We start from the raw sequence: 72,089 nt of genomic DNA on the forward strand, positions 1-72,089 counted from the left end.
CATGGAAAGTTTTGGAGAGGAGATGCTACTTGAACTGAGTCTTGGAGACTAGAGAAAGGAATTAAAAAATAGAAAGAAGGTAAGAAAACATCAGAGAAAATGGCATAAAAATAGCATTAAACATGGAATGTGCAGGGGATCCTAAAAGGGAACACGGAAGGTATGTTGGTGTAGAAAGATAAAGCCTAAGATGAAGATAGATAGAGTAAACTGATGAATGATATTTTTTAGATTCTAACAGTGTGCTCTTTATAGCGAGACTGAGAAAGGATGGAGAAAGAAAAAAATAAAAGTGATCTCCCAAAACAGATTGAAAGGCAGATTAAAACACATACGTGCAGGCACACATACACATGTACCCACCCACATGCACACATACGCATGCACCCACACACACACACATTTGGATATATGATCATATCTTAAAATTTTAGTTTATCCATACTCCAACATGAAAACAATATATCTAAGTAACTAACTGATGGATTCTTTCCCAGTGACCTTTTTTGGTGATGCCCTGATGGGAAGAGAATTTATAGCCCTAATGTGACAATGAAGGAATTTGATTCCCCAAAGACACATACCATAAAGAATATTTCGTTGTAGCCTACTTGCTTGTAAAGTAGTCATGCATATTTTGGCTGAGCATATGCATTTTGGGAAGGGCTGGTATTTTTCTTACCTGTGGAGCTTTGCAACCATGAAGCACATGTGGAGGATTTTTGAAGAATCTGTGTGTCAGTCATGGTCAAGCATGCGGAGTGAAGGGAGAGGAGACTAGCCCAGGCAGAGAAAAGAATCATCCTAATTTCAACCATCTTGGAGCTCTGCTTCTTAAAGATGAATAGCTACCCTCAGATCTTAATGGTCACAGCCTCATGTGACCTGGATCTTCCCTCATCCAAATTAACACACAGAAAACCCTCCGACTACTCAGTCATCAAAGATCTCAAATCTCATTCCCTTTTATTTATTATTATTATTAAAGTATAGTTGATTTACAATGTTTTGTCAAGTTCTGTTGTACAACTAAGTGATCCAATCACACACATTTCCCTGTGCTGTCCATTGCCCATCCATTCCAAATGTAACAGTTTGTATCCAAAAAACCCCGCAAATGGCCATCTATCCCACTCCTTCCCCCTTTCCCCTTGGGAATCCCAAGTCTGCTCTTCTTGGCCATGATCTGTTTCTGTTTTTTGTTTTTGTTTGTTTGTTATTTTTTGATATGATCATCTGTTCCATATTTTAGAGTCTACAAATAGGAGATATCATATGGTAGTTGTCTTTCTGAATTACTTCACTTAGTATGAGAGTCTCTAGCTCCACCCATGTTGCTGCAAATGGCATTAGTTTGTCTTTTTTATGGCTGAGTAGTATTCCATTGTATATATGTACCATATCTTCTTAATCGATTCGTCTGTCAATGGACATTTAGGTTGTTTCTATGTTTTGGCTATTGTGAGTAGTGCTGCTATGAACATAGGTGTGCATGTATCTTTTTTAATAAAAGTTTTGTCTGGATATATGGCCACTAGTGGAATTGCTGGATCATATAGTAGCTTTATATTTAGTTTCCTGAGATACCACCATACTGTTTTCCACAGTGGTTGTACTAGTTTACCTTCCTACCACCAGTGGAGGAGGGTACCTTATTCTCCACACCCTCTCCCAGCATTTGTTATTTGTTGACTTGTTAATGATGGCTATTCTGACTGGTGTGAGATGTAGGTGCCCTTTGATTAGAACACTGCAGATAAACTGCCATAGGAAAGTGTAGCTATTATGTCTATTTTAACCTACTACAGAGCTATAGACATTTTAAAAATTACTTTTTGGAAAGGTGTGGCAACGTTTTCTTAAGAAAAGGGCATACACTTCAGGTTAGAAGGCCAAAAGGACTTTCTTTTCTCTATCAGTTGTCTATATAAAGATTCCAGGAACATTTGTTCTCAGAAGACTCTCCTTTGACTGTCAGTGATAGATAGTTTTGGAAGGCAGAAAGATAAGAAAATAAGTAAATAAAAGACTTCAGAGACTTATCTTACCACCTTCTATCAGAAATGCATCCACCTATTTTAATATGAGGGGTAGCCTTCAGAAAATTTCATAATCTTAAGACTCTTCTTTAAAAAATTACGTAAGAGGGAGTCCAGGCTTTGTCATAACACTCAAGGCTATAAGTCATCTTAAGATTTAAAATGTCTAATTCATTCAGCTACCCTTCCCCCTTGCTTACAATTGCTATCACTTTGACTTGTCTATTAACAGCAGAGTCTATCTTAGAAAACTCTGTATTATTTTCCTTCTTTAAGAGTTAGAGGATTCGATTTTTATTCTGTGTTTCCATCAAACTGTCTTTTCAGGGGGACTCTCTACCATACTTATTTAGGCTTGACGAATGTTAGAAACCAGTGGGAATTTACTGCAATTCAGTGAATGGTTCTGAAGTTCTGTACACACAGCTATCTTGCAAATAGGAAAACACAATAAGTATAAGATGGACCATGGCTTCAAGGCAGAGGTTGCAAACTAGCTACTTTGGCCTTGACACTTTCGGCACTTATGTATTTTTGTTTTGAAGTTGTTAACTGAGTTGGTAACGTTACAAATTACTATTTTTTTTTGTTTTTTTGTTTTTTACTGTGCCTGCCACATCTGGATGTCCCAGGGCCAGGGATTGAACCCAAGCCATGGCAGCAACTCAAGCCACTGCAGTGACAACATGGGATCCTTAACCTCTTGCACCACAAGAGAACTCCAAGAATGACTAGATATTGAAATAGGAAATCGGAAAGTAATTGCCAGCTTACTAAGAGTGTAAAGCTGAAATACTCTCACTAAAACAAATAACTAAATAAACATGGAAGTATGTAAATATGGTGATGGATGCATTAATTAACGAGATGGGAAGATCCTTTCATGAAGTATGTATATATCAAATTACTGGAGTTCCCTGGTGGCCTAATGGTTTATAATTCAGCATTGTCACTGCTGTGGTGTAGGTTTGATCCCTGGCTTGGGAGCTTCTTCATGCCACAGGCATGGCCAAAAAAAAAAATTTTCATGATGTGACATGACATCGTCTGATATCACATGTCATGATGTGACATGACATGACATGTCATGATACACTTTAGATGTCTTATTTTATTTTTTAACTATATATCAATAAAATTGGAGGGGAAAAAAGAATCACTAGATTTTATCTAAAAATGCAGACTTTCATTGACAAATTGTAAACACTAACAACAATGGCTGGTCTTTTTGAAGGAGAATAATAAGATGAAACTCAGTAGCAGTGGCTCCCTTTCCAGTGTTGCTACACTGCCTACCTCACCAAAAATCTCCCTTCCACTGTGGCCAGATGCCAGTTATCATTTTTCTTTATGGTTCCACTTTTGACCTCTTACAGCCAGTCTACCTCACATAGCTGTCTCGGTACAAATTAGAGGTTGTTAGTCCTTGTGTAGGGTACATGGTTAAGGGCAGGAAAGAGTTTACAAGGACAGAATAAGACTTATGGGTGTTTGAGTAATCCAGGAAGCTTTTCAAAGACAGTAAGACCTGAATTGACCACCCTCCAAGAAAGGATCAGATTTGAAACGAGGGAGGGTTCCATATAGGTATCTTTGGATATGCCCAGGATCACCTTCAATGACTGAGCAGTGGGAAAGCCGAGTTCTGTAGAGAGGATTTAAGAATGCAAGTTTGACAGGAAAAGAATGGGCAAGATTGGTAGAGGGTTCTACACGACTAGAGCATTTGGTTTTATCCTGGAGGTCACAGAGTAGATTAAGATGATATTTTCAGATCATTATATTAGATGTCCTCCCAGCAGAGAAAACAAAGCAGCACACTACTTAAGAAAGTATTGGAAGATTCCACCTACAGCAATCTGGAAACCTGTGTGCAAATGTATAAATTAATTAGTAACATAAAGAAGAATGACTACAAATGTAGAAAATATAGCTATCGGTTAAAATGTATACCTTAATCATAAGCATATAAGGAAAATTCTCAAAACCCAAGATAAAAAGAGGTAATTAAATATGAGAGTGGAAAATATGAGCAGACACTGAGATTGCTGTATGGGAGGGAGAAAAAGATAGGGTGTGAATAGTGGTGCAGGGTCTGAAGACGAGGCCTCGGCCCATACATTTAGAATAGAACCTGGGACATTTGTATAAAACCAGATCCAAAAGGAGAGGAATGACAATAAATCCACCCACTAGCCAGAATCTCATCTGTCTTAACCTGTGCTTTAGGTGGAGCGAGGGATAGAGAGAGAGAGAACAGGGGTTGAGTCCTCTGTGAACATAAGGGCTGCTCTTGGTAAACTCCCAAGCTAAGTGGTCATTATAAAAAGTGGTCCCACTTGTTATCACCTCCAGGGGAAATAAATGGAGACTCTACAATTGGAGCTTTTAAAGGATTGCTATAGATAAAAACCAATGTAAGTTACACTCACAATCTAAAAATATAAATCGTAGTAAGAGGGAGTGTCTTCAGACCCATGAAGCAGCAGAGCCAGAACCTAGAGAAGTTTAGCTAACAGAAGTTTTTTACTGGATAGAGATGGGGAAAAAACCGCAATATTTACAGGAATTGGCACATTCTAGAAGACAATTATAAACTTACATGTAGAATCACAGTGATTTTCCTTTTTTAATGATCATACCTCTTTATTTTGGTAGGGGAAGGAAGTGTGGAGAGTAAATAACTTTCCCACAGCAATGCCAACTTTTAAATAGAATAGAGCAAGTAGAATTCAGTTTGACTCTACAGTTTTAGGGATGTCATATAAAGAAATGCGGGAAGGAGGAATTTGCTGACTCATTGGTTGTACCAGAAAAAGAGTATCAAATATCAATAACCACAACAAACTGGGTAGGAGATTGAGGTTCATGGAAGTGCTGTTTATGGAAGGAGGGAAGTGATGTCAGAGAAAATTATGGTGTGATTTCCGTACCCATAGCATTCTTGACTTTTATCTACTGAACTGACATTTACTAAGCAACTATCACAGGCAAAACAAGGTTAGGCAGAGTCATAGATACAGAGATAACAGAGTGAGTCATGGTCTGTCATTTAAGAAATAATGCAGTTTAACTAATACTGCAGTTTCAGTAGAGAAATAACTGAGTTAACCAAAGAAAACAGAAAACATGTCACAATATAGGGCGGGGACATAGCTAGTTAGACTTTTATCCCAACAGAACATTGGGACTGTCATGAGGACAGCTCTCACCAAGACCAGAGGCAAGACCACTCTTCATTTAAAGATGGTACAAGAGATCTGGGTTTCTTAAATTGGACTTGCTCATCCTTCCCACCCTGAAATTATAGAAAAGATGACTTTCGGCACTGTTTATGAAAGGACTCATATATTTAAAACAAACAGGCAAAATATCAATCCACCAGCTAACCTCAGGTTGAAACTTACTGACAGTCTGTAAAACTAGTAATTATTGTCACTTAAAATTTTTCTGTGTCTTATTTCTACCAGATGGGTGAAGGATTGCTTTAGAAATGAGGGGTTTTTTTTAATTGAAACATTTAATAACATGGTTGATCGCCATCTCTTCACCTACAGGTGCTTTGATGAGGACACTAACATCAGAAACAATACTGCAAAGTCATAATATGACCCTCTGGGCAGGTCAATATGGTGCTTGGGGGATAATCACTGTCAAGAGGTCAGATTGATACATGGTTTCTAGTACAGTTGCTTGAGCAACAACTCCCATTTATAGGTTATTATATACCCTCATTTATGGGGCTTTATTATGGAAGAGAAATTTGGGGGGAAGGACATGTTCTAGGGAAAACAACAAGTAACAACCAAACCTGGGAGTATTTGAGCCATTTCTGCTAGGAATGTGAATAAAGAACCTCAAATCTAGGGTGCTGGATGAACAAGAAAATAGACACACACACACACATTCATATATATATATATATATAGTGAGAATTGAAATTGCCAGCCTGCATTTAGAAGGAGCACACTTTCCTAACCCAAATTTTAGAACTCCATAGGTGGAGATGTCAGGACGGCAGAGAGCATTGGTTGGCTTTTATCTCCATTCAGGTCTCCCTCCAATTTATAAAATATTTGGTCAGGATTTACAATGCTCCTGACAAAGGAGGAGCTTCAGAGAAGCCTTTTTTGAAAGAGAATGCCGGGCTGTTAGGGTTCGGGAAATAAGAAGCCAGAGGTGAGGTTGACAGGTTGTGTAGGGGGAAACAGACAGACCTGACAGTTTATTTTTAAGCATTTCTAACTTTGGTGGATCAATTTTCTGAAAGGGTTTCCTTCCGATTGTTCCTTTGAAAGTAAGAACTGCCAGGGCTACAACAGAAAGTTGACATCTATTCAGTTCGGCACTTAGAAAAAGCTAAGAGGGAAAAGAAAGACTTTCAATTCCTGTTCCTTCTATTTATTGTGGTGTTCAAAGCAGTGAATAGTAGAGTTGGTGCAGGAAGCCATTTCCATTATGTCTCCTGCAGAGTTTCACTGAGTCTCAATGAGTGGGGAGAGTCGGGAATTAAAACTTTTTCCAACTGGGAGAGTTGGAAAGGGCATTCTCACAGCACCCTCAGCTGGGATATCTGATCTGGGCCTAAACCTATGTGATGAGAAAAATAAAATTATGCTTTTTAGGTGGCTGCTATAACATAATGCTATCAGTGCTTATTATATTATTTTTCAAAATCAATTATGCATTTTCTTGTTACCTCTTACCTTTCAGGAATACAATATGGAAGGTATTACCACCTACTAGCCTGAATTAGTGTACTTTACCATGAAATGCTCTGAGTATTTGACTTGGCCATTATAATTAGTCTTTATCATCATATATATTATATGACAGATTTAAAAAAAAAATATGGGTCAATTTTCTCCACTAAATGATAAGCGAATGAACGGACACCTGATATTCTGTGTAGAGTGACCAGTGAGCTGCTTTGCAAGTAGTTCTATATTTAATAAATACTTAATGAGTTGGACCTTTGCAATCTTCCTCATCACTTTTTGTACAGCTTTTGTAATTCAAATTGAGCATGCAAGGACAGTATGATGCTAAAATAAGCAGGAGAATTTTTTCAACTGACAAAGGGATGGAGTTTGAAATTTAACCAACATTTATTAAACAGAGGCTAAGCTAGGCTCTAGGGTTATGGAGGTAAATGAGACAATCCATGCCCTTTAGGATTGTAACAGATAAAAAGGACACGAAAGTGAATAATGCAATAAGCATATGGCTAGAGATCAATATAGAGCAGTAAACATCAGTGATAACTTTCCAGGTCCAAGCAACGCTAGCCAAATTTGCCATTAAGGTGGTGAAATAATCTGCTTTGGTCTGAAAGTCTATTGAGAAGACCGCAGTGTGTAAAGGCATTTGTAGGTCCTGATACGTGACTCACTGATGAAAGCTCTGGTTAATTTGTGTCACATCAGCAGTATCAAATTTCTCAATATGACCCTTGGAAAAGAATAATTCTATTACAGTTTGGTTGGCAAAAGCTTATACTCCTCTTGGGCAGGGGACTAGAGAGGACACCGAGGAACTAAAGTATTTGATCAGTATAACAAGAGCTACTGCTTAAAGATGCACTCAGAATGATGAGAGCAACAGTTCTCAGATGTGGTTGCCCACTGGAATCATATGGAGAATGTGAAAAGCAATTATGTCCTGTCTGCATCTCTTGATAAGTCAATCACAGTCTCTGGGTTTTATAAAGTTTAATAAAGTTCACGGATGATTCCCATGTGGAGCCATGGCTGAGAACTAGTAGGTTAGAAGCATGCTTCTCAAGGTGTAATAGGCTACCCATCACCTGGGGGTCTTAGTGAAATGCAGATTCTGATTCAGTGAGTCTGGGTTAGGGCTTGAGATTCTGCATTCCTAACAGGCTCCCAGGCAATGTCTGTGTAGCTATTGAGAAGTAAGGGGGTGTGGTTATTCAGAATTTAGGAAAGGTTCAATTTGCTAGCTTTCTAATCTCTGCCCAGACACTCAGGGTAAGGTAGTTGTATTGGTCCTGAAACTTTGCTACAATTTCTTTCTTGTCTTTCTTTCTTTTTTCTTTTCTTTCTCAAAGAGCTGATCAACATAACATAGGATTTTGGGGATTTGCCATTAGGAGCTAAGAGTCTGGCTATGGCTCATTAAAAATATTCAACTCTGAGATACAATTTTTGAGGGAACTGGGGGGAATTTGGAGGCCAAACTCCTATCATATAGAAGTGAATAATTTAAGTTATTGTGAGTTTTGGCGCTTACACAATCTTTATGAAAATGCCTAAGTTAGCTGTGTTGAGGAACTTTGCCTGATTCTCATATAGTTAAACTCTCTCCTACAACCTTGGTATAATTTAAGAGAAGTGTAAGAGGGCAACAATTGGGGTCTCTGGTATCAGACTGCTGAAGTTCAACTCCTGACTCAATAGCATTCTGAACAAGAACACCCAGCCTTTCTCATTTTCTTGACAATGGGGATAAAAATAAGACCTCTCACAAGTGGTTGCTATGAGGATCGAATGAGGTGGCATTTACAGGCACTGAGAATAGCGCCTGGCTATCACCAACTCTGGATATAATCTATTACTGTCTCTCTTTCATCAGCGAGACAGAACCTGAAAGGAAACAACCCAGGCTTTCACAAAACAGGCAGCCTTTTCGAGAATAAAAGATATGGCCATTCTTTGTTAGCAAAGTCCGTTAATTTCCTCACTTCCATTTATTCCCCCATGGCCAATATTTGCAGCTTATAACTTGAGAGGGTCCATCCAATTATTAAACACATTCTTTATTAAGCACCTACTACAAACCTGTCACTCTCTTAGATGCTGGTGTCAAAGCAGTGAAGGAAACAGACTGAAATTTCTTCTACAGTGAAGCAGAAAGTTGTTTTGTTTTTTCCCACATTTTAAAAAATCTGATCAATTTATTTTTTAACCATCTCAATTCTTAAAACTATATTTTAAAATATATTTAAAATATTTAATAATTTCATTTCTTTTTTTTTTTTTTAACCAGAGTTTCCCAGTAGGTGTGTAGGTAGAGATAGCCTATTTTCAATGCTGGTACAAACTGTGAGCAGGACACTACTAGAAAATAGAGATTCAGTATGGGAGTCTCTAGTTCCATCCATGTTGCTGCAAATGGCATTATTTCATTCTCTTTTATGGCTGAGTAGTATTCCATTATGTATTTATACCACATCTTCCTAATCCAATCGTCTGTCGATGGACATTTGAGTTGTTTCCATGTTTTGGCTATTATGAATAGTGCTGCAATGAACATGTGGGTGCATGTGTCCTTTTTAAGGAAGTTTTATCTAGATAGATGCCCAAGAGTGGGATTGCGGGGTCATATAGTAGTTCTATGTATAGATTTCTAAGGTATCTCCATACTGTACTCCATAGTGGCTGTACCAGCTTACATTCCCACCAACAGGGCAGGAGGGTTCCCTTTTCTCCACACCCCCTCCAGCATTGTTATATTGGACTTATGAATGATGGCCATTCTTCAGAATAGACTTGTGGTTGCCAAGGGTTGGGGGAGGGACTGGGGTGGCTGGGGAGCTTGGGGTTAATAGACACAAACTATTGCCTTTGGAATGGATTAGCAATGAGATCCTGCTGTGTAGCACTGGAAACTATGTCTAGTCACTTATGATGGAGCATGATAATGTGCGAAAACAGAATGTGTACATGTATGTGTAACTGGGTCACTATGTTGTACAGTAGAAAACAAAAAATTGTATTGGGGAAAGAACATTAAAAGTAATAATATGTACATAAAAATAAAATAGGAATTCAAGAAAAACTTAACACCCTAGATGTGTCTAACCATTTAAAAAAAAAAAAGGAGAAGAAGTAAAATATGTAGGATGCTACATCCTGGTAACTGGTAAAGTGGGGGAGGAGGATGAGAAGAACCAGAAGAGACTGGAGAGGGTTAGCAGAACTAAATAAGCGGTCAGGGAAGCCGCATCAGATATGCCACTGTAGGAAAGCCTTGTAGAGGTTTGAGGAATGAGCATCCCAGAAAAACCAGCAAAGGCAAAGTGTTCTGAGGCTGGAGGGCTTAGAAAGCCATAATGTCAAAGCAAGGCTACAAGGTCAACTAGGAACTTGCTTGAGTTGAGTGAATGAGAGAGCAGTAATAGTAGATGGGAAAGTGCAGAGGTTCTCAGACTTGAGAATGTGTCAGAATCACCTGGAGCATGTATAAAAGTATGGACAGCTGGGCACTATGTCCAGAGTCTCTGATAGGCTCCATTGCATTTCTGTGGGGTCTTTATTTTACATAGCCTTATTGAAGACAAAAGTTGTCAGAGGGCCCATATCAAGGATACCTTTCATGAGTAATATGATTCTAGTCAGTGTGTATATGATTAGATTTACTCAACTTATCTTGAGTCACGCTAGCTGGTAAATCTTTCTCTGTTGCACTCAGTATTTCATATTTATTTTTTCCTATTAATGTTTCTCCAGATAAAAATTGTAGGCCTATTGTGAGTTTCATTAAGCTTTATTTTGATTCCTTGTTTATTCCTGCAGAACCCGTGTTTTTTTTCTTTCTTTTTTCTTACGTAAAAAGTCAGTTCTTTGGAAATCAATTCTCCAATGAAGTTGACTGTAACTCCAAAGGTAAATAATTTAGTCTCATACTACACTGCCACCCACATACCTGTTTCCTGAACTTTCTAGGATGCGTTTTTTTTTTCCTATAACATTTGTCCTTTTGATTGCTTTGTGAGAATACCACACACTTTTACTGAAATAACATTTTCCATAGAATATATGCTTAGACACTGAAAGTGCAGGGCAAGCTGACATTAGGAAAACAGTATTTGCTCTGAGAGCAAGCTGTCTCTTCTGTTTTTACTCCTCCTAAGGCATGTGTGATGATATTTAACTGTAGCTAAACGGTGTCTTCCTTCATAACTCATCAGCACCATCCTCTCCAGTTTCTTGAATTTCAAATAATAACTGACAATTTGCTCTAAAATCAAAGAGAGTGTCAATGGAAGCTCATATTTATTGAGAGCTTGCTATGTGCCTGGCACAGGGCTACATATGTCTGTCCATATTATATTGTATCCCCCTAATATCCTGGAGTTAACTACGGAAGGGTAAGTGTCCAGATAAAGCTACACAGCTAGAAAGAGGGGAACAAAAATTCTAACTCTGCTCTTTGACTTCAGAATTTATATTCTTAACTTTATGCTCTCACTTAAATAAAATCCACTGACACTGGTAATTTTTTGGTATATAAAAAATTAATAAACTGGAAAAATATGGCACATGAAGTAATGATAATTTTAGCAATTAGAACAATAGCAGAGTTCCCGTTGTGGCGTAGCAGAAACAAATCCCACTATGAACCATGAGGTTGAGGGTTCAATCCCTGGCTTAACTCAGTGGGTTAAGGATTGGGAGTTGCTGTGAGCTGTGGTGTAGCTCTCAGACATGGCTTGGATCTGGCGTTGCTGTGGCTATGGTGTAAGCCAGCAGCTGTAGTTCTGATTAGACCCCTAGCTTGGGAATCCCCATATGTCCTAGAAGTGCCCCTAAAAAAAAAATTATAACAATTATAAAAATTATTATTGGATATAGCATATGTATCAGGCCTTGTGCTCAGAGCCATCCACTTTACAGTTCCAACTATTCTGATCAGTGGACATTGTTATGTCATTTGACAGATGAGGAAGCGGAGACTCAGCTAAGTTATTCTTTGATTCACCTATATAATGAATGGTTGAACCATGACTTTCATTTTTTCAGGATCATAACCAATACTCCTAAATCATTATCACACATGCCTCCAAGGCTAATGCATACCTAGTGGATAACTGCACTGTGCCAGGCACTCTCTTCATGCACTGACTCACTTACACTCACAGTAAACTTCAGAAGCAGATGTGATAATTGTCCCCATTTGGCACTTTGTGGAGACACAGAGTCTCCCATGGCTAAGGATGAGGAACCAGGATTCACTCAAATTTCCTGATTCTTCTACCCATATGTTCCCCGCAGCAGGAGTTTATTGAAAGGTGAGATTCTGTGACTATGATTGGAATATCTTGTCCTGTGTCCCAAATGCTCACATGTGATTAACACTGAGATTGTTTCTCTGGCGATGCCTTTCTGAAAAGAGAATGTGAATCCGATATCCCCGTGTAAAAGAACATGGTGGTTATAAACATGTACAAGTGGTCCTCCTGGGGCAGGGGCTGGAGGGTCGGACAGAGAGCTGGACAGAGAACAAGAAAAGAGAAAAAAAAAATCCTGAAATGTTGCCCAGCTCCCAGAGGGTGATAATGAATTTACCCCTTGGGATCAATCCTGCCTTCTCCCAGTCAGAGACCATCTGAGGAAGAGAACCAAGGGAACACAGTTCTTCCCAGAGAAAAGATATCCAAAGGGATGGAATCACATTGTATTGGCTTTTAGTTGGAAGCTGCTATTATTTGTGGAGTGGGTTTCTCAAGTTCCCAAATTTAGAACATGTGACTCTTCCTGGATGGGAAAGCCAAGCTAAGGTTTCTGACCTAAAGAATGTTCTAATTACCCTAAAACAAATAAGGGTCATTAGAACATTCTCTAGGTCATAGGTCATAATGTATATATATGTATGTGTGTTTATATATGTATATGCATGTATGTGTGTATATATATATAATTTCTCTGCAGCATAATCTACTTGGCAGAATGTATTGCACACTTCTCCCTAGTTTACACGGAAACATGAAACAGGTCTCTTCTTACTTGGAGATGAACGCAACCCTCTTTCAGTCACAATTCCAAATCCATGTAATCTTGATTCTAATCGACACTACTAGCATTAGGTCGATGGGGTGGGGGAGGTGAGATGGGTGGAATCGTTCTGCCTTATGCTGCCTAAAAAGAACCCCCCTAAAGAGAAAGGCCAGGCAGCACGTAAAGGTCAGGTAGTTGGCTGGTGGGCTGTATATGTCCAAGAAAGTCTCTCACTGACATTTAGGGACGACTCCATATGTGCCAAATAGTCTTTTAAATGCTTTAAGTTACCTCATTTATCCATTAGATATTATTAGAAATGCCATTTTTGGATGAAAGCACTGACTTACTGAAAGTTCAAGTAACTTGCACAAGGACACACTACTAACAAATGGCAGAGTCCGGAGTCAAACTGCAGAGACTCCCTCCACTCCCCCCCCCCCCCCCGCCCCAACACCACCCAAGCTCACTTAGCCTGCATTTGTGAGTCTACTACATTTGTCCCTGGCAATAAAATCTTCCCCAAGTGTTCAGAAGCTGGGGGTCTTTGGCTTCTCTAAATCCCCCTATTCTTCTCTCTTGGCATAGGCCACTTCTTAACTTTCTTGTATTATACTCTTTATGTACGCCTCTTACTTATCTGTCTATATTATAAGCATCTTAAGGACAAGGGCCTTATCTCATGCATCACTGTGTCTTCCACTGTATCCTATTCCAGTTCCTTATGATTGATCATAATTCATAAATTGTGAATGCATGAACCCGTCCATGAGAACCTACTTGGCGATGTTAGTCTACATCCTTCGTTGGTAATGACAGCAACAGCTACACTCACTGAGCTCTCTGAGCACAGGTCTCTGTGCTCACTGCTTTACAAATAAGATCTCATTAATTCTTCCTAGACTCATGCAATACATCCCGCTAGTAAGCCCACTCCTTCTGAGAGAACCTGTATCTAACATGTAAAATGAGACTATATGGATTCAAAACCACATCTTTCTGATTCCAAAACTGTGTTCTGACGTACTTTGACATCCCATCAACTACTACTTATGTTTTCACACGATAAGACTGCTTGTTAGAGATAAAAATTGGGAACCATACTTCTGAATGATTAAACATCCTGATTAATAGAATGCTAAATTATGCATAACAGAAATTAAAATTTTAGAATTCTAGGTAAGTCTGAAACCTTGACCTCAGAAACTGTTTTAAGAATGGTTCTAATTCTTGTCATTTGCTTTTCAGTATGCCTAGCCTGAAATATTCAGCCAAAGTTCCACATTTTTTTAATTGCTCTTTTAAAAAATAGTCGTTTCAGTAGGTCAAAACAGTAACTTTGAACCTTTGCTTTAAATTTTTAAAAAATTGCATTGTATTGATTAATAAACCTTAGTTTAGGCAACTAAAGCAGAATTGTAAGCAGATATCTGAAACATCAGGTTCTGTAGCATCAAGCTAGATCCTCTTTCTTTATTGAGGTTTTGGAAGATGATCAACAGTGGTTACTAGAGAGAGAGTCTAAAGAAATGCAAGGTTGGGAGTTCCCGCCGTGGCTCAGTGGTTAATGAATCTGACTAGGAACCATGAGGTTGCGGGTTCTATCCCTGGCCTTGCTCAGTGGGTTAAGGATCTGGTGTTGCTGTGAGCTGGGTGTAGGTCGGATCCCGCATTGCTGTGGCTTGGATCCCGCGTTGCTGTGGCTCTGGCATAGGCCAGCAGCAAGAGCTCCAATTAGACCCCTAGCCTGGGAACCTCCATATGCTGCGGGAGCGGCCCTAGAAAAGGCAAAAAGACAAAAAAAAAAAGAAATGCAAGGTTGGATCTATTCTCCATAGTGTGAATTACGAGTTGTTTTACTTTGCCCAGTTCAGTCCAGTATTTTCTAATCTGTAGATTGCTTTGGGTAGTATGGCCACTTTTACAATATTATTTTTTCCAACCCAGGAGCATGGAATATCTTTCTAATTCTTTACATCTTCTTTCATTCCCTTGATTAATGTTTTATAGTTGTCAGCATATAAGTCTTTCATATCCTTGGTCAGGTGTATTCCCAGGCATTTGATTTTTTGGGGGGTGCAATTTTAAAAGGTATTATATTTTTGAATTCCTTTTCTAATATGTCATTGTCAGTATACAGAAATGAGACTGATTTCTGAACGTTAACCCATGTCCTGCTACTTTGCTGAATTTGTTGATCAGGTCAAGTGGTTTTTATATTGAGTCAGTGAGGTTTTCTATAGATAGTATCATGTCATCTGCATACAGTGACAGGTTTGCCTCTTCTCTTCCTATTTGGATGATATTTATTCCTTTTGTTTGTCTGATTGTTGTGGCTAGGACTTCCAATACTATGTTGAATAAAAGTGGTGAGAGCGGGCATCCTAGACTTGTTCCATACTTTAGTGGGAAGGCTTTCAGCTTTTCCCCATTGAGCATTATATTTGCTGTGGGTTTGTTATAAATGGCTTTTATTATGTTATATTCCCTCTGTACCCACTTTGGTAAGAGTTTTTATCATGAATGGATGTTGGACTTTGTCAAGCGGTTTTTCTGCATCTATTGAGATGATCTTGTGGTTTCTGACTTTTGTTAATGTGGTGTATGACATTGATTGATTTGTGTATGTTGAAGCATCCTTGTGTACCTGGGATGAATCCTACCTGGTCATGATGTATGATATTTTTGATATGGTGTTGGATTTGGTTGGCCAAACTTTTGTTGATAATTTTTGCGTCTGTATTCATCAAAGATATTGGCCTATAGTTTTCTGTTTTTGGTGGTATCTTTGTCTGGTTTTGGAATTAGGTTGATGGTGGCATCCTAGAATGTCTTTGGGAGTATTCCCTCTTCTTCAACCTTTTGAAAAAGTTTAAGGGGGATGGGTATCAGTTTCTCTTTGTATGTTCAGTAGAATTCGCCTATGATGCTCTCTGGTCCTGGACTTTTATTTGTAGGGAGTGTTTTTACGACATATTCAATTTCATTTCTAGTGATCAGTCTGTTCAGTTGATCTATTTATTCTTGATTCAGTTTTGGCAGGCTGTAAGTCTCTAGAAAGTTGTCCGTTTCTTCTAGGTTGTCAAATTTGTTGGCATACAATTGTTCGTAGTATTCTCACCAGTGTTTTTCTTTCACACTGTTAGCTCTACAGAAAATGTAACTTCGTCCATTTATTTATTAATTCAACAATTATTCTGCTAAATAAATGCACAATCTTAATTTCCCTTTACTTGAGCTTTCAACAACAGCCAACACTGCTGACCTTTCCCTTTTTCTTAAAGCTTTGTCTTACCTTCTACGATCCATCTATCTCTGGGTTTTTATTCTATCTGTTTAACCACTTCTTTTCTGTCTTATTTACTTGCTCATTTCATACTGCTGTGCCATTCACTGCTAAATTTCCTCAAGATTCAGTCTTAAACCTTCTACACTTTTCTTATTAATATTCTCCCTATGCAATCTGACCCCATCCGTAGACAGATAACATATGAATATATATTTCCAGCAGTGAATTCTCTTTGTGCTATAGACCTCTATATTGAACCGTCTACTCAACATCCATTTAGATAGTTCAGTGGAAATTCATATTTAATTTTCCTCAAGACCAACTCATCATTTTCATTTCCAAAGAACTTGGAACTCATAGTTCAAATTCAAAGACTATGGTGCTGCCATCCAATCCATTTGTGCAAGCCTAAGACTGGAGATCTTGACACCTCCCTCTTGGCCTTCCCTAATAGCAAATCTATCAGCAAATCCTATTGATTTAACCCACTGTGTATTCCCTATTCTATCCATATTTTTCCATTTTTCCCACCACTTCCATTTGCTTTTTTAGGGACATGCACCTGCTGCACATAGCAGTTCCCAGGCTAGGGGTTGAATCAGAGATGCAGCTGCCAGCCTATGGAACAGCCAGAGCAACATCAGCTCTGAGCTGCATATGCTGCGCTTTGTGGCAATGGCTGGGCCCTTAACCCACCGGGCAAGGCCAGGGATTGAACCTGAATCCTCCTGGGTACTAATCAGGTTCTTAACCTTCTGAGCCACAGTTGGAACTCCCCCAACACTGCCATCTGAACCCACAAATCCTCCTGATCCAAACCTTTCAACTATTTCCACTTTTTCTTAGACTAAAGATAAAGATATAATTGTTTTTAAGACTATGCTTTGTCTCTCCCTGCTTTTGGTTTCAACTTAAATCTTTCTTTAACCTTTTAAGCGACAGTTCATTAAAGTATAATATGTTATATAAATGTGCACACATCTTAGGTGTATAGCTTGATTAATTTTCATGAAGTTAATGGACCCCATAGCAAGTTCCCATAATCAAGAAATAAAATATTTCCTATCCCCAGAAATGTCCCATCTGCCCCCTTTAGTCACCACTCAATGGCGATGATGACTTTCTTGACCTCTACTGCTGTGCATTAGTCTGGCCTGTTTTCCAACTTCATAAAAAATGGAAATTGATGGTGTATAGTTTATAAATCTGGCTTCCTTTGTTCAAAATTAGCTTGTTCTCACTACGTAGAAATATCCCTTGTGTCGTACACAAGCTGACTGTGTCTGTATGAGTTCATTTCTGTCCTAACTCTTCTGTTCCATCAATCGATCTCTTTTATTCTTGCGCCAACATCATACATTGTTGTGTAGACTGACACACCATTTATTCTGTTGCCATATAAGATTCATTGTCCAATACACCACACTTTTTAAAATCCTTTGTACTGTTGATGGAAATATGGGTTATTTTTAAGTATTTAACTATTACCAAGAATGTTGCTATGAGGATTTGTGGGCATGTCTTTGGTGAACATACCTATGCCATTCTGTGCAGTTAATATCTAGATAGAATCTACGCCTATGTCTATGATAGTAGATATTTCTGATGTTTTCGAAACTGCTTATATAAGTTGACTCTCCCACTAGCATTGCGGCAGAGTTTCATTGTCCTGACACTTGGTATTTTCTGTTCTTTTCCCTTTAACTGTGGCTATGCAGCAATATTAAATTGGGTCTTAATTTGTGTTCCCCTGGTGACTAATGAAGTCGAGTGCCTTTCATTTGTTTATTGACTATTTGGATATCTTCTTTATGGAGTTCCTGCCCAAGCTTTTTGTTCAATTTTTCTATTGTACTGTTGGCAATTTCAAATGGATTTAAGGGCTGTTGCTTTTTTTTTTTTTTGCCCATTTATTCTGGCTACAAGTCCTTTGTTGAAAACACATATTGCAATATCCTTTTCCAATCTGTGCTTTTCTTCTTCAAAATGCTCTCATCTGGTGTATTTTGATGAATAGCAGTTATTTTTTAAATGCCTTCTGATTTATCATTTTTATATTAGTCTTTTCTATGTCCTACTTTAATAAATCTTTACCTAATCCACATAAATTATGTAATCATATATTTTCCCCTAAAACCTTTATTTTTTTTTTATCTTTCACAATTACATCTAAACCTCTTCTGGGATTGATTTCTTTCTGTAAGGCATGTAGTATGGTTCAAGAAACGTTTTCTTCCTTATGGAGGTACAATTGATCTAGCACCATTTATCAAAGGACTCTACCTTTCCCTACAACACTGAAATACTCCTTTTGTGATGAATCAAGTGATTGTTTATGTCTGAGTCTGTTCTGGAATCACTGACAGCTTGGTCTAATGGTCTGTACCTCTACCAATATCACCTTGTTTTTATTTATAGAGCTTGTGGCAACTAGCAATACAGCTCCTGAAGTTTGCTTTTATGACTGCCTTGCTATTTGCATATCCATGGGCATTTTATTTATTTATAGTTTTTGTCTTTTTTTTTTTGGCTGCACCCCTGGCATATGGAAGTTCCCAGGCCAGGGCCTGCACCACCACAAAGGCAATGCTGGATCCTTAACCTACTGCACCACAGTGGGAACTCCTCCATGAGCATTTTAGAATCAGCTTGCCAATCTCAAAATACATTGCTAAAATTTTGTATGGGATTTTATTCACTCTCTAAAAGCATTTGAAGGGAATTTGTATCATACAGTACTGTTTTCTAACACATGAAAACCAGAATCCCTCCGTTCATTTGAGTTTAATGTATCTCCGTTATGGTCCTTAATTTTCAGTCTAAAGGTTTTTCACATCTTCCATTAGATTTATTTCTTTCTAGGTGTTAGAGCTTTTTCGATGCTTTAAAAAATAGAATTGTGGGTTTGTTGCTGTCCAGCCTCCTTGATTTTAATTTCTCTCTCTGTTTTAATTACAAGGGCATTTTTCATTCCCTTAAGTTTCTCTCCTTTAGCAAGCCTTTGTCTCCCACCATTCCTCTTCTTGCAATGATTTTCTCCTGGATTTCCCTCTCCACACAACTAATCCCTGTATACATTTCAGCAAAATTTCATATTGTCTGGAGTGTCTTCCTCAACCTACCTTAGGTAGAACCTCCCTATTTAATCCACTATGGCAATTCCTAACCTTTTGTAAGGGCAGAAACATAGGTTTCTTTTTTTTTTTTTTTTTGCTTTTTAGGGCCATTCTCACAGCATATGAAAGTTCCCAGGCTAGGGATCAAATCAGAGCTGCAGCTGCTGGCCTACATCACAGCCATAGAAATGCAGGATCTGAGCCGCATCTGCAACCTACAACATAGTTCACTTGGCAATGCCAGATCCTTAACCCACTGAACAAAGCCAGGGATCAAACCTGCAACCTCATGGATACTAGTTGGTTTCATTACTGCTGAGCCATAAAGGGAACTCCCACATTGTTTTTGTTTTGTTTTATTTTCGTTTCTTTTTTTTTGTCTTTTTGCCTTTTCTTGGAAGTTCCCAGGCTAGGAGTCTAATCGGAGCTGTAGCTGCCAGCCTACGCCAGAGACACAGCAACACGGGATCCAAGCCGCATCTGCGACCTACACCACAGCTCACAACAATGCCTGATCGTTAACCCACTGAGTAAGGGCAGGGATGGAACCCTCAACCTCATGGTTCCTAGTCGGATTCGTTAACCACTGCACCACACGGGAACTCCCTGTTTTCATTTCTTTTTTATCAAATTATCTTCAGGGTCTAGCAAAACACCTGGCCCATAGGAGGGTCCAAATAAAGATTTTTTGAATGAATGTATGAATGAGTATCAACTTTGTTCCAGGCACTTTGTGAGGATCTGGGCAATACAGATGTGAACTAAATATAATTACCCTTGGCTTCTTTGCATTTCAAAAACTCACCTCCCCACATCTTTTTTTTAATACAAAATATCATCACTGTATACTTCAATAATACCCAACTTCTTGATCTCTGAATTTGTCTTTTTTCTAATCTCCCAAATTTTACCATATCTTTATAAGAACAATTTTAATAATTATTTGTAGTAGGAATTTCATACTACAGCTTTTAGTCAATGAAGAAACATATATATTCAATAAGAAGGTAAGAGGGAATCTCTTAGTTCTTGGCTGATAATCATAAATTTAACTGTGATTTTATAAAATTAAATAAGATCATGTACAAAAGTAACTCCATTGTCATCTAGTCTAGCTTTCCTTCTATTGTAGAAATCTCCTCCACAGAGTACCTGATATAAAATCATCAAGGCTCAGCTTGAACATTTGAAGTGGCAGGAATTATTTTTGGGGGTCCCATGTGACGTTGATATTGCACTAATAAAGATTTGCAGGAAACTTAGCATCAGCAGCGGTGAGACTGGGATAATGAGGCAAGTATGGGAAAAAGCCTGACTTCAGTGTTACTTGTCAGGGATTTTTAGAGTGATAATTAATCACCCCCCCCATCTGGATTCTGAACCAAGCAAGAAACAGAAAATGCAATCCGATAGGGATCAAAATATCAACTTTATTGCCATTAAAGCTAGATTGGAGTCCACCATTTTGCATACAATGAAAACCGAGATTTATTTCTACTTCCTCCAAACCTAGACCCACCTTAAGGGACAGGAAGTAGTACATGAGCATGTACTACTAAGAAGTATGGGAGGGGCAGGCATCTGTGGAACATGAAATATATAATTTAAGTGAGCAAAACTGTGTACATTTATTAAGCACCTGGACATTTAGTAACGTGAGATATGTGAGTCCACTACAGATGGCTAAATTTTTACTGTCCTTTTATTTCATCAACGGATAATCATTGAGCTCTTCCAATGTGTTGAGAACTGTACTAGGCTATGCCTACACAGTTGGGAATAAGATAAGCATAGAGTCCAATTTCCTAAAGCTTCTAGCCTCATGAAGGTGATATAGAGAAACAGAGAAAACTATTATGCGATGAAGGTAAGGGAAAGAACACAACAAAGTTGGATGCTTGTTTTGAAAAACTGGATAAACAGTGGTGTGGTTTATTAAGATAAAGTTGATTAGAAGTGAGGGAGGGGCAAAAATATGTTTTGGTGAAAACTCAAAAGACATGCTTAGATATGATAAATTGGAGAGACCTGTAGGACATGTGCATGAAGATATTAGGCACTTGAATATCTGTCTGGAGAAAGCTCAGAGCTGAATATAAATATATGAGGCATCCATGTAAAGCTGGTATTTAATTAATGAAACTGACAGGTGCATTTACGGACAGAGTAGAAAGCAACAGAGGAGCCCAGAACCAAGCTCTGTATGACTATGGCATTGAGAGTCAGGCTTGAGCTGTAGGGTACAATTATAGTGCTTCTCCAGAACTTACATATCACTGTTAAGTATAAGGTTGGTGTTTCATTTAAATGCTCTTTCTTTCATTTGAATTATGCTGGACTTTGCAAATTGCTGTGGCATGTGATTGATTAATATTATTTTGTCTGAAGTGCTAAATGCCATTAATACTTCTGAATATCATATTAGAAGAATGCTGAAAGTAAAACAAAACTACTACATTCTAGCACATTTAAGTACTGTTGATAACCATATTTATTTGCATTTTTCAAAAAATTATTGGAGTGTAATTGACTTACGATGTTGTGTTAGCTTCAGGTGTACAGCAAAGTGAACCAGCTGTACATCTACACATATTCATTATCTTTAAGATTATTTTCCCAATAATCATATTCTTAAAATATCAGTGTTTAGATTTTTTTTTTCTTTAGGCAACATAAATTACTTTAGGGTCAGGAGGACACTAAGAGGTGAAAAGAGAAATAAAGATTTGGGAGTTGACAGCATGGTTTAAACCATTCTCAGCACATGTAGAATGTGAGAGGGATTGTTAAGCCAAGGCCTTATTACCTATCTCTATATAAAATGGGTGGGACATCTTCCTGATGACATGTTCCTTATACCTTTTCCCCCCTCTTCTACCTCCACCCCCAGTTGTTCAATAGAGTCAATAAGAAAGGAATCGTTACTTTGTAGATAGCATTTGTTCTCTGCCTACTCAAATTAAGACAAAAACAAGACTTGGAAAAGGTAATGCCAGCATGCAATTCAAAATTTGAACCCATGAAATAAGATAATTTGTGGAGCTTAGAAGAATCCAGTTAAAGAGTTCCCACTGTGGCTCAGTGGTAACAAATTGGACTACTATCCATGAGGACACGGGTTTGATCCCTGGCCTTGCTCAGTGGGTTAAGGATCCAGCATTGACGTGAGCTCTGGTGTAGGTGACAGATGCAGCTCAGATCCTACATTGCTGTGACTGTGGTATAGGCCAGCAGCTGCAGCTCTGATTCGACCCCTACCCTGGTAACTTCCTTATGCCATGGGTGTAGTCCTAAAAAGACAAAAAAAAAAAAAAAGAAGAAGAAGAAGAATTTAATAATATTCACCTTTGCCAATATCCTGCTTGCACATAATGACTGGTTATTTATCCAGGTTAGCTTACTCAAAATGAAAATAGTCCTCAGTTCATATTGAATAAAATAATAAGCATTTCATTTTTACTGTGGCTGTCACATTGTTCTCTTCTTCCTGTTGAAACAATCCAGTTTCTCTGCATTTAAATGCAAGATTTTTGAGCATGATGAGTGTCCTGCTCCTAGAAGGCATGGGTCATGTATGCAGATCAAGAACCCTGAGTATCAGCAGGCACTGTCTGTTTTGTTTTTGTTTTTGATAGTAAGGTTTACCATCTGTTTACCATGCTATCATATTATCCTGAGTTCATACCAAAGTGCTGAAGGCACCTCTGTTAGAGAAATGCTGTATGTCAACACATTCCATCATTTTCTTCATGCCCTAGAGCCATTCCTAAGAATTTACTTTTTGGTGGAAATATTTCAAATGAAATTCTCTTCAGACATTTACCCATTTCAATAAATCACAGGGATTGCATTGAATCTGTAGATTGCTTTGGGTAGTATGGCCATTTTAAAATATTCATTTTTCCAACCCAGGAGCATGGAATATCTTTCCATTTCTTTACATCTTCTTTAATTTCCTTGATTAATGTTTTATAGTTCTCGGCATCTAAGTCCTTTACCTTCTTGGTCAGGCGTATTCCCAGGTATTTGATATTTTGGGGTACAGTTTTAAAAGATATTGTATTTTTCTATTCCTTTTCTAATATTTCATTGTTCCTGCTGGGTAGCATTGAGAACTATGTCTAGTCACTTATGATGGAGCATTATAATGAGAAAAAAAAGAATGTATATATGTATGTGTAACTGGGTCACCATGATGCCCAGTAGAAAAAAAAAATGTACCGGGGAAATAACAATAAAATTTTTTTAATTAAAAAATTTTTAAAAAAATCAGGTCCAAAATTACACTTATAAATTAAAAAAATGTAGCATTGGTTGCCAGAAGGGTTATTATAAGAGATATTCTCCAGGTTGACTTTAAATAAAATCTCCTTAGAAATTAAAAAAAAAAAAAATCACAGACCTAGGAAGGGTTTGGTGCAGTACAAAGTGCTGGACAATGTGCGATAATTCTCCCTTTATCAGAACTTTGGAATCCACCAGTTCAAAATGAAAAAGGAAGCTTGGGGTCAGCAATATTTCCTTTGAAACTGCAAGTTGAGATCAGGTGGGCAAAATGAAGTAAGAAGATAATACAGTAATAGGTTTTGTGTCTTCAAAACCATAGATTTGATACAACCCAGAAGATTGCTTCAATGAACTATCTTAAGTGTGCATATAAATTCTTCAGCATTTTTACATGTTTGTGCATCATTCTTGCATAAACCTTGGGATAGGAATTTATGTCTGATTTATAGGTAAGGAAACCAAGATTGCAGAGGCATGCATCTTATAAATAAAAAGCTTAGATTTAACCCTTGGTATTGACTTTTTGTCCAATGATGTCTTTTCCCCCAACATTTTGCAGCTACAGCCTCTGTTTTCCTGTACTAATGGTGACTTCTGGCTCTATTATTAAAGCTTCTATGAACTCTAGGTGTACGCTTTTGTCTGTGTCTGCTTTCCTGGTTTGGTTTGTGAAGAACATAATTTCAAACAAAATCAGGAGCTTCAAAGGTTTTCTGGCCAATTAGATGGACTATGCCTAAAAGTTTCAGAGCAAATATTTTTAAAAATCAAACTATTTCCTGAATGTAAATCATTATTTTTCCAAAAGGATCCTTGTAAAACAACACAGCTGGTTGTATCTTTGAGCACCACCAAAAGCAGTTTACTTTTGGGAAGCCCACTTTGGTGGTATGATATGCCTGTCAAACCAGACATGTCCAAAAGGAGCATTTAGGTCATACCTATGCTTCTTGTTTATCTCTCCACTGCTCATCAGCATTTAAGCAAATGCAACCTCATCATGTCAGTTGTTCAGCTTACAAACAAAGACAGCTTTGATTTCTCTTTCCCTGAATCACTAAATCCTGTTTGTGCTGCAAGTAAAATTTTGTCCTACAGTAACATACATCTTCACTCTCACCTCCCCTCTTCACATCTTCATCACCTTTCAGTAGGAAGGGTCCAACAACTTCCCGACAGCTTCCTGTTTCCACACACCCCACCTGCCACCAGCAAGTATCATAAAAGATAGTAAAGAGGGTTCCAAAGGAGCTGCCTGTTCTGCGGGTTAACCTCATGGCCTTCCCCACCTTGCTTACCACTCTCAAGCCATTCAAGTCTCCGGTGTTTTTCTAACTTTCCAAATCTGACATTTCTTCCGTCTGGCTGCAACCTCACTTCCATGGCTTTGAACGTCTTACTCTTTTGACTTCCTCAGGAATCAGCATAAATGGATCTTTTGAGAAGAGGCTTTTCTTCCCCCTCCAACCTAATGATGTCGCTAACTCACCACCCTGTTTATTTCCTGCAAATGCTTACTACAAAGGGGAAAAAAAACCATCCATTCATGTATTTGTTTAATTTATATTTTTGTTTCTTTACTATGCTGTGTAGTTCATGAAGTCAATACCATAAATATCTTTTCATTGTCTATGCATTATATTTGTCATATAGTGTGTAATCAATACTTATTTGATGAACAAACATATGACAGGATGGATGAAATGAATTAAATGAATGGGTGAATGAATAAACATGAATAGCAAAGTGATAGTCAAAAAAGAGCTGATTGCTATAAACCCAGCCTCCAAGCTGACTCTTCCTTATCACTTGCTCTTCATTAAGAATTATTAAATGACTCATCATCTTTACTATTCTATTCTAAGGCTTCTTGTCTAATGGACCCTTTTGACTAAATTAAATTATATCTGAAGTGCAAGCTATGCAGATATTTTGTCAATTTTTCCTTTCTGAGTTGCTTTTTCTCAGAGTGAGCATGATTAGTTTTGAACATTGGTCGCCCCTTCTGCTCCTGTAGTGAACTAAAGTTTCATTATTCTCCAAATGTGGGGGAAAATGTATTTCTTCTGCACTCCACGAATGGTCATAGGCGTTGATAATGCTTATTGTCTCCTTGTCTCTCTTGCTTTTTGCATATGTGTCTATATATAAACAGTGAATGTGGCTTGAATGTTTCTGCTTTTAAGGAGTAAATTATACCAATATCAATAATATTATAAAAATAACAATAACCTCTATTCCTGGCTTGAATATGTACTGTCAATACACACAGAATGCATGAGAAAATCAGCCAATAATAGGGCAAAGTATCTAGTGCTATTACAAAATAAATATAATATTAATTTAGAGAAAAGGTACAAAGAGAGAGGAAGAGAGATATCATAAGCTAAACATTTATGTCTTAGGTGCCCTGGGTCTAATCCTGTCCATAGCCCTGTCAATAATCCTCCAAAATATAAAGTATATTCTGTTTCAATGATGGATATGGCTAGAGGCCCTAGATTAGTAAAACTCCTTATCTGAGATTCAGATTTCGTAGTCCCAGGAATTTCTTTTTTGAGGCTTTCCTTGTGAGTAGCACTCATATATAAAGATGAGGAGATGGTCACAGACCTATGTCAGTGTGGTCTGGATGAGTCTTTTATAAAGTGGAAGTTATTCTTGAATCTGCCAGTTGCAAAGAAGTTTGAAGAGGAAGTTACCCACCTCTGCCTTCCCATATGTGTAATGTAACCTTGTGAAATTTCTGTTGTCTTATTTATTTATTTATCTGCTTTTTATGGCTACACCTGCAGCATATGGAAGTTCCCAGGCTAGGGGTCAAATTGGAGCTGCAGATGCCAGCCTACACCACAGCCACAGCAATGTAGGATCCAAACCGCATCTGTGACCTACACCACAGTTCATGACAAAGCTGGATCCTTCACCCACTGAGCAAGGTAAGGGATCGAGAACCCCCATCCTCATGGATACTTGTTGGGTTCGTAACCGCTAAGCCACAATGGGGACTCCCTGTTGTCTCCTTATTTAATCTTTGTTTCCTCAAACATTACAAAGTTGATATTATCTTCATTTCCTATTAGACAGTCTGTTTTCCTGGATTATTAATACCTTTCAGAGTAGACACTGACAAACAGAACACTGGGAAACTTATCCATTTGACCACTTTTGTTGTCCTGTTGTCTTTGAGTTTGCAATGAATCTAAGTAAAGTGAGAATATGGTTTGGTGCTATTTCAGTTATTTGATGTATACATTAGCATGTTCTATTTTCTTTTCTTTTCTTTTCTTTCTTTTTTTTTGGATTTTTTAGGGCTGCACCCATGGCATATGGAAGCTTCCAGACTAGGGGTCAAATTAGAGCTGTAGCTGCAGGCCTGCACAACAGCTCATAGCAACGCCGGATCTTTAACCCACTGAGCAAGGCCAGGGATCAATCCTGTGTCCTCATGGATACTAATCAGATTCATTTCTGCTTAGCCACAACAGGAACTCCTAGCATGTTCTATTTTCTTCTGATTAATTTTACATGTCCTCTATTATCAAAATTTGTGTTTTTGAAGAGAGATGTTCTAGAATTCCCAGAGAAAATGCAGTATCTCCTTATATATGCTACTTCAAGATTGCTCAATGGAGGAAGTCAAGCCAGTGTGAACAGGAACCAGGAACTGACCATTATGTAGCCATGTTGGGCTGGTTAGTTATGTGCAATAATTAACCACTCTTTCATTCTGGCCTATTTAAGGAACAATGCCTTGCTCTATACAGTTCTCTGGGCAATATGGGTTCTTAGTAAATAGTGCACAGTGTCTGCTTTGACAGTCTTTGACAGACCTTCCTGTGAGTTAGACATAAAATACACCTCATATAGAGCTGAGGAATAATTAAAATATAGCTGAAGTTTCCTGTTCCAACTCCAACCAATTTTTTACATTAGGACTTCATTTTTAGCCTCATGTTATTATTATTATTATTATTTTGCCTTTTCTTGGGCCACTCCTGCACAGCATATGGAGGTTCCCAGGCTAGGGGTCTAATCGGAGCTGTAGCTGCTGTCCTATGCCACAGCCACAGCAACACCGGATCCGAGCCGTGTCTGCGACCCACACCACAGCTCATGGCAACGCCAGATCCTTAACCCACTGAGCAAGGCCGGGGATCGAACTGGCAACCTCATGGTTCCTAGTTGGATTCCTTAACCACTGTGCCAGGATGGGAACTCCATTTTTAGCCTCATGTTAGAGGTAATTTTATGCAGAAAGGAAGTCGGGTTGGATTCTCAGAGCTATGAATGGTCTTATTAGAACACCTTTGTTTTACTTCTTGCATGGGACCCTGTTGATTTCATAAAAAATTATGCAGGAAAGAGTAAAGAGGGAATGTTCCCCAGCCATGGACCTGGTTTGCTTTAAGCTCTGTCAATACTAGTTATGAAAAATGCTGCCATCTTCTTCTTTAGAACTTATGAAGAGGAGTCCCCAGTATGGCTCAGTAGTAATGAACCTGACTAGTATCCGTGAGAATGCAGGTTTGATCCTTGGCCTTGCTTAATGTATTAAGGATCCTTGTTGCTGTGGGCTCTGGTGTAGGTTGCAAACACAGTTTGGATCCTATGCTGCTGTGGCTGTGGTGTAAGCTGGCAGCTACAGCTCTGATTCTACCCCTAGCCCAGGAACTTCCATATGCCATGATTGTGGCCCTAAAAAGACGAACAAACAAACAAACAAACACTTATGAAGAGAGGCAGGTGGTGGATATAACCTAATGAAATGTAGAGGCTATTTAATAGTCTAGATTCAATTAAATTTGGGAGCTAGGTGGTGTAGGTCTCCTTCCTGATTGAGCAGAATGACTTGGGATAAGTCCTTAGTTCTTAGAATTGGAGAGAATTGTAAAAGTTTATTAATTCTAAACTGAAATTAATTATCCTTCCTAAGGTTACATATGATTATATAAATAAAATTCATGGAATATTTTCTATCCCAGTGACAGCAGCTAGTATAATTAATTAACATAATCATGAAAGTTAACTACTATAGTACTAGAAATAATTTGGTTTATCAAATAATTTTTTAAAAATTTTTTATTGAGATATAATGGTCATAACATTATATTAGTTTCATATGTAACAAATGATTCAATGTTTATAAATATTGCAAAATGATCACTACAATGAAATATGTTTTAAATATGAAAATCTTCTCTTTCCTTCACTCAGCAAAAAAATTTTTCGTGCATAACCCTGAACATAATTCAAGCTTATTTTCTCTATAATGATCACACGTTCTGAATAAAAAGGCTCTGAGCTAATGAGGTTTTGTTTCATATGCACCATCATAAGTAAAAAGAAATTTTAATCACAGGGACAGAGCTACCTAAATTTAACATTGTACTTAATTGTGAAATCATATCATTTAAGTATCATGTACATTAAAGGCCCTTCCTTGGCTGTGGTACTTCCTGAGGCCTAATTGGTTCACTTCAAATATGACTGATGATATTTAAGAGGGATAAAAAACAGCTGTTTCCCCATAATTGTTGAAAATGCTGCTGCATCTGAAAATATTTTTCACAAAATAGAAGTTGTTTTATTCCTGAAACACATCATAGGTAAATTATTTTGTTTTAGCTTATTAAGCCTTAAAATCTAGTACAAACATAAACAGAACTGAACAAAATTAGAACTGCACATTAAAAATGGAAAGAACAAACCCACCACCTGAAGTCAAATAACATCTAAGTTCTCAGTCGTATTAGCATGCCCTATGGGATAAAAATGTTTAATATAAACACATGGATATTTTGTCATCTCAAAACTTGACCTAATAAATTTTCATAGCAGTGTTAGATCATTCACATATTTTATAATTTTCTTACTGTTTCTACCAATTCTAGCAGTAAACCAGAAGTTCTCTAAGGGTTTCCTCCTGGCAACCAAATGAAAGAAACAGCTGTTCTTGTATAACTAAAAAAAAATGCTTGATATTGCAAAGTGTCTCTTCTATTCCTAATATGAGGGGAAAGGTGAAAGACAGGTTATGCTCACATGTTCATTCAGTTTTACAAAACAGGTTTGTTCACTACAGGACTTAGATGCTAAACTAAAGCACCATGTAGAAATGAAGGCACTTTTGTTTTTAGAGTATAAAACAGTAATAGTTGGAGTTCCTGTTGTGGCTCAGTGGGTTAAGAAACTGACTAGTGTCCATGAAGATGCAGGTTTGATCTCCAGCCTCTCTAGTGCATTACGGATCTGGCTTGCCACAAGCTGTGGTATAGGTCGCAGATGCAGTTCACATCTGGCATTGCTGTGGCTGTGGCATAGGCCCAAAGCGGCAGCTCTGGTTCTACCCCTAGCTCAGGAACTTCCAAATGCTGCAGGTGTGGCCCTAAAAAGAAGAAGAAGGAAAAAAAAGTAGTAATAGTTGAGCCCAGAATAAATTCAAAGTTGTTATGAACTCCATAAAAGACTGAAATCATAACACCCTCTCATGCTTGTTAGACACTCAGCAGGTGATTTACCAGAGGAAATATATAGATGTTTTAGTACCAAATTGTTCATATGTCCACTAAGAATTGATGAGGCGGGGGTTTTGAAAACTCAATCCTAGATTAAGAATGAAATTATTATTTATTATATATAGAAAGGATAAACCACAAGCTCTTAACTGTAAAGCACAGGGAACTATATTCAATATTCTATGATATATATAAAAACACTCTTTCCTATATGCTTTTCAAATATATATGTATGAATCACTTTGCTATATAGCAGAAATTAAACCTACATTGTAAATCAACTACACTTGAATGACATACATTTTGAAAAAAAGAACTAAATTAGTTTGATCACTTTGCAGATAGTCACTTCTTTCCTTTGTTTTCCAATGATTTGCTTTGCCAAAATCAACTTTCTGAATTTTCATATGTTTGGATTGTTTCTATTATTTCACTGTTTTTGTTATACAAATTTTGAGAGAGGAAGGGAAAGAAGGAGGAAGAGAGATGAAAGAGAATCTACAGCGTATAAGGGAGGTTATTGGCAATTATGAGAAGACAATGTATGGGGGAAAAATGTCCTAGTGAAGTGGGAAAGTAGAATTTAATTAAATTTATTGAGCGCTAGTAATTTTTATAATAATAGCAGCTACAAGTTATTAAATGTTGGCTATGTGCTAGTTACTTTATTAAATATTTCCTATGGCTTATGTCAAGAAATCCTCATAAAAATGATATAAAGTAATATTATGTTTATTTGTATTTTTTTTAAATGATGCTTCAGTACAGCAAATAACTTGCTTAAGGCTATAGAACTAATAAATGGCAAAGCTGGGAAATGAGCCAACATTGATTTGGCTCCAAAGTATATCTCGTAACCACTAGGATATATTGCACTGGGCTAAGCCCTTTGCATGCATCATCTCATTGACTTATTGTAACACTTAGGCATATACTATTAAGCTCTTTATTTTGTTATTCAATAAAAATATTGAAGTTCAGGGAGGTTCATGAACTTGTTATGTAAGTTCACGCACAAAGCAAGGTTTGAACCAGTGTCTGTGTCACTCTGCACCAAAGAACAGTTCCCTTTGGAGGCATGGGCAAATTGATAAGAATGTTTAGGACTTGCATTTAAAGCAAACAAAGTAAATGAAAATTAAGGTAGCCCTCTTTGTCCTATTGGGGATTCCAAGAGGATTCCTAGTGGGGGTGATGACTGTGAAAGAATTGAGAGTTTAAAGTGAGTCAAGTTCTGCTCCCTTCCTTGCCTTCTTTTTAGGTATTCTTTACTTCATTTGGCTGGTTTCAATCACCCTTTCCTGTGAGTTGTTTTGGATCCTGAATTGCTTTTGTCTCAGTAAGAAAAAAAAGCTAGAAACCAGAAAAATGATTAGAAAAGAGAAGGAGGCAATTCCATGAGTGCCTATCCTTCATGAATACAGCTCTCCTAAGATATATGAGATAGAGAAAGAAGCGCACCTCTCACCTGGAGGGTGGCAATACCATCAAAGTTGGAATCAAGTCATCTCTGATGCACTTCTTTAATCACTCTCCACCTTGCAGTTAGAGGGATCTTTTCCAAATATAAGACTGACCCTGTCATTCTGTACCGTGAAAACCTTTCTGTTGCTTCCCATTGCTTTATATTGTTTCCCCATTTTTAAAAATTAAAGTATAGTTGATTTACAATGTTGTGCCAATTTCTGCTGTATAGCAAAGTGACCCAGATATAATATTTCTTATATTATCTTCCATCATGTCTAGCCCAAGAGACTGAATATAGTTCCCTGTGCTATACAGCAGGACCTCATTACTTATCCATTTTGAATGTAATAGTTTGCATCTACTAACCTCAAACTTCCATTGCTTTAAAATGAAGACAAAGCAAGACCCCCATCTACCTCCCCAGCTTGCTCTTACATCGTGCTGCCCCCAACACACATTTTTAGCTACAAGTCTACTGTCCTCTTTTTCAGTGTCTTATACTTGTTGTGACTTTTCTATGTGCTATTTCCTCTTGCTGGGATGCTTATTCCATCCCTTAGCCATGTAACATATTGGTATCCCACGCTTCCCATAAGCTCTAGCTTTATTTCCCCCAGAAGCCTTCTTTTATGTCCTTGGTTAGCATAAATATCCACCTGAGAACAACAGTACTTGCCCTTTGGAGCAATAATCATAGTGAATTTTTGTTGACTGATGTTTATCTCTCTCTTTAGGCTATGGGCTCCTTGAAGGCAGTTTACTTCCTGTTGTCTCCCTAGCCCTCACACTGTGACTGTCAGCTTCTGTAATGTGGTTGCTGATTGCAAAGATTGACTTGCAAAGAACCCTGTCTCCTGGGTGCATGCTGTTGGCTAGTCCCCTTGCACATTGAATCTAGGCTGACTCTGTGACTCACTATATCAATAATACGTATAAGAAACAATATTGTCCCAATGATGGGACTCATCCTTAGTCTAGCCTGGTGGCTTTCACTTTTGTGCTTTCGGGGGATACTGAGATGCATGCAAGGAGTCCAGAAATCCTTCTGGAGAGATTCTGGGAAGAAAGCATAATCCATGTGGAAAAAAAGAGGCCCTGAGGCTGTATGAGGAAGGAGAGGGTCCCAGCTCTCTTGGTTTAGCCTCCAGTTGACTTTGGTCTCACCACCATCTGATTACAGCTGCACAAGATGCTCCAACGGAGACCGAAGAACTGCCCATCTGTGCCCAAGCAACCCACACAACTGTAAGATACAAGATGGGCATTATTGTTTTAATTTGCTCAGTGTTGTTGCTAGTTACAAGATATAACTGACAGAAACATAATAAAAAATTGTAGAATTTATAGATGAATCTAATGTTTTTATGATTGGGTTCTTCTTACTCAGGATGTAGGAAAATGTCTCAGGTTGAATCTGATAAGGATTTTTTTTTCTCTTGTGAACCTACTGTGCTCAACAATTGAAAAATTCTATGTTTGTGGTGGGTATGAAAATGCATGACTTAAATTAACTCTCGCCTGACTAGCCTGTACACACTAAAAGAGTCACTTTAACATATAATATCAAATATCACTTTTTTAATGCCAACATTGCTGATGACAGGGCCTTACCCACTTCAAAATACAGCTCTCCAATATTTCCAGAGGGTTTTTTATACATGCTCACAAGAAAGTCCTCTGCATTACTCTCCAATCATGCTTTGCATACCTACTTTACCAAGGGTGCCATGCTCTATGCTGGTGCTTCACTTCTGCTCTTTGAAGAGAATGCTATTCTATCCATGATTCCTTCTCACAGTGTTCCCAGTTATGCAAAGCACATGAGATACCAGGCAATCATTGTGCAGCTTGGAAGCCTTATGGCACTAGATGTGTTCTGTACAGAAATATGGAAGTGGTCCCTTGTTCCATAAAACAAACTGGAGGTATGTAGCTGTCACTGGTTCATACTGTTCCTGAGGAAAGTTTCTTTGTCTCCTCACCGAAGGAATTCAAAAATGAGATGGAAATTGAGAAAGTAAAGTGAGGCTTGATTTAAGTGAGAAATAGGCCTCCAGAGGTGAGGTGGGCAGACAGGTGAGCAGCTGCCCTGCATGTCTTTGGCAAGCCAGTTAAGAGAGACATACAAAGGAATAAGTGGAATATTCATTGGGAAGGAGGGGTTTGGGGGTCTTGTTCCCTGACTTTCATTCCAGCACCAGCTTCCTGGAGGGAGGGGGAATTATTGTCTTTATTTAGCCTTGATCAGAGGTGTCATGGCATCAGTCCACAATGGAACTTCTTATCTGTAAAGCTAATTTTATTGTAATGAGGAAATAATAAGCAACAGGTTACAGTGGTATGCTGGGGACTCACCCTTTCCCACCTTTCTTTGCCTGCCTCCAGGACACTCATTACCCCAAATGTGTGGTTTCTGGTCAGTCTGAAGGCTCCTGTTTTGTTTCTCTGCCCCTGGATCCCTGCTGTTTATAAGATGCAAGGTGTCCTGCCAGCTGGCCTGTGGCCCCTCTTTTCTCTACTCACACTTAACTATCTATCTGCTGTAACAATAGGAATTGTATTCTTGAGTAGAGTTTAGTCCTTCTTAGGAATGACCTTTTGAAGCTCATGGCTTTACTCCTTGAGCTCTTGGTTTCTCCTTTCAGTACCATCCTTCCTTTCCCCGAACAATTTTTTAGCTGAATAGTCTTTAGTATTGTGGGTTTCCCAGGTTTCTGTTCATTTTGCAACTGTTTCTGTCACTTTGGGCATTAAATTACCATTCCTTTAAAAACTTTGTGAGCTTTCTATGTATGAAATTCAAATTTGTTCTTTTAAGCAAAGTATACTCTGCTTCCCATGTGAGACGGCTGTGGTAAGATGCCCTTAATATTCTTAGCACCATGATTGTTTAACAGATATTGCCTAAGAGGTATACCACTATTATTATTTATTATTTCATTATAGAGCACATGACCGCTCTACCCTTGATTTCATTTTTTCCCTGAAGCCATTTCTTACGTTGAGAATGTTTTCTCGGGAGTTCCCGTCACGGTGCAGCGGAAACAAATCTGACTAGGAACCATGAGGTTGTGGGTTCCATCCCTGGCCTTGCTCAGTGGGTTTAGGATCCAGCGTTGCTGTGAGCTGTGGTGTAGGAAGGCAGTTGTAGCTCTGATTCAACCCTTAGCCTGGGAACTTCCATATGTCATGGGTGCAGCCCTAAAGAAACAAACAAACAAACAAAAAGAATGTTTTCTTGGGAAAGCCTAGGGCTGAAAAACAGTTGTTTTTGTTTTTGTTTTTTCTTGCTAACCCTGTTAGCTTCTTGAATTTTTCAGGACATTTTGCCAGATATCTAAACCTTTCTATCTTTACTTTATCCATCTCTTGTCACTCAAGGACCATCCTGAATTCAGGTGTTATACTGCTATCTCTATTTACCCAATTTCTATCCAATACCCTTATGAAAATATGCTCCTGAAAGTCCCACAATGTTTTTCTCTTTGTTGATCAACTTTATGGGTAAAGAAGTCACCAGATTCCAGGCACTCACACTGTAAGTCTCTGGGCTCAACTAGAGTCTTCAATTACATATGAAAACTCTAAGCCTAGATAGAGGAACTCTCTATCAAGAAGAAGATACCCACTTGGTCACCTTTGTTTTGTTTTGTTTTTATTGTATTTGGATGTCAGTAGATACTTCACCTCATTGAACCTTAAATGATTCATCTCTGCAATCACATAATCAATATTCAGGATTTTTTTTTTTTTTTTTTGGCTGCACCTCTAACATGCCCCTGTTCCAGGGCCAGGATTGAACCTGTGCCACAGCAGTGACCTAAGCTGCCGCAGTGACCCAAGATGCTGCAGTGACAATGCTGGATCCTTAATCTGCTGTGCCACAGAGGAACTCCAATGTACAGATTTTTATTGAACTTATATATTGAAATTTGTATGCAAATTTCCTGTCACATAGTAAACATTGAATTAAATGATCTTTATTAGAGACATTTATTGGTTATGTGCACATATGCATGTTTGTTTGGAAGTGAGCTAGGTCTATTTTAGTGGCATCGTTAACATGGATAAATTGTTTTACCCATCTCAGCCTCATTCATCTTTAAAAGGGAATTTTTAGCAAAACTGAGTCATACTGCATATACATTGTTTAATATTTGTATTTAATAATATTTCATGTGCATTTTCGAATTTCCTACAGGATTATTCTTAATGACTGAGTGGGACACCGTAATTATTTAACCAGTCTCCAGTTGTTGGCTATTAGATCATTTCTAATTTATTGCTATCTTATAATTATACTGGGACGAAATACCTACAAATTAGTTCCTTGAGATATATTCTTAGAAAGGGAATTACTGGTTCAATGGATCTGCTTATTTTAAAACATGTTAACATATATTTCCGAGTTGCCTTCCAGAGAGACAACCAATTTTATTCCTCCACAACACTGCATTTATTGTTTTTTTTTTTAAGCTTTGTCAGTTTTGAGAGGCCAAAAGCAGTATTTCCTTATTTTAATAGCTACAATTTTTAAAACTCGTGGTTATTACTTATGGTGATGTTTTTGTGCCTTAAGCCAACACTTGAACAATAATAATTACCTTGAATGTACCCTTTGACAACATTTTCACATTTATTATTTTACATAATATACCCAGCAGCCTTGGAAGATAAATAATAGAACCAATAGTCATTAAAATATGTCACAAAGCATAACAATTAGTGTCAGCAGATATTTGTAAATAGACCTCTCGGTTTCAAAATTAGGGTGAGTTTCTTCAGTAAGACCTACCATTCTCAGTGTTGATTAAAAAAGAAATTTTTCCTTAGAACTAATCTTTTTTGGACAAAGATGAGAAGATGTCATATCATCTTGGACTGGTGAGTAGGTGAGATAACTGCTGATTACGCAGTTTATTTCTTGTCAGGCTGAGGTTTCGGGGGCAGACCTCCATAATTTCAATTATATAGCATCACATAGTACCATGTTATAAATGCTATGCTTTGTTTAAATCTAGGCGTTGTCTTTGCCAAGCCTTCGTTCTACCTGTTTTTTTGTGTTTTATGTGATTTTTATCATAGAGACACGTTGTTTTTGCAAAAAGTAATGAAGCTACAGAAATGCACAGAATAAAAGTACACTGTTCCCCCTCCTTTTGCCTTCAACTCCATCTTCATACTGAGGCACCATTAGTAGTGTGGTGTTAACCTTTGATATTTTGTAAGCATTTTTTTTTTTTTTTACACAGTCGGGTCCATCCTATACCTCTTATTCTCTTACATGCTTTTGTCATTTGTTACTGTACAGTGTTCCATTTGCTTCAGAGTATTCCATTGCAGGGATGTAAGAATTTAAATCTGGCCCATCACTGATGAATATTTACATTGTTTCCCAATACAGTTATTGTCAGTATTAAAATAAGCATCTTTATACAGCAATAGATTTCTAGCTTATTTTGCTAAAAGTGGATCATTAAACAGTCTAAACTGCAAAAACTGAGTCAAAGGCAATTAGCATTTACCGTTTTGATAAACATTACCATATTGCTTTTCAAAAATGTTTCCAACCTACCCATCAATAGCCTATGAGTGTCTATCTCCATACTCTTACCAACACTGAATATATTCATTAGTTTTTATTCTTGCTCATCTCAATGATGAAAAAATTCTCACTGTTTTAATTTGCTTTTGATTAGCATGAGGCTGACCATCTTTTTATATATTTAGTGTTATTTGGATTTTATTTTTAGAAAAGTGACGTTTTAAAATCCCTTCTCTGGTTTTCTATTGGGTTTGGAGGCTTTTCCTCTTGATTTGTAAGCTTTCATCGTATGCAACTAAAATAGGTGCATTGTCTGATCATGTGTTATACACATTTTCCAGTTAATATTGCCTTTGAACTATGCATATAAGAAGTTTGCTACTGAGTAATTTTTTATGTAAACTTTTTTTTTCTCCCTTCTAAAGCTTGTGGCTTTCCTGGCAGGCTTATGAAGACAGTGTCTATTCTAATAATAGTAACGTTATATTCTTTATTCATGTATATTATCTAGATCTAGTAAATTCTATCTCTTTCATTTTTCACCTTTAAGTCCTGATATAACTGAAATTGATTGTCAAGTGAAACATTAAGAATACGTAGTTACGGAGTTCCCGTCATGGCTCAGTGGTTAACGAATCCAACTAGGAACCATGAGGTTGCTGGTTCAATCCCTGGCCTCGCTCAGAGGGTTAAGGATCCGGCATTGCTGTGAGCTGTGGTGTAGGTCACAGATGTGGCACAGATCCCATGTGGCTGTGGCTGTGATGTAGGCCTGTGGCTACAGCTCCGATTTGACCCCTAGCCTGGGAACCTCCATATGCCGCAGGTGCAGCCCTAAAAGACAAAAATATATATATATATATATATATATATAGTTAGATAGATACATCCCGTATGTTTTACATATGTGTTTGTATACTTCCTCAAATTAATCACTCACTGTTCTAGCATTATTCATTAAATACTCCTAAATAATTAATTAAATTTTCACTGGGTTAAAATATCTTTATCCCATGCTAAATTAATTTAGAGGTGTCTTTAAATTTAAAATATTCATTTATCTGTTAGTTTATCCCTGTGACAGTGTTATCCTGTTTTAATCACACTAAGGTTCTGAGATAATTTATATCTGGTGGGGCTAATTCCACCAATTTATTTTTTTACTGTTGCCATAGTTATTCTCATGTTATTCTTCTGTGCAAATATTAGTATTATTTTTTAAGCAACCAAAAATAGTGGCAGTTTGAGGGATATTTTCATACCTAAACCTTGGAGCATTAGAGGGAGAGAGCAGATACTATTTCCTTTGGCCATATTCTTATTGGTTGTTGAAGCAGATGAATAGTTTAGATTTTAGCAACTTGCTTTATCTAATTGTTTACAGCTTTATTCATTAGTAGCTATTTTACTCATCAGAGGGAATTTTCATGAAATGAACTAGACTAATTCAGTTTACTGAAACTGTATGAAGGGAGTAAAAAGACAAATTTTCATTCAGTAGTTTAAGATTTTGCTCACATGAAAGCCACACAGCTGCTTATGGTCTGCTGGCTCTTGAATTCTCAAAAATTAAAAAAAAAAAAAAAAGAACCAGCAAAAAAACTACTTACACAGAAAAAGCAGGGAGTTAGAGCATGTAATACCTTCCACTTCATCTCATCATTACAAGTTGAATTAACTTAAATTAGCTGAATTAACGGGCACTATTAAGCCCTGTTTTAAAAAAAAAGTTGGAGACACTAAATGCAAATGAAAATAAAGAACAGAGTCAATACATAGCTACTTTTCCAAACATAGAACATTTCTAATTTACATATACTTTAAGCTCTGAAAGTTCAATCTAAATCTGTGGTTTGAACCTTGAATGTATCTATTCACTGTACAACAGTACATTAAAAATGAGGTTTCCAGGAAAACTGCAAGATAGAATAGACACAAAATTCCAAGTCCAAATTTGCGTGTGAAGATTTTTCAAAGGAAATTGAGGATTTCAGTTCCAACCCAGTAAAGTATATAGGAAGAGGGATCACAGTGTGAAGAAAAGGGGAGTTTGGAACTGAGATTTCTTTGAAGGAGGCTGTTGTAGTGTTTTCAGTTCTGCCTTCCTTTTTAAGAGGAGGCTAAGGATTTGTTCTTTTCCATTCTAAATCTAGTAAAATGGGTGTCAAGAAGATCCTCCATATAGTACAGAAATATACTTCCTGCATTTGAGGGTGTGCGTCTGACTTGCATCTAGGAAAGCTGATGTCAACTCTGGGGTGGGGTTTGACTTCAAGTCAGGTAATCTAGACGATTAAGAAAAAAAGCCTAATTACCTAGAGGTGGAAGATAATGAATCACAGCCCAAAAGAAGTTGTCTTGGACATTGTTCAGTAGACCTGTTTGGAAAAAGTGAGACCTGGGCAGAAAGAGACATAAAGTAACACCAGGGGTGGAAGGAAAAAACAAGCATGACTCTGGGTAGCTGAACACAGGTACACCTATTCAGACTAAAGCCACTGCAGGAGGTAGGACATTAACAGTTAAATTCAAGGAGCTGATGGAAATCTCTGTTATCAGAGAAAGCATAAGCCACGTCCATCCACGGTGGTCTCTAGATTTAATCATCTGCCTCACGAAAGAACCACAAACCACCAGCCCAATAAGAAATGACCTGTATCCTCACCTGTTTCATTCCCTTTGTCCAATTCTCACAGCACTCAGATCTGACCTGAACATAGTCAACATTTAGAAAGTAGAGGAAGTGGTAAAACTATACAGGAGAAAATAGTACACTTGCCTTCCTCCAGTTTGAGCTCAAAGCTGACTCAGGTTGTGACAGAAAAGACAAACACAATTTGTGCTAACTCAAATGTGAAGTTCTGAATAATAGTTAGGACTGAAATGCTAACACTGTGTTATTTAAAGTAATCCTAGGACTGCTACTACCTAAGAGGGGAGCCAGAAAAGTTGTAGACCTTGTTATGCTTTTGTCCAGGGAAAGGGAACATTTATGTCCTTTACGTAAAATGACAGTGGGAAATGTCTTGCTAAGAACACATTCTAGACAATCCAACAAACAAGGAGAACATAAAAAATGAGTATGAAATTATAACTTTATATTAATCTTAGCCAAAAACAGTTATTTCAATCCATAATGTGAATGAACTATCCCAGAGCCCTGAGAAAATATCTTCCTTCCCCAAGGTCAATATTAAACCTTGAGTTCTTGGATGGAGGACATGGATAGACATAGCAATGACCACTAAATACATATAAAGATGCTCTACACCATTAGTCAGGGAGACATAGATCAAACATTGAGGCATATCACATCTGTCAGAGTGACTAAAACAAGAAATAGCAAGTGTTGGCAGGATGTGGAGAAAAAGGAACACTTGTCCACTGTTGATTGGTTTGTGAGTTGGTACAGCTACTATGAGAAACAGCATGGAGGTTCCTCAGAAATTAAAAATAAATCTATGTACAATGCAGAAATTCTTCTTCTGTGTATTTAGCAGAAGGAAACAAAAACTCTAATTTGAAAAGATATATGCACTTCTATGTTCATTGCACCATTGTTTACCATAGCCAAGATATAGAAGCAACCCAAGTGCTCATAGCTAGATGAATGAATAAAGCAGACATTGCATATATACAATGGAATATTACTCATCTGTAAAAAAATAATGAAATCTTGCTATTTGCAACATTGATCAATCTAGAGAGTATTATGCAAGTAAAATAAGTCAGACAGAGAAAGACAAAGACCTTATGATTTTACTTAGATGTGGAACATAAAAAAAAAACAAAATACATAAAAGAACAAACATACTAAAACAGAAACAAATTAATAAATGTGGAGAACAAACTGGTGGTTTCCAGAGGGGAAGGGTGTGGGAGGATAGACAGAATAGGTAAAGGGAACTCAGAGGTACCAACTTCCAGTTATAAAATTAAATAAGGCATGAAAATGTGATGTATAGCTTAGGGAACATAGCCAACAATATTATAATAACCTTGTATCATAATATTGTAAGGGTGACTGATGGCACCATAGGTTCACAGTAGTGATAAGTTTGTAGTGTGTCAAGATACTGAATCCCCATACCTCACCTAAAACTAATATAATATTGTAAGTCAAAAGTCATCTATACTTCAATTTTAAAAACCTTGAGTCTTCCCTCCATTCAACTAAGAATCTTATGTATAGATTCACAGTTTTTAGACTGGGTCTGAGCCCTGGATTCTTCAATTATGTCTGCATGAAGTGCAGACTTTTGATATACACTGTCCATCTGAGCCTGTGTGTGTGGGAACTGAGGACAGATAATTATGATTCTCTCCCCATAAGTGGTCTCCTCAATGGCATTGACTTTATCTCCCACTGTGTGCTTTACCCTTTTTCTGTCAGAAAGATGTATGTACAGAATATTTGTATTTCTTCAAACTCATAAAGATTATATTTTTTCATTCTCCCATCTATTCACCCATTTATCCATTTATTAAGCATTCACTGTGTAGCATATTTTCAACATGCTATCAGTAAAAGTTGAACGGGAAAAAAAATGGGAAACATTAAGTCTTAGAATTTTGACCAAAAATAATAAAGTGTCTGAGAACCATCTTTATCATTGAAATAGACAAGAAAATGAATATCGATTATTTCTTTGGAAAGGTTATGGAAAGTCTATGCATGTCTTCTGCATAAGAGGCCAGGGTTTACTGACAGAAAATAACTGAAAAGTGAGTTGATATTAGTGACAGCTAGAAAGTATACTGAACTATAGATTATTGCAACAAAAAAAGAGAGAGAGAGAGAGAGAAAGAAAAATCCATTGCAATGAACCAAGAATCTAAGCATCTATGTTCTTGCCAAATTAAGATGTTGAAATCCTAACCTCCCCAATGTAATGGCATCAGTAGATGAGGACTTTAGGGAGGTAATTTAATCATTGAGGGTGGAGGCCTCATGAATGAGCTCAGTGACCATATACAAGGGGGCCTGAAAAGTGCTCTCGTGCTCTCTTTGTGCCACATGAGGACACAGTGAGAAGATAGCATGTATGAACCAGAAAGTGGGTTCTCACCAGACACTGAATCTATGGTGCCTTGATCTTGGACTTCCTAGCATCCCGAAATGTGAAAAATAAATGTCCTTTGTTTAAGCCATCCATGAATGGTACTTTGTTACAGCAGACTAATCAAAGACCTCTACACAATGTCACAAGAAAGCCCAGTTTCTTTTCTTTTTTTTAAATTTTTTAAAATTTATTTATTACTCAATGAATTTATTACATTTATAGTTGTACAATGATCATCACAATCCAATTTTATAGGATTTCCATCCCACAACCCCAGCACATCCCCCCAACCCCCAACTGTCTCCTTTGGAAACCATTAAGTTTTTCAAAGTCTGTGAGTCAGTATCTGTTCTGCAAAGAAGTTCATTCTGTCCTTTTTTCAGATTCCACATATCAGTGAAAGCATTTGATGTTGATGTCTCATTGTACGGCTGACTTCACTTAGCATGATAATTTCTAGGTCCATCCATGTTGCTAGAAATGCTGGTATTTCATTCCTTTTAATTACTGAGTAATATTACATTGTGTATATGTACCACATCTCCTTGAGCCACTCCTCTGTCAATGGGCATTTAGGTTGTTTCCATGTCTTGGCTTTTGAAAATAGCGCTGCAATGAACATCAGAGTACATGTGTCTTTGTGAGTCATGGTTTTCTCTGGATAGATGCCCAGGAGTGTGATTCCTGGATCAAATGATAGTTTTATTTTTAGTTTTCTGAGGAATCTCCATCCTGTTTTCCACAGTGGTTGCACCAATTTACAATCCCACCAACAGTGTACTAGGGTTCCTTTTTCTCCACACCCTCTCCAGCACTTATTGTTGTAGACTCTTTGATAATGGCTGTTCTGGCAGGTGTGAGGTGGTACCTCATCGTGGTTTTGATTTGCATTTCTCTGATCATGAGTGATGCTGAACATCTTTTCATGTGTTTTTTGGTCATCCATATGTATTCTTTGGAGAATTGTCTGTTTAGCTCTTCTGCCCATTTTTTGATGGGGTTGTTTGTTTTTTTGGTATAGAGCTGCAGGAGGTGTTTATAAATTTTGGAAATTAATCCCTTGTCGGTTGATTCATTTGCAAAGATTTTCTCCCATTCTGTGGGTTGTCTTTTTGTTTTGTTTAAGGTTTCCTTTGCTGTGCAAAAACTTTTAAGTTTGATTAAGTCCCATTTGTTTATTTTTATTTTTACTGTCATTACTCTAAGATGTGGATCTGAGAAGATGTTGCTGTGGTTTATGTCAAAGAGTGTCTGGCCTATGTTTTCCTCTAAGTTTTATAGTGTCTGGTCTTATATCTAGGTCTTTAATCCATTTGGAGTTTATTTTTGAGTATGGTGTTAGGTTTCATTCTTTTCTATGTGGCTGTCCAGTTTTCCCAGCACCACTTATTGAACAGGCTGTCTTTTCTCCATTGTATATTCTTGCCTCCTTTGTCATAGATGAGTTGACTGTAGGTGCATGGGTTTAATTCTGGGCTTTCTATCCTGTTCCACTGATCTATATGTCTGTCTTTGTGACAGTATCATGCAGTTTTGATGATTGTTTCTTTGTAGTATAGTCTGAAGTCCAGGAGCCTGATTCCTCCAGGTCCATTTTTCTTTTTCAGGATGTCTTTGGCTATTCTGGGTCTTTTGTTCTTCCAAACAAACTTTAAAATATTTTGTTCAAGTTCTGTGAAAAATGCCCTTGGTAATTTGATAGGAATTTCATTGAATTGGTAAATTGTCTTAGGTAGTATAGTCATTTTGATAATATTAACTCTTCCAATCCAAGTGCATGGTATGTCTTTCCATCTATTTGTGTCGTCTTTGATTTCTTTCATCAGTGTCTTATAGTTTTCAGAGTACAGGTATTTTGTCTCTTTAAGTAGGTTTACTCCTAGGTATTTTATTCTTTTGGATGCAATGGTAAATGGGATTGCTTCCCTAATTTCTCTTTCTGCTCTTTCATTGTTAGTGTATAGAAATGCCATTGATTTCTGTGTATTGATTTTGTATCCTGCGACTTTGCCAAATTCGTGGATGAGCTCTAACAGTTTTCTGGTAAAGTCTTTAGGATTCTCTAGGAATAGTATCATGTCATCTGCAAATGGTGATAATTTTACTTCTTCCTTTCCAATTTGGATTCCTTTTATCTCTTTTACTTCTCTGATTGCCATGGCTAGGACTTCTAAAACTATGTCGAATAGTAGTGGCGAGAGTGGACATGCTTGTCTTGTTCCTGATCTCAGCGGGAATTCTTTCAGCTTTTCACCATTGAGAATGATGTTCGCTGTGGGTTTGTCATATATGGCCTTTATTATGTTGAGGTAGGTTCCCTCTATGCCCACTTTCTGAGGGATTTTTATCAGAAATGGGTGTTGGATTTTGTCAAAGGCTTTTTCTGTATCTATTGAAAGGATCATATGGTTTTTATTCTTCAGTTTGTTAATTTGGTGTATCATACTGATGGATTTGCAGATATTGAAGAACCCTTGCATCCCTGGGGTCAATCCCCCTTGATCATGATGTACAATCCTTTTAATGTATTGTTGGATGCGGTTTGCTAGTATTTTGTTGAAGATTTTTGCATTGATGTTCATCAGTGAAATTGGCCTGTAGTTTTCTTTTTTTGTGGTATCTTTGTCTGGTTTTGGTATCAGGGTGATGGTGGCCTCATAGAATGAGTTTGGGAGTATCCCTTCCTCTGCAATTTTTTGAAATAGTTTCAGAAGGATAGGTATTAACTCTTCTGCAAATGTCTGATAGAATCCGCCAGTGAAGCCATCTGGTCCTGGACTTTTGTTTGTTGGAAGTTTTTAATCACAATTTCAATTTCAGTTCTTGTGATTGGTCTATTCATCTTTTCTATTTCATCTTGGTTTAGTCTTGGAAGATTGTACTTTTCCAAGAATTTGTCCATTTCGTCTAGGTTTTCCATTTTATTGGCATATAGTTGCATATAGTAGTCTTTTATGATCCATGAGAGAAAAAGTCAGCATCTGGAAATCCAGTTTTTCAAAGACATCAAATCCAGATTACAACTGCACCCAAGCAACAAGGCTTTTGGAATCCCTTCTCTTCTAATTCTCACTCTCAGCTGAGCCTAACCCTTAAGTGGACCCAATGAGAAATGTGAGAGTATGATAAAATGATGTTTCCCAAAAGAGTAGACACAGAACATGCTCCTTTATCCCCTTCGGTCTTTGAGGTCTGGGTTTTACCAAGGGTTGTGACAGGAAGTAGAGAAGCCTTAAATTGAATAAAAGAAGTAAATAGAAGTTTCAATATTAGATTATATTGGGCTTTTTAATATCTGAGAATGGGCATGGGAAATATAATAAAACTCTTTCAGGATTTAACGGTAACCAGTTCAGCATTTTTAGCAAATTGGTAGTACACTGTTCTTAAGATGTTCAATGTCTATAAAGACAGAGAGGCTGTATATAAATCATTAAAATGCAATTCATTTATCCAACCAATATTTATTGACTATGTACTATATGCTAGGCATTGTTCCAGGTACTGGGAATATAGCCATAAGTGCTGTTAGATGCTTTGATATTGGTTTAAGAAAAAGGTGCTTTGAAATTGAAGCAGCACTTAGTTCTGTCCTGGGGTTTGTCGGAAGAGCTCATTGAAGTAATGTGCTTTATATATCTTGACAGAAGTAGAAGTTTGCCAAAGTGGGAACTACCAGGTGGAAGAAATAGTATGTGGAGAGGAAGAAAGAGGAAAGATTGAAACAACACGAAAGCTATGTGCTAGGAGTCAGTATGGTGTCTTGGGGAAAGCATGGGTGTTGAGTCAAACATATCTAGTTTTCATCTAGGTGATATTTTAGTAACTGAATAGCAGCTGATGATATCATTAGCCTTTCTGTGCTACGTTTCCATACCTTTTAAGCTTTTCTCAAACATTAGACACCATAAGGAAAACACATCTCACTTGATGTTGGACTCATGCCTCCTCAACTTTCGGGACCCTGCTCTGATACCCCTTGATAGGTTTGAAGCTGTCAAGACTCTGGGTGGGGCTCTCATCTCTCCAAATATTCATTTTTCTGAAGTCAGGAAGAATGCATCCAGTGACATTTTTGCCTATTGAAGAGCATCTTCCATCAGGAAAGTCACTTTTTTTTTTCCTAAGTGGGAATTGTTTACTTGTATTTTAGATGACTGAGAGACTATCCAGGCAGAAAAGCAAACCAAGTTGTGGTTAAAGAGTGAAAGATGCCCTAGACCAACTCACACATTAATAATCATAAATCAGAGGTGTATATGTACAGAGATGCATGTGTACATGCAATAAAATACAGATTTTCTTATTTCATGATGGATAATATCTATCATAGTCTGGATGACATATTGTAGATATTTTATCTTGCTTAATCCTTCCAACAATCTTATGAAGTTGGCACTATGATTCATACAGATAATTAATTTGCAGATCATAGGCATTAAATGAATGTTCCACAGTCACAGACCTAACATATCACACACCAGTTGTGTCTGACTCCAGAACCCATGACCCTCACCAACTATGAAAACCACTCCTTTGTTTGAATCCCTCTTTATTATAGACATCTCCACCCAATTCCCTGAATCCTATACTATGTGAGAATCTGGGCATGGGCCCACCAGGGAACAACCAACACTCCCTTCTCTCTGATGTCTACCCCTCACCCCCAGCCTGGGGCTCACTATGCTGCCCCACTTTCTCTCCATTGAAGGTGAGTTATTTCTTCACCCATAAGTTTCAGAGACCAATCCTCTTTTTGGCTCTAGAGCCTGTCCACTCAGTGGATCCATTCATTTCACCTTCAGTGTGTTTCTTTGACCTTCATTCAGATAAGTTATTTGTTGTATTCGCAACATGCTTGATTACATTTATATCATTATCTCCATCATCACCATCCTCTTGGGTAAAACTGAAAAGATCTTTTGTGGTTCTTTTGTTCACATCAATGATACCAAAGCATTTGAAAATCGATCACTATAAAAGGCAAATTTATCATTCATTTTCTACTCATAAAAGGAATTATGGACTGGGGAAGATTCACCCTTTCCAGTGGTCCATGCCATGGCCATTTTAATCAGAAGCCAGTTTAGAAATCAGATGTGTGGTGAGCTGGTTTCCTCCAGTCATATGACCCTTGAGGAATGAGATGCTTCAAAGTGCAGATGCATTTTCTGACTCTGTCAGGATATCTTCCTGGTGGACATATGGAGGTTGGATGAGTTCAGTCTAAGGGTTTGACAGGTTATTTCTTTTGACAGCAGCACCATGGCATAATGTTCACCTAAGTACTGTCAGTTTGGAAATCAGATGTGCAGTTTCTGCCAAGGCTGATGCCTCATGCTCCCCTTCTCTCTCCAGCAGGAGGCTCCCATGTCAAGCCATCTTAAAAGAGGTTTTCAGTTGTGCCTAGTAAATGTTAACTCCTTTGAGGCAGGTGATGATTTCTAAATCCTTAGTCACAAGAGCTCTACCTATCCCTGAATTAAATGTAGAATTCTGGGAGTTTGGGGTTAGAAAATGCAGACCATTGCATTTGGAGTGGATAAGCAATGAGGTCCTGCTGTATAGCACAGGGAACTGTATCTAATCACTTGTGATGGAAAATGATGGGAGATAATGTGAGGAAAAGAATGTGTATATATATATGTATGATGGGTCACTATGCTGTACAGCAGAATTTGACAGAACACTGTAAATCAACAATAATAATTTTTTTGTTAAAAAAGAATAAAAATACACAGACTACATGGGCATAAGGGAGAAAAGGATTTTAACTTTCTGTCACCTCAAAGTTTTCATATTTGTTTAAACATATTTTATAGGTTTACTGGCTTTAACTACAATAATTGAGTTCTAAAGCCTGTTTTTTTCAGTAAACCCCACCTTGCCTGGGAGCTATGTTCCAAAGTCATCCTGCATATATGAACTTCATTTGAACAGATCTTATTATAAACATCCCTGAGAGATTTAATTATGCTAAGACATTATCATCCTTGTTTTTAACATCACCACCACTTCTACAGCACTTGCTTCATGGTAAACATTTTGCATTTGTTCAGTCAGTTCTTGCTATAGCATTACTAAGTGGCAATTATCACCATCTTCTTTTTTAAGAAAACCAAGGACCAAATGGCTTAATTTTCATGTTCCAAGGCCATAATACCAAGAAGGGGTAATATTTTTTTTAATCAGGTTTGTCCTATTCTAAGAATTAAGTACTTTCCTCCTCATCATACTGATTTTCAATACGGAAATGAAAAGAAAGAAATCACTCATCAAATGAGTAACCCTATGTGATGCAAAGACTACTCAAAAATACAAATAACATGTTCTTTTAAATTTTTTTTTTTGTACATTTATGGGCAATGGAAATGGAAATAGTATGGGAAGAAGGGTAGAAAAAAATGTTTTTAATTTAGGTGCTACATTTGGAAGCCATCCTAGAATTTATGCAATCCAATTTCTTTTTGTAATGTATGTTCCAACTTTCTTGGTTGAGAGAGGTTAACTCATTTGCTTAATTCCAGTGATTATTCAGGAGACAACTCCAGAGCCAGACATAATCATTCTGATTCATGGCTCAAAAGCAGAAAAGCCAAATATCTTGAATTTGAACTCCCTACTAGGTGGTCTCCATAGCTGCTTGAGTAACTGCACAAACTTAGTCTTGCTGGGAAAAATAGGATTCATCATATAAAGTTTATGTTTTGTTTTGTCAGTTAATTTTAAATGAAATTTAGAGAAGTACTAAAAGGCTAATGCATTTTTATTATAGGTACATTTTGTTATACCATAAAATGAAAGCCAGAAGTAATGTCTATTAATGAAAATTTTATCTTTAGAAGATTTTTTAAGGTTTTGTGTCTAGTTCTTACAAGCATTGAGATCTTCACTCTAGTGCTTGAAAAAGAATTGTCCTGTTGACTTATATGTAGTGTCTAATCTCTTGATTTTGATTTATCAAGCACCTCAGGAAGACACAAGGCCTAGAAGAGACTGTATGTATGTTTATATGTGTATTTAACCATATGTATGTGTATATATATGTATATATGCATTTAACCACATGTATATATGTATATATGTATTTAACATTGTGTATATGTGTGTGTGTATATATGTATGTGTGTGTTTAACCATCCCAGACAGTCTATGAAAGGGATGCTATCATTTTTTTTAAATTTACAGATAAAAAATTGAAGATTAGCAAGATTTAAAATAAAAATAATGGCCAAACAACAAGCAACAGAACTGGGATTCAAGTACAGAGGTTTGAATGCAAATTCCTTGAACTTATTTACAGCGCTAAAATACTTTATACAGTGGTTTGCTCTATAGCGAGGTGTCCAGTAAAAAAGATGTACAGGACCTGCTCAGCAGCTCTCTACTAGCTTAAAAGCAAAAGGAAAATTTCTTATTCTCCTAGCGGAGCAAAGACCTGAATGACCTCCTTCATTTATCGTAAATTTATCATTCTCTTTATCAACGCATATTGTATATCAAATTATTATATATGTGGTTCAGTCTTTGTTTTGTTTTGTCCTTTTAGGGCTGCACCCACGGCATATGGAAATTCCCAAGCTAGAGGTCAAATCAGAGCTGTAGCCGCTAGCCTACACCACAGCCACAGACATGCCAGTTCCGAGCCATGCCTGTGAACTACACCACAGCTCATGGCAACACCGGATCCTTAACCCACTGAGAGAGGCCAGGGATTGAACCTGTGTCCTCATGATTACCGGTTAGATTCATTTCTGCTGAGCCACAACAGGAACTCCTATGTGGTTCAGTCTTGAATTACTACTTCTGCTTGCTAGATATATGTCCAAAGTTTCAATTACTTCATATGTAAAATAGAACATAGAAAACTACATTTGCATAAATGAGATAAACCCTGCAAATCCCCTATCATGGCACCTGGTATAAAAATATCAATATACCAGAGTTCCTGCTATGGCTCAGTGGTAATGAACCCAACCAATATCCATGAGGATGTGGGTTCAATCCCTGGCCTTGCTTAGTGGGTTAAGGATCTGACGTTGCCGTGAGCTGTGGTGCAGGCCTTAGTCGCAGCTCGGATCCTGCATTTCTGTGGTGGTGTAGGCCAAAGAGCTGCAGATCTGATTCAACCCCTAGCCCAGAAACGGGAACTTCCATATGCAGCATGTGTGGCCCTAAATAACAAAGAAAAAACATGTCAATATACATTAATTCATTTTCCACAGACATAATCACTGCTCTCTAACTTGAGTTGCAAGTTTCTAGAAATATTCACCAGGCATTTTCCAAAAGAATATATTTCAAAAAATTTATTTGTTGTTTTCTGATTTTTAAAAGCAATGCATGTACTTTGTAGAATATTTGGAAATTACAGGATGTATTATAAAGGGCAAATAAAAATAACTTGGTACTGTGGAGAAAACAGATGGCTCATTCAATCCAAGCGATTTAGGCAACATTTAGAGAAATTAAGGAGTTTCAGGAGGCCCAGTTTTGGGGAGCCCTTACCACCCCTAAGACTACAAGGAGCAGTAACGGGAGTTGCTAGTGGAGATGTAGCTGTATGGACTTGTCTGAGAGAAGCATTGTTTCATTAGATGAACAGCCAAGCCACAAGGATGGAGGAAATAAATCCCCTGATGTCATCCTCCTATTACCTCCAAAAGTCCTTCAAGGAACTCCCACTGCCTAAACCCAAAACGAAGCCAGAAAGCAAGAGAACCAAAGAAAGAAATCCTTCTGGTTCAGCCTCTTAGGATTTAGAATATGATGCAGAAGGGCAAAGAATAGATTTAGGGAGGCTAAGAGAAGAGTGTCAGCACTGGGATAATTTGGTCTTTCTAATTGGTAATACAGCATTCCACTGAGATAGATTGAAAGCTAAAATTGGTATTGCTGAGGCTCAGGCTCAGAAGTTTTTAAACCGAAGTATAGTTGTACAATATAGTGTTGGTTGCAGGTATACAGCACAGTGATTCGTATGTATATATTTATTTTTTTCTTTTTCAGATTCTTTTCCTTGGTAGCTTATTACAAAATATTGAGTCTAGGTCCATGTGTTATACAGGAGGTCCTTGTTGACTATCTATTTTGTATTATGGTAGTGAGTATACGTTAATTCCAATCTCCTAATTTATCCCTCCCTGCCTGCTTTCCATAAGTGTATTTTCTATGTCTGTCTTCTTCTGTTTTGTAAATAAGTTCATTTGCATCATTTTTTAAAAATTCCTCATATAACCGGTATCATATGGTACTTTTATTTCTACGTCTGCCTTACTTCACTTCATCTGATAATTTCAGGATCCGACCACATTGCTAGGAATGGGATTATTTCATTCTGTGTTATGGCTGAGTAATATTCTATTTTATACATATACCACATCTCCTTTCCCATTTTTCTGTCAATGCATGTATAGGCTGCTCAGATTTATTTATGCTGTCATTATGTACCACATTATGAAGCATTTGTGTATTTCCTCACTCTATAGATCTATTTATTTTAATACTCCATAATCGTGTCTAAGTCTTTCTTCTCATTCCAGCGCCATAGAACTTGTCCAACTTGAGTAAAAATGAGTACACATTAGTCACATTTTGCTTGCTTCTTGACCTTTATCCATTTAGCCTGGAAAATCTTCAGACCACCTTCATTAGCACATCCTCAATTGCTTTAACTGTCTCAGCTTTACCTGTGTAGTCCTTTTCCTATGTTATTAGAGTTTTGTGTTCAAATAACCAGGACGTAGTGCAAGTATCACATTGGTGGAGATTTTTCTGGTTACCACTGTAAGAAATGGATTTACAAATGCTTTGAAGTGAAATATTTTGTTGATCTGCATGGATTTAATTAATTAATTAATTAATTTTCAGGGCCTCAGGTGCCACATATGGAAGTTCCCAGCCTACAGCTAGAGCTACTGGCCTACACCACAGCCACAGCCACGCCAGATCCTAGCCACCTCTTTGACCTATACCACAGCTCGTGGCAATGCCAGATCCTTAACCCACTGAGGAGGGCCAAGAATGGAACATGCATCCTGATGGATTACTAGTCAGATTCATTTCTTCCGAGCCATGACGGGAACTTCCGATCTGCATTACAAATATAGCATTGTTGATAGTGTGTAACTGAATCTGGGGACTCTAATAATTACTCTTTTCCTGTGTGATGCTGATGAGTACAGACAGATCTGGCCATCTAACTCTGTCTCTCTATTTTCCACTTATCTATCTATCCCTCTGTCTGTGCATTCATATACAAAACTATATATACATAGAAATATATGTTACATCTATGCCTGAATCTGTATCTACAGATTGCCGTTGTTTTCCTCTGTATTGGCTTCATTCTCAAGAAGACTTTCTTCACATTCAAAAGTTGCAAAGGTAGCCACTGGCAGTTACAGGTGGTAAACTAAAATCTCGATGACCCAGAAGAAAGAGAAGCCCTCTGATATTTTTAGCAAAAGCCTCTATGATGATCTGTGCAAGCTACCTTGGGCCATTTCACCACCACTGAATAAATCACCATAGACAGAGAGAGGGGATACCTGTACAGGTGAGGCATACGTCAAAGCTGTTGATGTTTTGCTTTTGCATATCTGTCTGGATATTTCATGGCATTTTTGTAAGGTACACAGCTAAAAATTAGGTTTTAGTGACATGACTCTACTAGCCATAAGGATCTCTGGAAGTAGAGATAATGTTCAGTCTGGGATAAAATGGATAAATTATTCGAAACCAACCTAGTCAGTATCCTAAGGGCAGCAGGAAGAGATAAGAATTATTTACTAGAAGACAGACAATAACTTGTAAGGTAGCTTAGTTACTAGGAAAGACTTTTAAAGATATCAAAGAAAATTCAATACACCTAAATAAATCTTTGAAATAAAATATTTTCTCTTAACTTCTTAAAAATAAAATGGAAGGTAAATAAAGCACATTAACCATACAGCTGAAGGCAAAAGGAACTTTCATAGCCATAATTTCTGTACCTGTAAAATCTATTTTAAATAATTCTTAACCATTAACCAATCATTAATGTAGTAAAGGATTCTAGAAATATGATTCAAATAATATTAAAGTTCTGATACAGTTGTAGAGCAATAAATGTGTAAATGAAAATACAAAGCAACAGATGTTTCAAATCAATGAAATAAAATGATGGTCTTGCTTGTTTTGTAAACACTTTCAATTATGTGTGTAATAGGTTGGTTCCTATATCTTAAAATGTTTATCTGAATTCTCTAGTGTCATCTCTTTAAAGAAAGTCTTGTGTTGATCCAAAATATAAATCTAACTGCTTTTAGTAGCAGTCAATTCCTCTGAATTATTAAAACTTGGAGTGTAATATAATATGGGGGGAAGAATGCTAAAAATAGTCCCCAAGACCTCTGCCTCTCTGTGTATTTTCCTGGTATAATTTCCTCCCTTTAATTGTGAGTGGCACTGTGAATATGATGGAGTATCTTGCTCACGGCAGGATATTACATAGCAAATGTGGATAAAATTTTCAGATGTGAGCAAAGTCCCTAATCAGATGACTTTGCATTATCCAAAGGAAGCTTGTGCTAGCCAGACCTGACTTAGTCAAGTGAGCCTTTTAAATATGGTCTAGAGGAAAGAGACAAGAAGTCACAGGGAATGGGCTCTGATTAGTCTCAAGAAGCCTATGTCCATGCTGTGGAGAGTCCTATGTGGCAGGAAACGATAGGTAGACTCTAGTAGCTGAGGGCTTCACTCTTACAACCACAAGAAATAAATTTTGGCAACAGTGAGATTGGAGGAAGACCCTGAACCTTAAAGGGGTTGCAGCCTTCATCAACGCCTTGATTGCAACCTTGTTAGATCCTGAACAGAGGACAGATGTATATTGTGCTCAGATTTATGACCTGTGGAAAATGTGAGGTTGTAAATGTGTCTTGTTCTAAGGTGCTAAATTGGTGGTAATGTGTTACACAGCTATAGATGACTAATAAATGTGGTTTATCCACATTTTGATATTAGAAAGTTACTTACCATTTTCATAGGTAATATCCCCTATTATCAAAATATTCTGAAAGCGGCACAATCACTTAGGATGTGTCTGTACTTAAAAAGAAAGGCATCTATTCATTACCTTTCTCCTAAAAAAATAAAAATTCCTTCAACTGTTTTGCATTTCTCAAACCCGACTGCTTTATAACCCTGAATATTTAGTATGTGATGAATTATGTTTTCATATCAAACACATTCCTGAGTTAGGAACTCTGAAATGAAGAGGTGGAAGCTGCTCAGTAGTTCTGTGATTCATATTACTACCTTCGGTATCTTCACCAGGGAAAAAACATAAGTATTTTAGAAGCATTTTCTCCAGGTGCTGCCATCAGGAAATACAGTGCAATTCACTCTTCAGCCCCAGGGTTTAACTTAGGTTTGCGGACAGAAGTAACATTAGAAAATGAGAACTTTAGTTTTTTTTTTCTCTTTATACTTCTCTTCCATTAGCAATCTAACTAGCTAAGTAATTACGGATGGAAAATTTTGAAAGGAGATAGGTTCAACATACCTGTATCCACTACAGGGTCAACTTATAGGTTATTCCAGAGTCATCCAGAATTTCATTAGAAAAGCCCAGCTTCACACTGCATCAGGTCCAGTGTCCACTAATGTGAGGTGATATCTTTGGGTGTAGGAGTGGTAAAAAAAAAGCAGATGAGTATTTTATCAAATAATACCAATATTCAGTGTAGCTTGTCCAAGTACTGCTGAAAGACAGCAGGGGGAAAAAGCTCCAATTTTTTTTTTTTTTGTAAGCTCCAAATTCTGGGATTGAATATTTGATGTTGAAACTACTACCTTTTATTTTTCCTTATGCATTTTATTTATCTCTACATTCATATACTTGTATGTATATGTGTGTATATATATATATATATTTATACATATTTGTGTATATACAAAGAGAAACTCCTTTTCATAAGGCAGTCAGGGAGGGAGAGAGAACATTGGCAGCAATACATTTCTATTAGACCATGAACTTGAAGTCCTATTCTTTTCTAGTACCCAGGATGCCCTAATAAAGGTCCAGATAGATAATGAGTATTTAATAAATATACATTAAATGAATAAATGGATGAGAGGATGACCAGTTCACATGCTACTTACAGAGCAGAAATCATAAAATCTAGTAGACAAAATTATTCTATTTCCCTAAATTTCGGTAATCAAACGGCAAATGGAAATTGATGTACTAGACACTCAGAGCGGGAAGTGAACAAAGGAATGATTGAAAAAAAGGACACGTTGCTGAAGGATAAAGCAGAGTTCCCTTTATTGTGAGTTCTCAGTTGCTTCTTAGAATTGCTGTGGTAACTTCCACCTGTGTACAACAAACATTTTGGGATAATTAATAAGTTCAATGTGCTAGGAATATTTGATACAGAAATAATAAGTTCCTGCACTTCAAAGATAAACTCATATATAAGGAATAAAAACCCAGCCTGGTGAATGCTAATATATTTTGTGGGGCTATGCAGGATTATATGAGGCCCTCTTAACCCAGAAGTTTGGAGAGTATGTGTGTGGCAGAGAAAAGGAATAGTGGAAAGGGTTGTTTAAATATTTCCAGAAGTGGTAGTTTCTAAATTTAGTTTTGAAAAGTGAGTAGGAATTGTAAGTAGAAGAAGGAAGGGTATTCTAGGCAGAGAATGATGCGTAAAAAACCAGAGGAGATCACGGAAGCAATGAAGAGAATGAACTTGAAGCAAAACTTAAGGCAGGAAGGCCCATTAGAAGTTTTAATGTGATAAAGATGGAAAATTATAAGGGCTCGGGCTAAAGTAGTGCAGTGGGAAGGTATCAATCAAATCAGGCTTGATAGAAATTAAGGGAAAAATGTAGGATGTGATGACTGTAAATGTGATAACATAAACCCAACACAAGAGAGAAGGACTATTTATTTCCAAGTAGCTTCTTCAGTGACAAAATGATTACAGTTACATAGTAAGTAGTAGGATCAGGAACTTACTCAGGTTTGCCTGAGCCATACTCATTTAAAAAAAAAAAGAAGAAGAAGACATCTTCATAAGCCTACAAACATTTAAAATTATGTTCTATTCCATCATACTCTTTTATAAAGAAATTAAGGAGAAACCATCATGATACCAGTGGGCAGCCATAACGGCATTGAAAGTAGAGAAAGCTGAAAATATGAGTTAGGCAGCCATGGGAAGACTGTGAGGCAAGGATGAGCATGTGGGCAGGCAGGTGGAAGGATGGCAATAGATGGTATGCCCCAGTGAAAGATTCAAAATTCAGAAAGTAGGAAAGACAGAAAGCAAAAAGTCCAAAATGAATCCAGAGTGCAGAAGTCTGAGCTATAACCCAGATAAACCCACCTAGGATTCGGTTATTTAGAAATGCAAACAGGCAGGCCACATGAAGGAGATCCAGCTGCAGACAGAAAAGATTCAGTTACTGGGAGTCATAGGACCAAGGATAACAACTTCAACTCTGGAAGAAATGAAATAACTAGACAAGGTTCAAGTGAGTGCTAAATGAGAAAGAACCCATTCTTAAAGAACTAGAACACCAGGGTCTAAGTAAAGCTGGTAGCAAGGTTGATGCACTGTTACTTTGTAAATAAGTTGCTGACCAATACTCTTGTATTTTCCCCATGGGAACTGTGTGGTCTCATGATCTGAGTAAAGACAGTTAATGGATTCTGTTGTACAAGTTAACAGTGTTACAAGGACAAGGATGCAAGGAAGGTCACAGCTGATATTTTTGTTTCCTCTTATTTTTCCTTGTGACTTTAAATGAATTAACCCAAAAGAAAGGGAAACACATTTACCAAGTGCTTACACACATGCAAATTCTGTTGTCATTTCCTAGTTAATATATACTTCCCACCTCTGAGATTTTCTTAACAGTTCCCTGGCAGTGTGATGCAGCTAGAATCTGTATGACCTTTGAAAGAATTCAGTTCAAGAACCAAATTAACATTTATTTACTATGTAAGGATAGCTCCTTAAAATTTTGAAACTCACTTTAGTCACCCATAATGTGGGTGTTGATAATAATATACACACTTTACAATGTTATGGGTTTGATATTATATAATTTGTGAGAATGTTTAGGAAATGCAAAGTACTAATAAAAATGGTAGATATCATATAATAAGTAAATGAATGTAACTAAAATCTATAATTTTCCCATGAAGCAAGATGAATTTGTTTTCTCTTATAAGAGAAAGAAATCCATGAACTTGGGGGCTCGATACAAATTTGAAGTTTAATAAAACAAAAAATCTGTACAACTTACTTTTTTATGAACAGAACTAAAGACTAAAGACTATTTGGTCATTTATTTATGTATATTCTTTCATGAGTTATATTGTTAGTTTTTCCTTCTTATAAAAATAAACTTCTCTCATGAAGCAGGTACGTTTTATTATCTATTTGACAATAGCTCCAAAATTGCATACAATACATTGCATTTTGTATGTATTTTGGAATTGCTTTGCTCCCTAAGTCTTCAGGTATCAAATTCTAGCTAACATTTTTTTTTGTTAATGATCCATCAAAGATGTCTTCAGCTATCAGAGGATACTGCAATTAACGTTTAATAAGGTCTTAAATCTGCTAAACTTTGATCATACTGTAGTAACTTGGTAAGAGTTTGTAACCAAGAAATATGTCAGCTAGTAACACCAAATTACAAATGGAAGTCTGTTTCATACCTTCCACCAATGAATCAGAAAAAGAAGATAACTGATATGTGCCAAGTAGCCTAAGGTGGACTCAACTCCAAGATCAGTTCTTCATATTCAGATATGGTGAATTACATTGGTTAAAGGTATACAGGTGTGATGTCAACTCTGATCTTGAGATGGACTCTGCCACTACTGTGGTCATGGGCTCTTATACTGTACGAGCCACTGTTTTTCTATCCTTAATTAGGAAACTAGAAAAATCTCTGTATCCTTGAGTTGTTGAGATTGATCGAGATAAGTGAGCACCAGTACAGAGAAAGCAATCAGGGGCTTTAATTGTTCTTGCTATGGTTGAGTATACTATAAATGTAGAGCTCTTTAATTTTGCTTTAGAACGTGCCCTCAATTAGATCTTAATGTGAGTAAATAGGCAGTTTGTAGAACACAATTCAGTCGTGATGGTGTAAATATGAAAATAGAGCAAAGCATGAAATTGGATAATAGCTTCTACATGTGGAAATAGATGTTGTATTAGTTTCTTGCAGCTGCTGTAACAAATTACCACAAACTTCCCGGCTTAAAACAAGAGAAATTTATTCTTTTCTTGTTATAGAGGTCAGAAGCTCATGTCAGTTTCACCACATTGAAATGGAAATGTTGGTCAGGCAGTTCCCCTTGGGAGGCTCCATGGGAGATTTATTTCTTGCTTCTTTCAGCTTCTGATGACTGCCAGAATTCCTTGGCTTGTAGAAGCATCACTCCAATTTCTGCCTTCATGGTCACATTGCTTTCTCCTTTTCTCTAATCACTCTCTGCTCCCCTCTTTATAGGAGGGATTATGAATGTATGCGATGTCACGAAAAGCTCATCCGGCTAATTTAGGATGATCTATTTCATGGTTCTTAATTTCATCACATTTGCAAAGTCTTTATTTTTTTGCCATATAAGATAACTCTCACAGGTTTCATGGATTAGGACATGGATATCATTTAAGGACCATGAATCTGTCAAAAACTGATAGCCATGAAAATTTTCTTCACATGAACACAACTAGAAACTAGAAAGGAAAATTTTTATAAATGCTGCATTCATTAGGATTAGGTTAAACTGAAAATAGTAGAAGCCTGAAAACTGCAGTGATGTGAACACAAAAGTTTTATTTTTTTCTTATTAAAATAAGCCTAACAGTAGAATGCTCACATAAAGAAGGGGATCAGGGATCGTCTATCTTCCTACTCCATGATCCTCCACGAACCTGTGATAGCTAAACCTTCCTTTAGCCACCAAACTTACATTCCAGTTGTAACAAAACAAGAAAAGAAGAAATTAAAGGGCTTTCTAGGGTGCTCAACCAAACATCTTTGCTTACCCAGATGATTTGGAGAGGAAGTTTTCAGTAGGGCATAATTTTGAGTTCCTAGTACCAAAAAGATGGAGAGAATTTGTCAGATAACCAATGTCAAATTAATCAGCACATTATTATATATATATATATTTATATATATATATATATTTTTTTTTGTCTTTTTAGGGCCATGCCTGTGGCACATGGAAGTTCCCAGGCTAGGGATCTAATAGAAACTATAGCCACTGGCCTATGCCACAGCCACAGCAATGCAGGATCTGAGCTACTTCTGTGAGCTTCACCACAGATTCACGGCAAAGATGGATCCTTAACCCACTGAGAAAGGCTAGGGATTGAACCCACATCTTCATGGATGCTAGTTGGGTTCATTACTTCTGAGCCATGACGGGAACTCCTGACACTGTCCTAATTTGAACATCACTCAAAGAAGTTTTTATTTCTCCTCTAGAGCTGTTTACACTAGTGATAATCATAATAAACTTTTATTATGAAAATATACATCTATTGTGTAAGAATTTTATTAAAAGTGTAGTAATAAATGTATATACATTATTTTTAAATTATTTTATTATAAAGATTATTTTAAAATTAATATTTACCCATAATTCTCTTACCACTCTACTCATCTACCTCTTTGTCTATCTTATCTCTCTTAATCATTTTGGCCAGTTGAAAGACAGTAAGTCACACAATTCATAATAGTTACCCTAAGTACTTGAACAAATTTCTTCTAAAAATAAGAATATTCCTTACCTTGGTAACAATACGTCACACTTTAAAAATGACAATAGTTTTTTTTATATTAGCTAATGTAGTATTAATGCTTAAATTTCATCCTTTGCTTCAAAGAAACTCCAACCCAGTGGTTTTTTATTTTAATTTTTTTCTCTTCTAGGGATGTACATGCGGTGTATGGAGGTTCCCGGGGTAGGGGTCAAATAGAAGCTGTAGCTGCTGGCCTATGCCACAGCCACAGCAACATCAGATATGAGCCACGTCCACAACCACACCACAGCTCATGGCAATGGAGGATCCTTAACCCACTGAGTGAGGCCAGGGATCAAACCGGCGTCCTCACGATAACTAGTCAGATTCCTTTCCACTGAGCCACGATGCAGTTTCCAACCCAGTATTTTTTAAAATCAGAGAGTTAATCAAAGTTAAGTCCATGCATTTTGTTTACTAGATTTTTTTGGTATTTTCTAATCAACAATTCCTCATTTTCCCTGATTTTGACTTATTGAAGAAAGCAGTCCAATTGTCCTATAAAATGTCTTATATTCTGTCTTTGTCAGATTGTTTCCCTGTGGAATGTATTAACATGTTTTTCCTATCTCTTGTAATGTAAACCATAAGTTAGGTCTAAAGGCTTGATTTTTTTTGCCTTTGGCAAAAGGCTTGAAAAACAAATACTGTATATTTCATTTTGCATTATATCACAAGGCACATGTTGTCAGGTTGTATCAATATTAGTGATTCTAAGTCTGACAACTTTGAGAAAGTACAGCTGACAGGTCATTTCTTGAAGAAGTTTTGTTTTTCTCTTGGCCATTAGCAAATAACCTGTAGGATGATTCTTTGGTGCCATGAGTCTCATGACTCATAATGGTTTTAACATCTATTGCTTTCTAAAATAATGAGTTTATTGGGGGCTTGAAAATAATATTTTTCTTTCCTATTCATTCCACATATTGTCAGGTATTCTTCTGAGAAAAAAAGACTTTGCCACTACTGATTATGAACATGCAATCTTAAAAAAGAAGGAGGTAAATTTTATTTACCTTTTATTACTAATTTTCCCGGTAAAGCATTGGTATAACAATCACTTCCACTGATGGCAAAAATGTGTGTGTGTGTGTTTCTCTCTTTTGTTTTAATTATCATCATATTTATTTTATTATTCAGTGTTTTAAAATCAAGTGCCATCATTTTTCTTTCTTATGCTCAAATTATGTCTTATTTAGCCAGTGAGTGCACCCTTAACCTGGCTGCTGGGTCCTTTTGTTAGGTCCCCATCTTATTTTGAGCCCTTCCTGCTTTCAGATACAGAAGGATTACCAGGCTCACCCTGTAATTTCCCTGCTTTGAATTAGCCAAGATCTGGACTCCTGGTCCTATGGGATGCTATTCTTATGAGACTCTCAGTAAATGGTGCTAGCAAATTTGTATGTCTTTTTCTCTAACACCAAAACCTTTTTTTGCCCAATAATATGTACATATTTACCTATTCTTTTTTAGTCTGTGACATTCAAAAATTAATTCTAATTGCATAGTCAATAGTATATTAACAGTAGGCCTTACAAGTAGGCACGTGAAAAAAAATGTTTAACATCACTAATTATTAGAGAAATGTAAATCAAAACTGAGGTACCTACCATTGCATACCATTCAGAATGGCCATAACTAATATGTCTACAAATAGCAAATGCTGGAGAGGGAGTGAAGAAAAGGGAACCCTCACACATTGTTGGTGGGAATGTAAATTGGTACAATCATTATGCAATACAGTATGGAGCTTCCTCAGAAAATTAAATGTAGAACTACCATATGATCTAGCAATACCATTCATAGGCATATATCCCAATAAAACTACAATTCGAAAAGATACATGCATCTCTTAAGTTCATAGTAGCACTATTCACAATAGCCAAGACATGGAAGCAACCTAAATGTCCATAGACAGATGAATGGATTAAGAAGATGTGGCATATCATATGTACAGTGGAATACCACTCAGCCATAAATAAAGAATGAAATAATGCCATTTGCAGCAACATGGATGGACATAGAGATTCTCATACTAAGTAAAGTAAGTCAGAAAGAGAAAGACGAATACCATGTAATATAACTTATATGTGGAATCTAAAATAGGGCACAAATGAACCCATCTACAAAGCAGAAACAGACCCACAAACTTGTTGCCAAGGGGAAGAAGGAGGGAGTGGGATGAGTTTGGGGTTAGATGCAAAATTACACTGAGAATGGATAAGCAATGAGGTCCTACTGTATAGCACAGGGGAATTGGCACAACATTGTAAAATCAACTGTAATTTAATATTTTTTTAAAAAGTAAACCTTGTAAGTGAAGTTTGTAATTTGCAGCCCCCATCCTCCACCACCACATTGGACGTCCTGCAGAGAACTGTGCTTATGTTATTTGACTAATTATTTTCTTTCAATGGATATGTTAGAAACTTGATATACAGTTAGGATGAATTACTCAGTTTATTTCCAAGTCTAAGTTTTGTACCTTTAAAATTTCATTTTACTTTTCTGATAAAGCATTTGAATAATTCAAAAATGCATATTCAGAAAAGTTTTGCTTCTGTTCTTCCAACTCAGTTTCCAACATCCCAAATCCTATAATAATTACTAGCTTCTTATCTATGCTTCCTGCAATCTTCCTTGACTGATATGTTATTTCCATTCCTTTCTTATGTTAAAAAAAAGACTACCAGATACATTGATCTTCATCTTGCCTTCTTTCTCTTGGAGATCATTGCCAAACAAGGATACTAAAAACTCCCTTGATTCATGTACTTATTCTTCCGTCTGTTTTTAAGATTCCATAATATTCCATTGGTTTCATGTCCTCTGTTGATGGACATTTGGGTTGTTTAAAATATTTTGCTACTATATTTAATGTTAAGTAATTAGGTAAATAATCTTGTACATTTTTTATTTTATATATCTGGAGATAGGATAGATTCCTAGAAGTGAGATAATTGGATCAGAGGACAAAAATAGTTTTATGAGATTTTGGAAATTTTTCAAACATTGGACTTGTACATTTTGTACTCAAACCAGAAACATATAAGAATATTTTTTTCCCAGCCTTTCCAATAGACAATATTGCCAAACAAATTTTTGCCAAATTGATGGGTGTGGCATGGTATTTCAGTACTGTTGTAGTTTACATATTATGAGTTAAGGACCTTTTTTTATACATTTTAGGACCATTTGCTTCTCTTTAATAGTCAATTTTGTTTTCTTTTTTCCTGGAGTTTTTTTTTTTTTTTTTTTAAGATTATTGTTCTAAACATTCATTTTGTTTAGATGCTATTTTTTTTCTCTTCAAAGAATCATGTCATATGTATATTGGATATTCATTGCCTGTTTTCTATATTAAATTAGAGTAAATATGTTTTTCATCTACTTTTTACTTTGATTTCATTTATTGAGGGTTCTTCTACTTCCTACTATCAATACCTCTTGGTAGAATATGCTTTCTTTGGGTTTCCTTTTAAGTCATTCTTTATTTTAAAGATGATTTTGCCTTTTTCTTTCATTTTGTCGTTTTGCAATCAGTCAACAGCTATTTTGAACTTCCTTATTTTTATCCACTTTTATCCAGAAGGCTTGAGTTTCTAATGTGTGCTTTCTTTCATGTCAGCAGTTGCTTGTTTAATTCATGGTGGTTGCTTCTATTGATATTGTTTTCTAAATCACGGGTTCCATTATCTTGCTTCTTTGTAGCAAGATTTGGGAGCTCTCCAATTTTTAACCCTTTACCATGTTTCCTTACCATGGAAGAGTCCTCTCTCTCTCTATTTTTTTCTTTTTACTGCAGCCACAGATGTTTTGAGCCTCTGAGGAATTCTTTTTCCTTTTCATCTCTTCTCTAATTTCGTGACCACAAGGTATCTTTCTTCTGCCTCCAGCTTTGTCCCCCATCTTCAGAGAGTTGCTGTCAGGCATGAGATAATGCCCAATGCTCCTCAGATTCTTTCTCAGTTTTCATGTCCTAATCCCAGCTGCTTTGAGCATATGAAGGTCTGGCACAACTGAAAGGGACTTCCCTGTGCTCAGCTATGGATATTCTGTGAATGTGTAGTCACCAGGGACCCAGGGGAAAGGAGTTCAGGTGAAGGGAGACTTCCTCTGTGAAGCTCCTTTGATTTGTAAATCATGCCAACCCAACAGATACACTGGAGTTTACTAAAAGTCTGACTTTTTTCTCTTTTCTCCCAATCATGATACTTTACTTTTTTTTTTTTACATTTTATTAGGAATGAAACTCGACATGGGTCTTTCTCTCTAGTAAGATATTGTCTCTTTCGGGAATTTAGTTTACCTTGGCTTTTGTGCCCTCAGCTACTCTGATGAATTTTGGAAAGTATAATTGATTTTTTTTTTAGCTTACTGAGTTTTTTGTTTGTTTTAATTTTTTTCCCCCGATAGTCTGTGTATGAACTGAAAAAAAAAAAAAAAGCACAACCTAAAAGTTGAGAATTATGTTTTATTGGGAGGATTTTCTTAGGACTTCATGCCAGGAAACAGACTTTCAGATAACTCTAAGGGACTGCTCTGAAGAGGTAAGAGAGGAGTCAGGAGATATAGGAGTTTTTGCAACAAAGACTGAGTGGTCCAAACTTCAAAAAGAGCAGTTAGTTAAAGAAAAACGTATATCTCAAGTTAATGAATTTAACACATTTCCATGTATGATAAGATATGAGTCTGGGCTCATTGAAATCATTCATTTGATATGTACCTTAGCTATCTGGAACCAGCATCCTATTTTTTTCCCATCCTTAGTTCCCTTGAGGTGCACTCTTGAGAGTAGCTGCAGTGGCTGAGGGCTTATAGATGGGCTCGCCATGGGGTGGGGTGAGGGCGGTTGTAGTGGCCTGATAGCTGCAACATCCTTTGTTTACTGATATGGCAAAGAGTATTTTTCATTCACAGGTCAAAGAAATGGTCTCATTCAACTTCCTATGCTCTATCTGAAAACTCAAAATATTAATACAAATTCTATTATATAATGGCAGAAGAATATATAAGAATGGAATTATATATAATGGAAGTACTAAAATGCTATCTGTGGTTTTGGCTATGATATGGCCCAAGATTCTTTGGCCAATCTGATTGAGTAGCAAGTGTCCTTCTTTTGCTGTCATTAACCCTTGTAAAAACTCCTGCATCTACTTTATTATTTATAGACGATGGACTTTTCAACCACAGAACACAATTTTTGAGAAAAAATTCTATATGATTATCAAGCTAACATATGAAATTTACTTCTCTGGTGAACCAAGTGTTCAACAGCACAAGTGACAGAACTTATATCATTTATGGCAGTAATTATTTACTTGTGGTGCTTTCTAGTTGATAAATACTTTCATGTACATTATTTTAATTTCACTCCATGCCTAAAAGTAGTAAATATTATTCACATTTAATAGGTGATGAAACTAATTTTGCCAAATCATTCAAATAGACACTTAATTATCTCTTTTAAGCATCTACTTTTAAAGATCTCATATTTTGTTTCTATTTTGGGCTCCTCTAATATCTTAGCTTTTTAAAATAGGCAAAGCAGAAAAAAAGACAATAAATAAACAAAGATCTACCAAAAATGGAAAATGTAACAAGATGAAGCGAGCATATTAAAGATGTATAACATTTCTGCCTCATTTATCACACAAGGTATTTTCCTGAAGATGAGAGTATTAAATGGGATCCTTAAAAATCCTTATGAAAATTTATTATTTATATTCAGCAGAAATTTAGAGGCGTTTAATTGGTAGCGTCTTGAAGGCATTTATTATAATTGTCCTTGTGGTACAAGTGTAGCCATTTGTAAGTTTAGAGTAAGATCCTCCCCCATTTGACACTCAGTAGTATCTGGCTATCATAAGACTATAATTTAACATTGAGTATGTACTTGGAACATTAAAATAATGTTTTGTATGCTTATTCTTTGGAAAGCCATCAAAATATTTGCTGATGTTGTGATTACTGGCCAGAAAATATTAATGAGTGATAGAAAGATCACCATGTCATAAGCAAATAAGCTTTTTTCAAATGCCACTCAAAGAGCGGCAAGAAGGGTTAGCTGTGATGGATGAGAATGCGTAAGAGAGTTCCCTCTACTGTTCCCACTAATGGGTACTGGGGAAAAAAAGTCACTCTTTCACTTGCTGCTAAGTGAGGTCTACATGTAATTAGCATGTACTGAGTGCCTCCTTTGTGTGGGGCATATAAAAACACCATCGTAGAGAGTTTCCATTGTGCCTTAGAGGAAAGGAATCTGACTAGTATCCATGAGGATGTAGGTTCAATCCCTGGCCTCACTCAGTGGGTTGGGGATCTGGTATTGCCATGAGGTGTATCTGTGGCAGACACAGCTCAGACCCCACAAAAACATTTTATTTATTCCTAGTGCCTATTTCATAGATGAGAATACTGAGGCTCAAAGTAGATTTAAAAGACGGAAAATCTTGCACACTGTTACATAGCTGTTAAGTGATGATTGTGGGATATTGATCCGATGTATTTGACATGGGAGGCCCCTTGGTTTTCCACTAGATTAGGAAACCTCAGGCATAAAAATGATTTTAAAGAAAGCTCTATATCTCTGCTTTGCCAAGAGTGGTTTTCCTTATGGTCCTTGAGTTTGCTTTAATCCTGTCCTTGCCTTCAACTTAATTGCTTTTTAGATATAGGATTAACTCGCTTCAAGGAAAAACAATTTAAACAGAACAAGCATTTGTTTATATTCAGACTCCTACATCCAGGAGAAGCAAGGAATAATAGAGGTCATCTTTTCAAATGCTGTTGTTATACACATGCAGAGAATAAGGTTTCCTAAGAGCACAGCTAAGAAACAAGCAGACCTGAAACCAGATCTCTCATGTCACAAACCTGTCGTTTTCCCAGTTAAGAAAACTATGTAATGGAGTTCCCGTTGTGGCGCAGTGGTTAACGAATCCGACTAGGAACCATGAGGTTGCCGGTTCGGTCCCTGCCCTTGCTCAGTGGGTTAACCGTCCGGCGTTGCCGTGAGCTGTGGTGTAGGTTGCAGACGCGGCTGGGATCCCGCATTGCTGTGGCTCTGGCGTAGGCCAGTGGCTACAGCTCCGATTAGACCCCTAGCCTGGGAACCTCCATATGCTGCGGAAGTGGCCCAAATAAATAGCAAAAAGACAAAAAAAAAAGAAAACAGAAAACTGTGTAGTTATCTTTTAGCTCGATCTGTCCATTGAATTTTTTCATAAAAATCATGCAAGAAAAAGAACTTTGGATTTTTCTTGAAAAGAAAATAATAAATCAACATCAATTGCAAATGAAGGAGTTCCCGTCGTGGCTCAGTGGTTAATGAATCCGACTAGGAACCACGAGGTTTTGGGTTCGATCCCTGGCCTTGCTCAGAAGGCTAAGGATCCCGCGTTGCCCTGAGCTGTGGTGAAGGTCGCAGACGCGGCTTGGATCCCGCGTTGCTGTGGCTCTGGCGGAGGCTGGCGGCTACAGCTCCGATTCGACCCCTAGCCTGGGACCTCCATATGCCGCAGGAGTGGCTGAAGAAATGGCAAAAAGACAAAAAAAAAAATTGCAAATGAATATACTGCTGGGGAGGTGGATATTCCCCCTACCCCTCTTGAATTCTTTTGGCTGGTCTAACAAATAAATTGACACAAAACAGATTAGTATAAGGAAAACAATGTGCTTATGAGGTTTCCCACAGAAATAGGACCCCTGAAATGGCAAAAAGTTTAGACAAAGAAACAACATGTGTGAAGATTTAACAAAACAAAGGGGCTGGTGCTTGGGATAGCAGAGGAATAAAGTAAGGAAGTTTGTTTACACAGCTTTCTTAGCCTTGAATTCCCTAGCTTTGGTGATAGGGATGCTTTCTATCCTCCTTGTACAGAGAGGATACTTTCAAATGGGAGATTTATTTGTCACTTTCAAGGAGAAACAGGAGGGCAGAGATTTTTTTTAAGGCTTTTTTTTTTTTTTATTTTCACCACCAGATGTTTCCCAGGTAACTTTAATTTAAAATCATCAATCTGCCATTAAAGCATATTTGGAGGTGGCCTGCCCTGGACCCCAACAATTACCTCCTTTGAAACTTCCTTGGAAGTTTCACCTATTAAAAATTGAGCTGTAGGAGTTCTCGTCATGGCGTAGTGGAGGCGAATCCGACTAGGAACCATGAGCTTGCGGGTTCCATCCCTGATCTCGCTCAGGGGGTTAAGGATCCAGCGTTGCCCTGAGCTATGGTGTAGGTCGCAGATGCTGCTTGGATCTGGTGTTGCTGTGGCTCTGGCGCAGGCCTGCAGCAACAGCTCTGATTGGACCCCTAGCCTGGGAACCTCTATATGCTGCTGGTGAGGCCCTGAAAAAGGACAAAAGACCACCAAAAAAAAAAAAAAAAAAGTTGAGCTGGCATCTCTTCAGTGCCAGGATGCAGGGTTGATCTCCACCAGGCGTAGTGGGTTAAAGGATCTGGTGTTGCCACAGGTGCCATGTAAATCTCAACTGCACCTGGGAAGCTGGGATCTGACCCCTGGCCAGGGAACTCCACGTGCTTCAGGGTGGCGGAAAAAAAAAGTTGAGCTGGTAATTGTTCCATCTCTTTGAACCAGTTGATTAGTTTTGACAACAGGTTAGTTCAGTGAAACTCACCTCAGGAGGTCGTGATAGAGTGGGTTCCCAAAGTTAAGCCTGTGGTACAAGCACTCAGGCATTTAACAAGAGGCAAAAGACAAAAAGAAAATGGAGACAAAAGAAAAACAATGGTGAAGAGTTGGAGCAAATTATCAATCAGTTTTTGAGTTTTTAGGATAGCTAGTTGAGAAGAATTCTAAATGTCAGGGTTGAAGCATCTTTTGTAGTTTGAATGTCTTTAATGATGTCATTGGATGTTCGGATAAACTTTCAAAGTGGTCCGTATAGGAACAGGTGTGAAGAAGATTGCCTAAACAAGAGCTGTTGTGGTGATTTTCCCAACATTTACATTTAGACATATGGCTTCAGTTTGTAGGACTTCAGGAAAAAGGGCAATTTTAGTTCTCAGTGATTCCAAGACAAAGAGTGAGAGAAAATTGGAAATTATAGTTTGGCGAGTTAGAGCCAGATACTTGAGGAAACTGGAAGAATTCAGGATCAAGTCCAGTTTTCAGGTAAATAACAAAACCTCAGGGAAAATGAATAGCACTGGAATACCACAAGTGTGTATTATAGTTTCTACTGACCCATCATTTTCTCTCCACTATCACTCTTGTTTCTACCAAAGATAGCCAAATTAAGACTAATTGGTTTATAAGGTACGTCTAGATTCAATTAAGTTGGCCTGGTTATTTGTATAAGTACAGTAAGAATAGCAATTAACCATATAGGCTCTTTTAAATCTACTTTGCTGGAACTTTTTATGAGGAGTTTACTGACTGAACTTTTAATAGCTTCTTGAGATGAAAGGAACCAAGCCAAATATCACCATCAGATCTTGTCTGCAATACCTATAGATTTGTGTGCATTTCCCTCTTCTCTATGCCCCCAGATATTCTGATGTTTCTTGCCTTTTCAGGAAGGGACCTTCCTCATTCACCTAATCAGGCTGCTGGGAATCCTCTAAGGCTTTTTGTGCAAGGGGCTTTATTGGCTCCACAAGGTCAACCTTAGTGTCTTAAAGCTGTCTGGTCATATGGGAGTCTATGTATGTATCTCTCCAGTATGATATTCCAGTCAAAGCTTTGCTAACTTCAGCAATATATTCAATTTTGTCCTGTTATTAGGGGATTCTTCTTGAACTTATGCAACTAACTATGTTGCCAAGAACATAAGTATAGTCTCAGAGAGCTTCTGAACTTGGGAAGGATCAGGTAGGGTGTGGTGTAAATAGTTACAGAATGTTGCCTTGGGGATGGATTAGCCATGGGATCCTGCTGTGTAGCACTGGGCACTCTGTCTAGTCAATTATGATGGAACATGTAATGTGAGAAAAAAAGAATGTATACATGTATGTGTAACTGGGTCACCATGCTGTGCAGTAGAAAAAATATATATATAAAGAAATTAAAAAAAAAGAAAAAAAATTTTCCATTCTGCTTATAAAGGTGTAATTTACCAAATCCCTTTAAGTCATAGTTAGCTTAAGAGGAAAGAGAAAAATGTTTCCTTAAATCTGGAGAAACAAAACATTTTTAAAAAATCAATAATTTTTCAAATAAAAAATTATTAAAAATATAATTATCTTCATCTGTTCATCCCATGTAATTATTTCTTGTTTTGATTGATCTTTTAGTAGAAGTTTTATGAAGCCATCCATTTCTCCATGAGGGTTCTATAAATTCTTTTTTTTTTTGACTTTTTGTCTTTTTAGGCCTGCACCCACAGCATATGGAGGTTCCCAGGCTAGGAGTCTAATTGGAGCTATGGCTGCCAGCCTATGCCAGAGCCACAGTGATGCCAGACCTGAGCCACGGCTGCAACCTCCACCACAGATCACAGCAATGCCAGATCCTCAACCCAGTGAGTGAGGCCAGGGATCGAACCCACAACCTCATGGTTCCTAGTCGGATTTGTTTCCACTGTGCCACAACGGGAACTCCTAGGGTTCTATAAATTCTTATCCAGTTTAGTGGTATGATGTGAAGTCATCAGAAACTTGTTTTCTGGAGTACTTGTTAGATAGCTTTCCATGAATTTCACTGATGATAAAACACATTTGCAACAAATTTTTGTTAAAGCATCTGAGTAAAACAATGACCCTTTTTGAACGATAAAAGACTTTAAAATGTCCATTGCTAAAAATACAATTCACTATAATGCAACTGACAAGGAAATATGGTATCTCCATAATGTAGAACATTTTAGGATAATAATTGGAATTATTGCTGATAATGTCATATTCAGATATATCCAAATCTTATACATTTCATATTATTTTAGAACAATTTATATTAATTATATTTACTTATATGATACAAAGAAGTTATCATCACTTATTTAACAATATATCCCATACCATACCACAAAAGCCTAATTCATTTAATCTCTTTTTTTGGTAAGGAGAGAAAATAAATTTTTTTGAGGTGTTCCAGGAGCCCTGTGGAAAAACTTCAAAGTTATTTCTAGGTCAAAAAAACTTCATTTAAAATCAGAATTTGGGGAAGTTTATCAAAAATATCAGAAAGGTTTTAAAACACTTGGTCAGATAGGATTACAGGTCACTGTGTAATAATACTTTGTTATCGATTTAATCAAAGTTGCAAAGACTTCATAGGAAAATAAGGAAAGTCAAATCATTGTAAAACTCTTTTAATATTAGAGAGACTCAGGTTCCCCTCCCCGCCCCCGAGTAATCAAAAACATGATAAAGACGAAATATGGAATCTTTCTTTTTCTAGACAGATTACATGAAAGGTAAAGAAAATCTTTGTTTACAGTTTCTGATTAAGAACAGACCAATAATCTAAGAAAACCATGCTCCATTAACAGAGAGAAAAAACAAATATTAATTTTGCACCAGCTTCCTTTTAATATTAAAACTCATTTATTTAATTAAATTTATTTCAATCTTAGATCTAACCATACGGAAAGTCCTTTTTCAAAGGTCCCTTGTTTTTTTCTCAGGTATGGGACAATTTTGCTCCAATATCCTGATCTTTTATAATATCTTCAAGCATTTTGAGAGGAATAAGTGAGTTTGGGATGGTAAAGATAGGTGGGCCTTATTTCTAGAGTTGCATTTCTTGTTTCCTATGAGAGTGTGTGATGCCTTCAGTTGTTTCTTTCAGTTGTTTCTTTTATCCCTTGAATATTGGCTTCAGCAGATCTATTTTTTGATTGTTTGCAAGAGGGCCTGGACAGTTGGAAAGGAGATGAGGGGAATTTTTCTTTTCTTTAAGAAAGGGAATATTAGGAGTTCCCAATGGGGCTCAGTGGTAATGAACCAAACTAGTATACGTGAGTATGTGGGTTCAATCCCTGGCCTCACTCAGTGGGTTAAGGATCTGGCATTACCGTGATCTGTGGTGTAGGTCACAGTTGTGACTTGGATCAGGCCTTGCTGTGGCTGTGGTGTAGGCCGGCATCTGTGGCTCTATTCAACCCCTAGCCTGGGAAATTTCATACGCTGCAGTGCAGCCCTAAAAATACAAAAAAAGGAGAGTGGTGGAATATACATTGGATCTTTAAGTCTACTTTCTGTTCTTACATCTTAATAAGGGATTTCCTAAGGCT

This window comes from Phacochoerus africanus, chromosome 4, assembly GCF_016906955.1.
Source record: "Phacochoerus africanus isolate WHEZ1 chromosome 4, ROS_Pafr_v1, whole genome shotgun sequence".
Classification (NCBI taxonomy): domain Eukaryota; kingdom Metazoa; phylum Chordata; class Mammalia; order Artiodactyla; family Suidae; genus Phacochoerus; species Phacochoerus africanus.